General features: G+C 36.3%; 3 protein-coding genes across 4 annotated transcripts; all 3 read right to left on the reverse strand.

Annotated features, from left to right (window-relative positions):
* Positions 1 to 513: 513 nt before the first annotated feature.
* On the reverse strand, positions 514 to 1,808 carry LOC127802074 (actin-depolymerizing factor 5). Its single transcript, XM_052337756.1, has 3 exons — positions 1,682 to 1,808; positions 1,289 to 1,548; positions 514 to 950 (listed from the first exon to the last, which is right to left on the reverse strand). The coding sequence occupies exons 1-3, from the start codon at positions 1,700 to 1,702 to the stop codon at positions 800 to 802; spliced, it is 432 nt and encodes a 143-aa protein (XP_052193716.1). The 5' UTR covers positions 1,703 to 1,808; the 3' UTR covers positions 514 to 799.
* A 2,163-nt stretch (positions 1,809 to 3,971) lies between these two features.
* On the reverse strand, positions 3,972 to 23,333 carry LOC127802011 (uncharacterized). Its single transcript, XM_052337631.1, has 3 exons — positions 22,160 to 23,333; positions 4,718 to 5,060; positions 3,972 to 4,369 (listed from the first exon to the last, which is right to left on the reverse strand). Exons 1-3 carry the CDS (start codon positions 23,194 to 23,196, stop codon positions 4,109 to 4,111), a joined length of 1,641 nt encoding a protein of 546 aa, XP_052193591.1. The 5' UTR covers positions 23,197 to 23,333; the 3' UTR covers positions 3,972 to 4,108.
* Positions 23,334 to 24,745: 1,412 nt separating this feature from the next.
* On the reverse strand, positions 24,746 to 53,132 carry LOC127802005 (peptidyl-prolyl cis-trans isomerase CYP21-1). 2 transcript variants are annotated; one of them, XM_052337613.1, is made up of 8 exons: positions 52,857 to 53,132; positions 34,131 to 34,209; positions 30,367 to 30,414; positions 26,592 to 26,615; positions 26,298 to 26,480; positions 26,073 to 26,148; positions 25,093 to 25,318; positions 24,746 to 24,978 (listed from the first exon to the last, which is right to left on the reverse strand). In XM_052337613.1, exons 1-7 carry the CDS (start codon positions 52,956 to 52,958, stop codon positions 25,132 to 25,134), a joined length of 699 nt encoding a protein of 232 aa, XP_052193573.1. In that variant the 5' UTR covers positions 52,959 to 53,132; the 3' UTR covers positions 24,746 to 24,978; positions 25,093 to 25,131. The 2 variants fall into 2 exon arrangements, with proteins under 2 accessions (XP_052193573.1, XP_052193572.1); XM_052337612.1 differs by having other exon boundaries at positions 25,089 to 25,318; positions 52,857 to 53,131.
* Positions 53,133 to 72,089: the final 18,957 nt, after the last annotated feature.

Consider the following 72,089-nt stretch of genomic DNA (forward strand, 5'->3'; position numbering starts at 1 on the left):
AATATATATACATAACCAAAACTAAAAAGGTGTGGAAAAGTTGAGAGGTTACTGCTGCAAGAAAGCATCTTTAGATGTGAAAGGGGCAAGGTCCCAAGTCATTTTCTGCCCCTTTCTCTTATATTGCTTCTATCTGGCTTTGGCCCTTCCAAAAAAAGCTCTACCTCTACCGTTCACATCCATCTCCATCTTCTCCACCCACTTGCCTTCCCACACAATCCATCTCTTATTATTAAATTGATAAAAGGAAGGATATTTAAGTCATTTTACTCTATTTTAGGATATGCTTATGCTTAAAAGAGATGGTAAGAAAGGAAGGGGAAGGCCATGTCGAGAAGGTGAAATACCCATTTCATCTTGTCAGCATACATATTCGACTTACCTTTTTAAGTAAAATATTATTATTTGTTTTTTTGGGTCTAAATACAGATGTCACATTGTAAAACGTCGTTGTTCTCATAATTTGACTGGAAGTTTGATTAGGGTACTGACTAATCAAAATTAAAGTTGAGAGACATTGAAAGGTGGCTGGTCATTAAATAATCACACAGTGACAGCGAGTGCTACTTTATTACAAATTAGAGGGATTTAAGTTACATCAGTGCTGAGGGATCTGGCTAAAAGCAAGAAAAGTTAACAAGAAGAAAACAACCCACTAATTGGAGTTATTAGATTAAGAAAAAAAAAAAAAAAAAAGTAAAATTGGCCAAATCCAAATGCCAAATACTATTATCATTATTATAATAATAATTATTATTATTATAATAGTTGTTGTTTATGTATGATATAGGAGGGAGGGCTATTTGGCCCTGTCCTTAATCACATCAAAACCCATCTCGGTTGGGTCGGTTGCCTGCAGCTCATAATGGATGCCTTCCAGCACTCTCCTCAGCCCATCTTTTGATGTTGCGTAAAGCATTTTTGCTCTGATTCTTGACGCTGTTGGAGACCTGAAAATTCAAAATATTGCTCACTTTAGGACCACCATTTTCATGATTTAATCCCCCCCCCCCCCCCATAATTCACCTCTACATCTAATTGTATTGTATTGTATTGTATTGCATTTGTGTAATTAGTAAAGCATATGCATATGCATAATGAATAGTGTATACACATGTATGTATGAATGTATTGTATACAATAATGTGCCATAATAATAATTAGATTAGATTAAACCAACACATTTTACTTCAAAACAAGATGCCCACTAAAAAAGTTTGTAGAATAGTCAACTAAGAAGGAGAATCCAATTACAATGCCGGAAAAGGATACTTAGCGACGGACGGACCATGCAATGAAGAAGATCTTGCTTTTCCGGCAGTTGTCGACGGTGACGAAATCAAAATCGAAGACGGCGTATCGGCAGTCGTCCTCCGGCAGAGAGGCGGCGAGATCGTCGTAGCTCTCGCCGGGGCCGCCGACCTTGTCGACGGTCACCAGCCTCGAGCCTTCGTCGATCTTGAACACTATGTACCTGTGTACCTTCTTCCACTTCATCTCCATGAACGAGTTCTTGCATTCCTCCGTCACCCACATCCCCGTCGTCGCCTGCACGTACGCGACGAACCAATTCACAATCAGATTGAAATTTGTCAAATTCATGGATACCTCATTTGATAAAAACGGCGACTTCTTCCGAGAAAATTATGGAAAATTAGATAGGACAAAGGTTAGGGCTTACCATCTTGAAAGCCATCGCCATTGTTGAAGTTGGAGCAATGAAATTAGAAACTTGGAGACGTATACTAGATGATGACGACGATGCGAATGGGATTATATATAGATGTGGTCACATGAAAATGCCCTTGATGTTGGTTCAAATTACTAGTTAGTCCATGGTACTTTTAGATCTGCAATGGGAAGTCTGGGGTGATTGACCAAATTGCCCTCGATTCGGGTGAGATCTTGTTCGTGCGAGGATGTCATGCATGTACATTCCACGTACATTTGTGTGGGCACATGGACCCATGCCATGGTTAAGCTCAATATCACTCTAACCTAGGTTTATACGTTAGATTTTGATCTTATCCAAGTGAGGGAAAAGGTTAGGACCAAAAAAAAAAATGTCATAAAGGTATATGATACCCTTAAAATTAGACAAATAAAATAAATACAAAAATTTAGATCATCACAATAATTACATAATAGTCATACTTATCATAAATCTTAATTTGAGAAATGTAACAAACTCATTAAACTTAAACAATAGAACCTTGACATATCCTCTTAATAGTTAGCAGATAAAATTAATATATCCACAATAAAGTCATTTTTAAAAATATCTAACGTGATTTTTTTATACATTATAATTTTGTTCATCCATACAAAAAATAAATATAATAAAAAGTATATTAAAAGGGTGTAAGATACATGTTCAAGAAGTTTTATCCCTTCCCTTGCAACTCTTATAAATATGAGTTTTATTTTTGAGATATATCGTTATATTATTAGTAAAAATGGTATAGCGAGAAAGTTGATCTGATCCGATAGATAAATGTGTATTATTTATCGTCTCTCCCTTACAATAAAACTCTATAAAAGAATAAATAACTTTCTTATATTTAACACTAGTAAGTGAAAAACAAATCATCATGGAGGATGATAATTGGGGGGTTTGGGTAAAATAAATATAATTATGATTGAGTCTAACTCACATTCACACCCCTCGGATTAATAATTCCCAATGCGAGAGGAGGAGGACACTTGTGGGTAAGGAATGCAATGGTCCCATAGATTCTCGGATCACACACACTCACAAACCCAAATCGCTCCAATCCCTCTGAAGTCTGAACTCTTTGCGTGAAAGCAAGCCCACAGTAGACAGCTTCTTCTTCTTCTTTTTCCATAATCAGGAGTTCGCGTAGGAAGCATTCGCAACCATTTCAAATCCCCAAGTTTGATTTTCCCAATGGAATTGTCGAGGGGATGTAGCAGAGAACACCGCCACAGTGACTGTAAGGTTGCAGAGATGCTGTGTTGTGTGTGTATCAGAATCATCAGATGGAAGAACAAGTTAAGCAGAGAGTTTACAAGCACTAGATTGCGAGCCAAGTGGGGGCGTGGTTGGGGACCCATGTCCCTCGTTTGGGTGGCCCTTCCCATTACATTATGGCTAAAATCCTCACTGCCCATTACGCATTTCTACCCAACAATGTGAGGCTTCCCCTGTCCCATTCTCAAAATTATTTTTGTATTCCGAAATTACCTGTAGAAAATGTGTCTCTAAACAACTCAATAATGCGAAGTAAAGAAAGCCCACTTGCTTATTTAATAACCCCCCCATTTGTGAAAGATAAATAAATAGAGGGTGTCCACGATGTACAGGACTTGTGTTATTAGTTTTGCAAAAATACTATATTATTATACTTGTATGTAGCCCAGTCTTGCTTTTGTGAAAAAAAAAAAAAAAATTATTTTCATCACTCAAAACACAAAATAATCTCATTGCTACCGAAACTAGCCTTATTGTGAATACGAATATCATATAAAAAAAAAGAAAAAGAAAAATGCGGTGTTAATGAAGTGAAGCTAAGCCTTGCAAATTTGGTAAAACCCAAGGTTAGGTTAGGTTGGAGATGGGTGACTTGCTACCCCAGCGCTGGTATAACTCAAGCTTCTCCCTGGTGGAAGTTGTCAAATCTGGTGGTGAAGCTTCCTCCTCTCAAAAGTTGATGGTAGATAGAACAAAATGTTTTATCTGGGTGTCCGTAAGTAACCTGTGGTCATGGCTGGCTTTGGGTTTCCAGCAGAGATATTGCTACCATTTCCTAGCATTTGGCAGCATTTGATCCTTTACGTTGCCTTCAGAAAACACCCTGACTGGCACAGGCTGACTGAAAAGCAACATTGGACACCATAGTTCTCATAATAAGCCAGGAGCCATGCCATGGTGATGCATTATCAGAATTTGTGTCTTGAATCAACAGAAACAGTATCCGCTTTGGCAAAGGATCTGGTTCTACAGCAAGTCATGGGATCAAAAATTTTGTTAATTTATTGAGAAACCTTAAATTTAACAACATTTGCACGAGCTACCAGCTGCAGTTACTAACTCCTCAAGGAGCACATGTTACAAGTGGATTACAACATCAATTTTGATTGAAACAGGTTAGACAAGTGGAGTTCTAGGAAATAGAGGCGGCCTATGGTTCCTACTGATGGGGAGGTGAACATAAACATCATGGACCTCCTGCTTACATACTTCCCCTCTATCCCTGTCGATAGCGTAACACACGTACACTGTATCAATAACGTTGTCCAACACATGCACGAAATATCCAAGCACCACAATCAGCAGCCCCCAAGCCATGGCAGCTACAAAATACGATTCTGCTCCAAGACTGCTGGCACCATTTAGTATTGCACAAACCTGCAGTTGACACCATAATTGTAAGAAAAGAAAGGCTTCTAATCAAAATAAATAAGCAAGCAAAGTATTTGGGCAAAGATAAATTGTAGTCTTCAAACATGCATGTCATCCACCTTTTTACGTCCAGAGTTTTTTTTTTTTTTTTAATCAAATTTGAAATTTCAGGAGTCTCTCTCCCGAGCAAGTAATGTTATAAGGATTGCCCCAATTGCCCCCACCAAATACTACTAAAAGTCTCAGTGTCTCACTGTAGGTGAAACTTATTGTGTATATGATCCAATATATCAAAAGGATGAAACAAAGGCAAAATTTAAGGAACCAGTTTTGAAGGAAGCAAGGTGTACTCACCAGAATTGCATAAATTGCTGAGAGAACAAAGGCAATAACAACTAGTAAACGGGTAGAAACAGTCTCTACGAATACAGCTGAGAGAAGATTCCTTTTGAGAAGCTCGTATGTCATCCTTGCAGAAGTGCAGTAAGCTTCACCAGTTATAGCCGCAAAGTTTATGGTGAACTTATTAAGGAATTCAAAAGATGACAATAGGGCATTAACACAGCACCGCAAGATGACATTCACTATCCCTGAAGCATCTTCTCTTGCACTATCAACCAAAGCCCTCACCACACGAACTACGCAAATAAGTAATCCAGAAAAACATACTGTCCCCGCAGAAGGGCCAAAGGCATTTCTGCAAGTGTTCACCAAGAAAGAAATAAATGTGAGAAAAATAAGACAATGGCATTGCTCTGACTACGTGAAAGTGCAAGGAAGCTAGCATCAAAATACCTTAAGGACATACATTTGCCACATAGACAACTGATGAACATTGATTTATACAGCCACAGATGTCAACATCACATGCTTGACAATTCCACTAGAGAACTACCGGGTTAAGGAAGTTTAATCTAAAATTCTGAGTTTGACTACAAGAAGTGGCTTCAAGATAATGGCATTAAACTTCAGTTACCACAATCAAAAGTGAAAAAGTAGAGTGGTATCTCTGCCTGCCTGCAAATAGGAATGTGCAGGGTTCAACTCCCAGCTAAGAGGGTGGGTATATGTGTCATACCTCAAGTAAGTGAAATAAGTGGTAAAGAGCGGGATGAAGTACACACAGAACTTATCAAGCATTCACAGATTCACATGAAAAAAATACAAGGAATTTTCAAGCATCACAAAAATTATGAGGTAACAGTACCATCACAAAGTGTATTACAACTAAAAGATATATGGTCATACATTACCAATGATATCTCAGCTCACGAGTCACGAATGATTACCTCAATGAATAATATAAATCATGAGAATTTAGATTAGTGAGACCCCAGAAAATAACACAAACTTAGTATTAGACCAAATGAATTACCAACTGAAAGCTAAAGTAAATACAAAATGTCAGCAAAAATAGTTAGATGCAAGAAACTATCCAACAAGAACCAAGCCTAAATCCCACTAGATGGGTCAACCATGTGGATTCTAGTATGCTAATCATCTCTATCCATGAACTCATCTAACCTAAGGCCATTATATCCAATGCCATGACTAAGAATAATCAACCAAGATTTCATTGGTCTTCCTTTATCTCTTTTCCTTACAAACTTCTACCATTTCATTCACCCTCCTTAGAGGTGCAAGCGCAAGAATCTATCTGAACAATGAAAAAGAAAAGGAAAGTACAATACTAGGAGCGATCCTTTAATTATACCATACGCATAAAATGCTGCATGCATGTTGTCAATAATGGGAAACTGGAAACTGTAGCCATTTTAATCCACCTATAAGATGTCCTAGAGCACATTTTCTTTCTTAAAGTTCTGCAACAGTATGCTTAATCAGCATTAGTAAAGTCAGAACTTCATCTGAAAACTATATTTTGACCTCAAGGTTTTTGGGATGCCTCTAATAATGAACTAGTGGCAAAAATGTTAAATCAATTTAAGTCCACAACTTACTGTAATACCTCCTATTACCGTACACAAAGGCTCATACAGGAGGGAGGGGATATGAGAAAAAAGAAATGCAGTTTACAATAGCTTTATTTATTTATTTCATAAATAAAAGGTCTGCATCTCTAGAACATCAATCAGAAGCATTTAATTATGGTGCAAAAGTCATAATGACTTGCAAGTACCTTCTAATGATCAACAAGTGTGGACTTCCACCAATGCCCTTCCCCAGTCCAATGCACAACACCCCCCCCCCCCCCCCCCCCCTCCTCTCTTTTTCTTTTTCCCTACTAAGGGCAAATGTGCATGTGTATGCTTCGTAAATGAGAAACATGTAGGAGTACAGATGACAAAAACCTTCCCTAGATTACTTAAAAAGAAAAACAACTAGAGATCTTAATGACTTGAACAGATTTCAGAACCAAAATTTCAAAGAAAACCTTTACTACCAAAAAGGATAATTGATTAATTTGACCTGATCAACCTTTTCTTTTGTGTCCAAAGCCATGCCTCTGCAACACTTAATTTGATCAACTAGAGGCCATATACTAGGCTTTCCTTACCGTGGTTTAGCAAATGATATTGAACAATAACACCAACGCACCAAACTCTAGTCCCACTATGTGGGGTTAGCCACATAGCTTAAGAATCATCACTATCCATGAACATATTTTCTGTAAGGCTTTTAATTATGATGCAGAGAAACAAGGGACTTGCAAGTATCTTCTAATGAGCAACAAGTGTGGGTCTCAACCAATCTCCTCTCCAGCCAAACATGCCCCCGCACCCCATCTTCCTTTCACCAAAGGCAAATGTACATGTGTGCTGTCAGTAAATGAGTAAGACAGTGCAGATGACAAAAGCTTTCCCTAGATTACTTAAAAAGAAAAAGAACTATAAATCTTAATGACTTGAACAGATTTCAGAATCTCAAATTCAAATAAAATCTTTACTATGAAAGGGGTAATCAATTAATAATTTGACCTGATACAACTTTTTCTTTCATGGGACATGCCTCTGTAAAACTTAATTCAACTATCTATACTGGTTACAGGCTAGGGCACTTTCTTCAAAGTAGTTTAGCAACTGGATATAGAAACAACCAGTGTTGTCAAAGGCAAGGGCCTCGCTTGCCTAGTCTCTCAGGCACCTCAAGGCACCATGGAAGCACCTCACCTACCTCTACGCAAGGCAGCTTCAATCAGGTGACACTAAGGTGAATGCCTCAAATGAGGCTATAGGCATCAAAGGTGCTCGCCTAGGCATAAGCCACATAAAAGGCAAAGGTAAAGAAAAATGGGCTTTATGAAACAAAACAGGCATATGAAAAGGCACTTATAAGCTGAAAGTGAAGAAAATAAAAGCAAAATGGGAAAGAAAGGAGAAACATCACTATTTGGTCATTGCTACTGGTCATACAATCGTCATATGCTGCATTCTCAATTTCTTCCCTCTTCTCTTTTCTTTTGTGGCTAGAAGGTCACACTACATAGACCACAGGGAGGCAAGTCAGTTGGGCTGCAAGTGAAAAGAGCTGCTCACAAACAGCTCAAAGCTCAGCTTAGTTAGGGCTTGTTCAAGCTTGTAGTTAAAATGTTAAATAAACAAGCTTGAACTTACTTTTAAGCTTGTTTAATAAACGAGCTGAGCTTGAGCTTTAAGGTGCTCAGTTTGTTTGGGCTTGTGAACAAGCTTGTCTATGGCTCGTTTGTAAGCTTGCTTTTAAGCTCGTTTATAATTCTGGGCTCAAATAAAGTATATTCTGAAATTATGCGTGTTTTTTATAATTGAGAATCTTTGTTTCTATATTATTTATATTCTTCAATATTTAAAAATATATTAGAATAGACTGTCATGACCCAAGGATCCATAGAAGAACAATATAGTAATAGGTTGATAATAGTTGTTAGAAGATATTTTAGATATTTTAGCATTTGGTTAGAAACACATAGGTGGTGTTATGCAGTTAGTTAGGAGCAAATATGCCTATATAAGGCTATGTAAACAAATGGGATTTTCATACTTGAATTAATGAAATGAAATCTTCAGTTTCTCTCTCTACAATTTGTCATGACCCTAGGGTTTAGCTAGGGTTTAGGAAGAAATTTGGATAAGAACTAAGAGGAAGGGAGAGCAGAAAGGGAGGGAAGGAAGAATAGAACAGAATTGAGGGAGAGAGAGAGAAAAGCCGTGGGAGAGTATTAAGAGAGGGAATTAAGATTCAAATCATTCATTCATTAAGCTCCTTTCTCTAACTACTCAAGCCTACTTATAGGCTTACAATTGAAAATGCTAACAACAACAACATAAAATGCAACTAATAAGGAAAATACATGACATGTATTACTAATATATCCTTGGGGTTCCTTGGGGTCGTGACAATCCCCACCCTTCAATCAATTCTTGTCCCCAAGAATTGATAGTAGTTGACCCCATTCCTCAACCGATTCCAACCTTAGCAATTTGGTTTCTTCTTTGCCTTTTCTTGTGCTTATCTCGTATCTTCCTTTTCTTTTGCCTTTGTGTCTTTTTCTTCCAAAACATCAGTACTATGACTTGCTGCAACAGCAAGTCCAGTCATCCCCCTCATTCTGATTTCCATTGAGAATGGTTCCAATTGATCCGTTATAACTGCAACCATATCATTTCCAATCATAGAAAGGAATTCCAACTTTGTTGCAGGCCAAAATCTGATTCGACATTGCAGCTCTCCAACTGAAAGAGGAATAAACAAAACAGCAAGAGTTTTGTTCCCCTCAACAAAATTTTCATTGTAATCTTCAAACTCCAAGGTTGGTGTAGTCATATCCTCTCCCTTCTTCACAACCTCTTCTCCTTCCTTATCTTCAATAGAGACTTCTTGGACCTCCATGTCAACTATCCCTTCTCCAATATCCAAACTTCTAAACCGTGTGGCAGCAGCCTCCTTTTCCCTCATCTTTTGAACCACATGGTTGTTCTCAGCAGTTGCAGTATTGTGCAAGTCCTCAGCCTCCTGCTTTTTCCTTTGGTCTAAGTCTTCGTCGATTGCATTTTTTCCTTCAACAACTTCAGTATCAGCTTCCTTAGAACTGTCGTTAAGTAGTTCCAGCCCAAATTTTTCCGTTAAAGCTCCTTTAGCTACATATGGTCCTTTACAAACTTGCGAACTGCTCTTACGATAACTTTTCGGTGGCAGTCAATGCTTTCTACAAATGGCTTCTAGTGCCAATTCTTGCAGCCTCGCTCTCTTCGCAGCTTGTTCCACCGTAGTAGGGCAAAACATTTTCACACTGAGCCTTAAAGCATCGTCAAGACCATTAATGAATCTTGATACAAAGTAATGTTCTGACAATGCTAGCTGAAAGCTCCACATCAATGCCCTTAATTCTTCAAACCTCTCTTGATATTCAGTCACTGATCCTTCCTGCTTAAGCTTGTTGAACTCCTCAATCACATCAATCATGTTCTTCTCCCCAAATTGATCACACATATCTTTAGCAAAGTCAGTCCACCTGACCTTCCCTTCCCTTGTTGCAGCACATAGTCCATCAGCCACCTCCTCCATTCAAATTCAGCAACCTTGGATTCCAAAAGGCTAGATCTGAATCAGCCCTTAGTTGCTACTGATGGCCTCCAAATCAATTACCCTTCAAACAACCTGCTGGCTCTGGATAATTTCAGGAGACAACCTCTTCTAATCAGCTTCGGGAATCTGTCTGCAACTTCTAAAACCAACACTTCCGCTGTGCAACTCTACAACCACAACTTCTGCTGCACAATTACTTCCAAAACTTGATTGAATCTGTTTGGCCTCCAAATTCACCGGAATTCATTCACTGAAAATTCAATCACTGAAATTTGCTTCGATAAATTGACAAGACTTACTAATAATCAATTGCTTCCAAATCCGCAACCTTAGCAGCTTCAAGTTTGGCCAACCTAATTCCACCTCAAATGAAATGCACTGAGATATGGATCTGAATCTGCTTGATTAACTCAAACAAGAATCAGCAGCCAAGGAGCTGCTCGATTAATTCGATCAAGTCAGCTGATAATTTCTCCGAATTGAATCACACTCTGAGGTGCAGCGATTACTCAATATCCACTTCTGACCTAAGCTTCCTTCTCACCTCAATCTTACTTCAACAATCGAGGATCGAATTTGTGTTTGGCCTTCAATTTCACCTACTCACAGCTTCCATCTTCACCAGAATTCCGTCATTGGAGCCTCACAAATCTGCCTCGATCAGCCCTATCTTGATTCGCTTACTCCCAAGTAGCCACCGAGATGCAGCTGATTGATTGTACCTTCAACAATTCCGAGTCTCACCGCGAAGAGCTGCCGGAATTACAATCGAATCGCAGCTATCCATACAACCGCGTTCCCATCCACGAGGCTACCACATGCTTCGTCTTCAGCTTCTGGATTGCCTGAATTGCCTAGCCTTGTTTCGCTCCTAGCAACTGATCCGCAATCGACAACCTTCCTTACTCCCACCTTGGTCACATGCAGTGACCTAGACTGGTTCCGAGAGTTGTTCGCCTTGCGTTACCTGCAATTCCGACCCTCACTGATCTGCCGAGGACTATCGAATCTGTTGCAGCTAAATTGTCACAATCCTACCTTGTGGTAGTCTTTCTCAGGAATCGATTGGTTTTTGTGGCTACCAGAAACCAATCAGAATTCGTTGATCACTGTCGGAACTCTCCCGACCCACGTCATCTTCAATTCTGAGCGGAAATTGCTTTGCTCGGCTTCGCCTTCCAAATCTAAGTTCAACTCCGGCTTGCAACTGGTCGCTATCTACTCACAACCAACGCCAATCAAGATCCGCAGTGGATTCGCCACCCAATCACTGTCCACTTCAAGCTTGCATCGTCGGAAATCGCTGCTTATTCCCAAAATTTGTTTCCAATCGCGGCAGCGTTCAAATTCCGAAAATCAACCTTCAAAATTTGCTGCACAGAATCACACAAGTCACCGCTCAATCAATTCCATGGCCTTATGTTGCTGAATTCAGCTATTAAAGTTGCCTTCTAATTCCGAGAAGCAACAAAGAAAGTCATCACCGAGGAACAGGAGCTCTGATACCAAATGTCATGACCCTAGGGTTTAGCTAGGGTTTAGGAAGGAATTTGGATAAGAATTAAGAGGAAGGGAGAGCAGAAAGGGAGGGAAGGAAGAATAGAACATAATTGAGGGAGAGAGAGAGAAAAGCCGTGGGAGAGTATTGAGAGAGGGAATTGAGATTCAAATCATTCATTCATTAAGCTCCTTTCTCTAACTACTCAAGCCTACTTACAGGCTTACAATTGAAAATGCTAACAACAACATAAAATGCAACTAATAAGGAAAATACATGACATGTATTACTAATATATCCTTGGGGTTCCTTGGGGTCGTGACACAATTCTCTCCATTCTCCCTCTCGTTCTTCTCCGCATCTCGCCCTCATTTCTCTCTAAATTACTCCCCCATTTCCGTCCAATTTTCCCCTAATTCCTTATGTTCTTGATTCTATTCAATCAGATCTTTCCGATTGCCAATCGTACCCTAGGCTAAACCCTAGGTACATGACATACACTAATTTTACATGTTCTACATAAATAAGCAAAATCAAGCTTACAATGACTTTTAAATTTAAAAATTATGAAAAGGCTTGTATAAAGCTCACTTAAAGCTTGTTTGAAGCTTGTATAAAGCCCATTTAATATAAATGAGCTGAACAAGCTTTATAAATAAACAAGCCCGAGCCTCATTTTTTATCTTAACTAGAGGTCCGGCTCAAGCTTGAGCCTGATAAAATTCTCAACAAGCAAGCTGAGCATTTGCAGTCCTACAAGTTAGGGAAGAGTCACCAAAGATTAGCTAGAGCTCTCACACACCAAGGGGTTTCGATGAGTGACATCAGTTGTTGATAAACCAGTAGTGTGTGATGGCAGATGGTTAATCTTTCTGGTCACTAATCATCACTGGCAAGCCGGCCAGTGGTAGGAGATTCCTCTAATGGCCATCCCTTTCCTGTTCTCCCATACAGCATAGTGTTTGTGGCTTAGTGAAAACCAATCTCTATGTTTCTTCTCTCCAGAATTCTAGTGTGCTGCTTTATTTAGGCTATTGCTGGTTATTATATTACACATTTACTTTAGTTTCCTTCTTTCTTTATTTGTTTTATAATTATATTACATTTTTTATTCTTTTTTCTACTGGCAACTGCTATAACAAATGGCTTCTGAATCTATTTTATCAAGTGGAAGCGGGAAAAATAGATCCAGGCTAGAAAGATAACTTTTTACAAGAGCCCAAAGATGTTTGTTTGAACCTAATCCATTTTTCACAAGATTCCAAAGTTGTTCGAACAATGGTAAAAGAATTTGTATCTAAGAGTATTTTGGAAGTCATATATATATATATATATATATATGTATATCATCTTATTATCTTTTTCATGTTAAATATGTCTGTTAATTTTGTCAATTTAGTGTCTTGCTTTGCTTAGGCGAGCCCTTTTTTGGGTGCCTAGCGCCTCAAGCAATATAAATTCATAGCATGTATGGGCATCTTTTTTAGAAATGAATTGATTTTCGAGTCCCATCATAACATCATTTGTACTTGTATTTTTACTAAATTTATATTTCATATATTCAATTTTTTATGTACTCACCTTAAAACATTTGGATTCTAAAGTGTCCTTCTACACCTTGAGCTTAGTATTAATGGAATCTTATTTGTCTCGTCTACTAAAATAATGTCATCTACAAATAACATATAACAAGGTTGTGCTTAGTGAGTTCATCCATCATTAGAGGAAATAGGTAGAGGCCTCGATGTAGATCCTTGAAGTAATCCAATTATAATTGAAAAAACCTCGATATCTCTACAAATATATATGTTTTTGCTCCATGATACATGCGTTTAGTAACATATATGTGAACAACTCAGACTACCTTCTTCTCTAAAAGCCTCTATACGATTTCTCTTACAGACTTTGTCATAAATCATAATCTTTTTCCAAATCTATAAAACAATGTATGTAAATCCTTTTATTTAAACATTTATCTCTAAACTTTCCATTAGGTGCCTCAACAACTAAACGCCATTACTATCAAGGATAAATTTCTAATCCCAATTATTGAAGACCCATTACATGAACTACATGGTGCAGTTTTCACCAAGCTAGACCTCAGAACTGGTTATCACCAAATTAGGATGAAACTAGAGGACATACCCAAAACAATATTTAGAACGCATCATAGGCATTATGAATTTACAGTGATGTCTTTTGGACTCACTAATGCCCCATCCACCTTTCAAGCCCTAATGAATCAAATTTTTGAACCCTACCCACGAGAATTCATCCTACTTTTCTTTGATGATATTCTTATGTATAGCCTTTCTTTTGCCCAACACCTTAACCACAGACTACATTTGAGGTCCTTAGGCTGAACCAACTATATGTTAAGAGGTCAAAATGTATTTTTTCCCAAAAGCAGGTCGAGACACATTATTTCTGGTTCTAGGGTGAGCACAGACCCCAAGAAAGTGGCTACCATGATTTCATGGCCAAGGCCTACCATTGTTAAGGCCTTGGGGGGATTTTTGGGTTTAACAGGCTTTTACAGGAGGTTTGTGAGGAATTATGGGGTTATCAGCAGGCAATTGATCTATTGAAGAAGGATAGTTTCAATTGGAACCCCAAGGTTGAGGAAGCCTTTTGTTAGGACTTGAGGGGTATTATTGTAGTAAGTAGAAGGAGAATGGAAGGCAGGAGAGGGGATTAGAACTAACTAACCTACCTATGAATAAATAGGGGAAGGCTGAAACAGAAAGGCAGTTTTGGAATGAAATAACAACTCTCTTCTTTCTCAATCTCTTCTCTCGTCTCTCTCTATCCCTCTCCCTAAAACTATGCTCTAACGAAATTTCTCAGAAATTCCGATTCAACTCCAGCCCATTTTAGGGACTAGACAATTGGTATCAGAGCTAAGACTTCTTCGGCGGCTTCTGGCGCACGATTAGAAGGTGACGGAAGGTTCGATTCAGCAACCACGAAGGCATGGCGGAAGGAACACGCCTGAAACAACTGGAGCTTCGCCTGGAGAATCTTGATGGATTAATGGGCCAGACGCAAGAAGACGTGAGGGCCCAACGAGAAGACGCCATCTAAAGAGAGGATATGGCGATCCAGAGGGAAGATTTAGCTGCCATCAAAGACAGTATACGGGAATTGGAATAGAATCAAGAACGGGCCGACTTTTATGGACAGAAGATAGATCGCATGTTTGCGATCATGTCGACATGGCCACAATTTCGATCGCAAGAAGAGTCTGCTCCAAGAATGGAGACAGACGTAAGGGGCGATGGAATATTATCGAGACCAAGAGGCCTGAGGGGAACGGAGGAAAGGACTGCATGGGAACGGGAAATCCATGGCAGGAATTCCGGGTCAAGATTGGATGGGGGACACCTGCCAATGCCAAGATTGCAAATTCCAATCTTCGATGGATCTAAACCACGCTAGTGGGTACGACAATGTGAAAGATTCTTTGAATTGTACCGGATAGGAGAAGAACAAAAGGTAACGATGGCAGCAGCCTATTTGGATGATACCGCGGATGCGTGGTACCAGAGTTGGAGGCAATCAGAAGGGGGATGGGTGTCGTGGATTAATTTTGCCAACGAACTGCTTGGTCATTTTGGCAAACGGAATTTGGCGGACATGATCGAAGAATTTAACAAATTGAAACAGCAAGGATCGGTCGAAGATTATCTGAGGCGATTTGAGGAATTAAAGGCGTTGATAGGAGCAGCTCATCCAAGCTTGCCCGAGTCCTACTTCGTCTCGAGTTTCATCAGCGGACTCAGAGACGATTTAAGATCCGTAGTAAAGATGTTGGGGCCAGTGTCGATAAGACAAGCAACAGAAAAAGCACGTCTCCAAGAAGTAACATGGGAGGCAGTATTCAAGAAGAATAGGCCATGGCCACAAGGAGGGTCGGCCGTCAACAGAGGGGGAACTCTTTTTAGAGGAAGTAATTTCAAACCAAGTGTGGGAGGAACAACCCAAGGAGGCGTCAAGAATGGAAATGGAATAGGAACAAGGAAGAATACGACATTGGAGCAAAGGCGCCAATTAGACCTATGCTTCAAATGTGGGGAAAAATATGGACCCGACTATCAATGTAGGAGGTTAATGTTGAAGATGGAGGCTTCCGATGATGAAGAAGCAGAAGAAGATAAGGAAGAAGAAGAAGATGCAGAGGAAGAACCCCATGCTGGGGACGAGCAGGAAGATGATGGAGGACAAATCTCCTTTCACGCGTTGAAAGGGGGTCCTACGGGAAAGATCATACAAGTTAAAGGACAGGTGGGAAGACGAAAGTTAGCGGTGTTGATTGACAGTGGAAGCACCCATAGTTTTGTGAACAAGAAAACAACCCAAGATCTCAAGTGTGAAATGACCAGAACCAACCCACTATCAGTGATCGTCGCTAATGGGGACCGAATGTATAGCAACCATAAATGTTTGAATTTCAAGTGGGTAATGTAGGGAGTAGAGTATGTGGCGGACTTGAGGGTCTTGGAGTTAGGAGGGTGTGATATCGTGCTTGGAGTAGATTGGATGAAGAATGTAAGCCCTCTAACCTTTGATTTCAAGAAGCTAGAGGTAACAGTGGAGGTTGAAGGCCAAAAGCTGACATTGATGGGAAGCCTAGATCAAGGGGAATGCAAAGTCATATCGGGGCGGAGGTTGCACAAGTTAATGAACCGAAAAAGTGAGCAGATTGCAGAATTATACTCTATTCATGCAATGGAGTATGAGGGGGAAGAAGGGGAGAAACCCCAATCTACGGGAACAACAGCTACAATGCAACTGCTGACAGAGGTAAACACTTATGATCCCTTGCACTTATTATTGCATGAATTCCAAGAGCCGACTACCCTACCACCCCAAAGACCTTTAGACCATGCTATCCATTTTAAACCAAATACAGAACCTGTAAATATTCATTCATACCGATATAACCCTGCTCAGAAAACTGAAATTGAGAAACAAGTAAAGGACATCCTAACTAATTCAATCATACAACCTAGCCAAAGTCCCTTTGCCTCTCCAGTCCTTCTCGTCAAGAAAAAAGATGGCACTTGGAGATTTTGTATAGACTATAGGCAACTCAATTCCCTTACTATAAAGAATAAATTTCCTATTCCCATCATTGAGGATTTATTAGATGAACTTAATGGAGCTGCCATCTTCTCTAAACTAGACTTAAGGGCTGGTTATCACCAAATTAGGATGAGACCAGCCGATATCCCTAAAACCGCTTTCAAAACACACCAAGGGCTTTATGAATTCACTGTCATGCCCTTCGGTTTGATGATATTCTTATGTATAGCCCTTCTTTTGCCCAACACCTTAACCACAGACTACATTTGAGGTCCTTAGGCTGAACCAACTATATGTTAAGAGGTCAAAATGTGTTTTTTCCCAAAAGCAGGTCGAGACACATTATTTCTGGTTCTAGGGTGAGCACAGACCCCAAGAAAGTGGCTGCCATGATTTCGTGGCCAAGGCCTACCATTGTTAAGGCCTTGAGGGATTTTTGGGTTTAACAGGCTTTTACAGGAGGTTTGTGAGGAATTATGGGGTTATCAGCAGGCAACTGATCTATTGAAGAAGGATAGTTTCAATTGGAACCCCAAGGCTGAGGAAGCCTTTTGTTAGGACTTGAGGGGTATTATTGTAATAAGTAGAAGGAGAATGGAAGGCGGGAGAGGGGGGTTAGAACTAACTAACCTACCTATGAATAAATAGGGAAGGCTGAAACAGAAAGGCAGTTTTGGAATTAAATAACAACTCTCTTCTTTCTCAATCTCTTCTCTCATCTCTGTCTATCTCTCTCTTCTCTCTCCCTAAAACTATGTTCGAACAGAATTTCCCAGAAATTCCGATTCAACTCCAGCCCATTTTAGGGGCTGGACACCTTTTGTTCAGTTGAAAAAAGCCATGAGTGAGGTCCTGGTCCTAGCATTACCAGATTTCAGTAAGCCCTTCATACTGGAAACTGATGCTAGCAAAATGGGAATACAGACTGTATTAATACAGGAGAGTAGGCCACTAGCTTTTATCAACCAAACTTTATCCCCTAGACACTTGGGATTGAGCATACATGATAAGGAACTGCTTGGGATTGAGCATACATGATAAGGAACTGCTGACTGTGTTAATAGCAGTAGAGAAGTGGAGACACTACTTGGAGAGAAGTCAGTTCATAATTAGGACTGACCATGAAAGCTTAAAATTTCTATTGCAGCAGAAACTGCATACACAATTGCAGAGAAGGAAAATGTTGCTGCAAATGCATTGTCCCGCTGCTTTGAAGAGGGGACCCTGCAGCCATTATCTCAATTGTTCCTGATTGGTACCAGGAAGTAACAACCAGTTATGAGAAGGCTGAGTGGTCTAGAATTGTAGAGCAGCTGATAATTTACCCTTCAAGTTGGTCGGGCTTTACACTATCTAATGGGCTGATAAGATACCATAGCAGGTTGGTAATTGGAGATTGTGACCAACTCAAAGGTAAGATTCTGCAGTCCCTACATGGATCTCCCTTGGGTGGACACTCAGGGATGCAAAACACCTACCATAAGATAAAACAACTCTTCTATTGGCCACCATTGAAGAAGTTTGTAATGGAGTTTGTGATGGCTTGCGATGTGTGCAAAAGGTGCAAGCATGAAACAGTTACAGCCCCTGGTTTATTGCAGCCTTTGGACCTTGTGGCAGGGTTGCCCAAATCAGAAGATAAGGATTGTATCTTGGTGATAGTGGACCCTTTTACAAAGTCTGCCCATTTCCTAAGCCTTTCCCACCCTTTTACTGCACAAGAAGTGGCCCGGATTTTCTTGGACCAGGTGGTAAAGCTGCATGGAACCCCACAGTCCATAGTATCTGACCAAGACAAAGTCTTTACAAGCCTGAAGCCTTACTATGGCAAGAGCTGTTCAAATCCTTGGGTACTAAGTTGCACATGTCCACTGCATATCACCCCGAGACGGTCAATGCCTAGAGACTTACCTCCACTACCTTTGTTTGCTACTACCTAAAAGTTGGCACAAATGGTTCTCCTTCGCTCAGTGGTGGTATAATTTCTGCCACCACAGCTTTATTAAGATGTCACCTTTTGAGGCTTCAAAAGGGTACAAACCTCCCCTACTACCTGCATTAATAGAATCCATTATGGTAGTGGCTGTGGACACCTACCTACAACAATGGCAGAATGTTCTACAACTGTTAAAGGAAGGAGCTGGCAACTGCTCAAAACCAGATGAAGCAGCTTGAAGATAGGAGGAGGAGTGAAAGAGAGTTTGCTGTGGGAGATGAGGTTTATTTGAAGCTAGAACACTCCCATCAAAAGGCTCTTTCTCAAGGACAGGTCTCTAAATTGGTCTCTAAATTAAGGCCAAAGTTCTATGGCCCTTTCCCTATTATTGCAAGATTTGGGACTATTGCCTACAAACTCCAACTGCCTACCGATTCCCATATTCACCCGGGATTTCATGTTTCATTGCTCAAGAAGTCAGTGGGAACACAATCGGTTAGTTCCTCCTTACCCTCCTTTGTTCAGGATACTTGCCCTAATATGGAGACGGCTACCATTTTGGACAAAAGGGTCATTTACAAACATGGAACTCCTTTGACTCAAGTATTGGTGAAATGGTCTCATCTCCATTTGGATAATAACACTTAGGAGTACCTACCCAACTTGCTCACAAAATTCCCTCAAACTGCAAACCTTCTCTATATTTCTTGAGGATAAAAAAATTTTTTTTTGGGGGGGGGTTGGGAGCGCACGTCGGGGGGGGGGGGGGAAATTGTCTGTCATGTACCTACTGATGATCGTGGTTGTACCTTCTATTAGCGGTTATAACCAAATGTACTAGAGGCTAACTATAGTAGTTGTACTTAGAAGGTGCCTATGGTTGTACTTAATTTGGCAGCCTTGTTGGCGCCAACCACTGCTGCTAGGATCAGTATATAAGAACTGATCCAGCCTAATACAGGGCATCAAAGAATCATTTGACACAATTCTCTGTTTTCCCGCTCAATTCTTCTCTCTCTCAATCCTTCCCTCTCTCTCGCACCCTCTATTCATTCTCTCTCTCTCTCTCTCTGAATTTCTTCCAAATTCCCTCTAATTTTCTTCCCTAATTCTCACCAATCGGTTGAGAATTCACTGCCAGATTTCAGGATCTGACACCTTCTTGAGAGTGAGAATTAGAATCTTGGATTTGGCACAGACACCTCACAGAGCTATTGCTATTGACCTGCTCTTACATGATGAAAAACATCAAGGGCTCTGAAGCAAATCAGGAGTAATGGGATAACAGTACTATTTCATACCTCACTTGATGTGAACGGTAAAGAAACAAAGGCAAGGGTTGTCCAAGAGCATGTAAGTCTTGGGCCAATTACTCGTTCAAGGGCTAAAGAATTTCAAACAGAGCTTGAGTTATTTATTGGGATGACTCCAACCCAGTTGGAAGAGATAGAATTCAAAGTGAAGGAGTTAAAGCCCAAATTAATCACATTGCTTGTTTGCTTGGAAGCCCAAGACCAAAATGCAACCTAGGCACTCCATGATCAAGCCCAAGCAATCAACCCATCTGCCAGGCCCAAGTCTTTCCAACAAGCCCAAGTCTCATAACTGATGTCATGGATGATATCACCATTCATTTGTCATTTATGTTTGACAGTGTTTTGTCTTTATGTATCATTGTGTTTTATCATCATGACTTCATTTGTCAAAAGTGGTATGGTGATGTTTTTCTTTATGCTTTTGGTTTGTCTTTTATCATCATTAGCCCCATTTTGTCAAAAGAGGCAATCATGATTCCCTTTGTCAAAAGTGGCATGATGATGTTTTACTTTATACTTTTGGTTTGTCTTTTATTATCATTAGCCCTCTTTTGTCAAAAGAGACAATGATGTTGTCTGTCTTTAATTATTAAGTTTGTCTTTAAGATTAGTATTTATATGTGTGATCTTGTAATGTTTTGACATGAACATTTTTATGAAGAAAGTATAGAAAGCATTTTTATCCTAATTCTTATCTAAGCAATTCATTTGTTTAGTGGCGAATTTACTTGATTCTTATCACTCTTTCTTCTTCTATCTTAGAGTGTGGCGAATCAAAACTAGTATTTTCTTATTTGTGGCGAACTTTCTAATCAAACAAGGGGTGCTGGTATTTCTTTTGTATTTTGGGCACATCATCACTTAAAACTTATCATTCTGTACTTTATATTCAATCTGAAGACTCTAGGAACCCATTTCAAACATATCATTTCATTTGATTGTTTCTCATGATATCTTGCAGATGCATTCCCAAGCTTTGCTCGCTTGTGAAATTTTGGTATTTTGGGTTCTTCAAGTACAGACACAGAGAATGTAAATTGTTTGTTTTATTTTTTCTTCTTCTATGATTATGATTACTGCGAGTGAATTTGGTCTTAGGATTGATAAGCTTAGGTCTTCAATCAAGGAGAATGATTAAAGTTGGCAATGCACGGAGTTTGGAGATTGAATCCTAGACAACTTCTGGGAAAGCTGTAGCTCAGATCTTGACCAGTACAACAACATATTCTCTGGAATCTAATTGTATCAGGCAAACATTTAGAATTTGGTAGTATGGGGGATATTCTAAAGGGCCATAACTACTCTCTTGTAATAGGAAGTTAGGAACTTCCCAAACTAACCTAGATCTGACGCTGTCCAAAATTTTCCAGTTCATCTCAACATTCTTACTTGTCCATCTATTTCCAAGAGGTTCTTTGGATACGAAAACATTCCCTCAGCAAGTATTGTGTATTAATGTGAGGTTCTGTCGTCTCCAAGCTAACTAGTCTGATTATCATATTATAAACATATCATTGATTGGAGCAGAAAAAGCCGTGGTCAATATCAATGTAGATATGTAATAGTGTACAATTTTGAACCAAAACTAAATGATTCTCTTCTACTGTGTTTCCCATTCAAAATTTCCACTACTCTTTGAGTTTCACGCCATGTTACTCTCTTCAAGCAACTTGAATTAGTTGTTTACAAAATTTAGATCTGAACTACTAAATGTAAATAATTTCATGCAGACAATCAAATAGTAAGAGGGCAAGCCTTGGTAGCAATGGTAAGGTGGTTTCTTTGTGATTGAAAGGTTGACAGTTTGATTTGGAAACAGCCCCTTTCCAAAGCTAGGATAAGGCTAGGTACAAAAACGATCACCCCCCAACTCTTGCAAATTGAGTCTCATGCACTAGAAATGCCCTCTTGCAAACTGTCCAACAGTAATTATTTGCAGCTTACCTTGATAATATGCATGTAGGAAGACAATGTCCTTGATGCACAAACCCAACAAGTGACAGACAATCTAAACCACTTCTTTAGAAAACTTATCGCTAGGTTATATGGGTATCCACACAATGAACCTTACATCTCAATAACACTTGTGTCTTTCTTTTGACAAGTCTTAATAACCCTTGTGCCAACAGCTATTAATAAACAAGAGTGCCTATAAGCTGCTGATACCACCATGCATATTTCGATTCCATCAATTAGTTTCCATTATACCTAATTATAGATGTGTACTTAAATTTAGTTGGTATTACCTGAAAAGCTTCCAACTTGACCTGCACAACTTTATAAGATGAAGAGAATCCTCACATTGAAGATCCAGGTTCAAACTTCTTTGATATATATAATAAACCATCTCAAGAACAAGTTCATAACATTTCTCAATAACTAAAACAGAAGAATTCAACTAGCATGAACTACAAGCAACAAGGGGAGTAAAAAGTCACCTCAGGGAATTGCGTAAGCTTCGCCGTGGAACTGCATGATCTTTAGAGAAGTACCAGTGTGCAACAGTCCCACTGATCACATAAACCTGTGCCTCCAGCATTGCGGTGGCAGACCACAACATTGTCAGGATTGCCAATGCATAGTAAGCAGGAATCCAACTATCTTTCTTCCATGTACAGTAAATGTCTCCATCCTTGTACCGAGGCACAACCTTCCCATTCTGGTTTGCAAACACCAAGAACACAACAATGGGCACATAATAAACCGCCAAAGCCAAAGTCAAAGTCGGAAGAATCCAAAACAAACGCAAGTTCCTCGACAAAGCATGAGAGGCAACCCCAATAATCTTCACGGTCAATTCAATCCGGTGCCAATTCACCACGATAATCCACACGAGCACCGCAATGATCAGAAACACAAACACGAGAAGCAAAATCCGGTAAGCCAGGGGGAAAGAATCGCTGCAGGAGGAGTTGACAGTACAGGCAACGAACCAGTACACGTTTACGAAAATAGGGATTCCAATAAATAAGGGGAGGGAAGCGTACACCAGCTGTTTGGAGTAACGCTTGAGTGAGAAAAGGACGCCCAGGACAAGGGGGACGCTCAAAATCAAGGTAATCACAAGCGTCCAGATGGAGGTGGTTAGAAAGCCGGAAGAAAGGGAGTGGAGAGAGAGTGAATTGTAGAGAAGGGAGAGTGAGGATTGCTTGACGCAGGAAGAGGAAGAGGAGTCGTAGGAGTAGGAAGAGAGGGAAGAGGAGTTGCGATTGACGGAGGCGAAGATGCCGAAGGCGAAGGTGGAGAGGAGGAAGAGGGAGAAGAGGAGGAGGAAGGGGAGGTCTTTGAACGGTCGGGGGCCGTGGTTGTAGGAGATCTGGAGGAACTGGGATTGGTCGGGGTCGGAGGTGGAAGGGTCGCCGGCGGCGAGAGAAGAGGGGCCGTCGATGGGGGAAGGGAAGGATTTGGAGAGGAGAGGCTGGGTGGGGGAAGAGGAGGGATCGTAGAGATCGGACTGCTCCTCGGAGCTGCCCATTTTCAGCAGCAGTGGGACTTTTGCAGGCGGCGACGCCGGTGTGGAAGAATCACATCGGGGTCGGGCTGATAATGATGATGATGATTGGCCGGTCGACTTTTGACAAAACGAAGAGTAACACGATGAGTTATTATTATAATTATTATTATTATTAATATGTATGTGTGTTTATTATTATTATTTAATTAAAGAGAAATGAAACGTGGGGTGGGGTGGGGTGACAGTTATATTAGGAAATCAAATTGGGGGTTGGGGGGGTGGGGGGTAGGTTTTCAACTTAGATTTGGGTTGAAAAAGAGAAGAGTTTTGAAGAATAAAGAGCTGTGCTTTTTTTTTCACCAGACCAGATCGGCCGGCAGATCCAACCTAGCTGTGAAAGAAAGGAATAAACCCAACTCTTATCTTTTATGTAAAGAAAAAAAGCACGTGACTCACGTGGTCCGTGAATAGGCAGAGTCAGTCAGATGGATTCGTGTTTAACAGTGGGCAGGGATGGATTCCTTTGGGATATGCATCATCATCTTCTTCTTCTTCTTCTTATCCATCCATCATCCATTGCAAGCGGTGGCTTCCACAGAGACAACTGCGGCGTCGTCTACTTTGTTTTTTTTATCAAATTCCGACAGTGAACCCACCGTCCCCCCCCCCCCCATAGACTAATACAATACAAATCCATGGTTAAGTTGGGTTGTTTTTAGGTTGACTGGCAGACGCCGCTCCTCGCGGACTGTTAGTTTGGCTTACACTTACAAAGCTCAATGTTTAGCCACGTCACCCACAGCTTAAGATTTGTTCATAGTATTAGTAGCTTATATTATTAAATACAAATAACAAAACTATAAACTGCTTTTTTTTTTATATATAAAAATAAAAATAAAAAAATTTATTTCAACAAGGAAATAATGATATTCCTCGTTTGCACTTAAGCTTTACTTTCTTCTTTCTACCAGTCTCGGTGGTCTCAGTCCCAACTTCCAAAGCATCAAATGCTTCCAAAAACCTTCCTACGAACCATAATCTCTTTTATTATTTTCATAATCAACAATAACAAAACAAATAAAGTTTAAACACTTATATTACATCATAACCAAAAGAACAAAGGCCAATTCATATCACTGGTTTGTCTTTCAGTACCTATAAGGCTTTGTTTGGGATATAGATAATAATAATAATTAAATAAAAAATAGAAATAACATAACATAAAAAATCACTTCTACTCGTTTTTGAAAAATAGGGGAGGGAACATAATATAATGTCTTTTAAGTGTTTCTTATTAATTGAGTGAACAATAAATAAATAGATAAAATGAAAACATATATTCTATAGCAAATGACCATTAACACCCTACCCTATTTACGAGAAGATGAATCCGTTCAGCATAAATTTTAGCTCCTAAAAAGCTATTAAAGTTGATATTTCCAGTACGCAATTTAAGTGTTCCATTCCATCAAACCTCTCCTAAGAATTTTGAAAGAAAATGAATGAAAAATTCATTCCATTACTGTCTGTCGTTCTCTAACCTCTCTCTCTCTCACCAACTCAAAAGGACAAATAGAATCAACAAATACATTCTCAAATGAGACATGACTTCAGAGTAAGGCACAAAGGCAGTCATTACAGGCAGAACATATTTCCAGTATGCCTTAGAAAACCCATTCTAATTGCGACGAGAACAAAGACTTTCTTCACATGGAAGAAGTACAGCATCAAAGCAAAATACAGGCACCGGATTAGTAAACAGCATTTCATATGGAAATACAGTACACATGTATGAATCAGTACCTGCAAACAAAATATTAAACATTAAAAAAAAAAAAAAAGGCTAAGCAGATTCATATGGAAAATTAATTCTTCATCAATGCAATATAAGTGGAACAGGGCCAAACTGTTACCTACAATCAGACATAGCAGATGGCTCCTGTAAAACTTGCATCGTCATGAAGTGCTGCTTGTTGAACTTCTGCTTCCCTCTTCTGAATTGCTGCTAGTTATCTCTCCCGAATCAGCAATAGTTACCTTCTTCCTGGGCTTCCCGCTGTACGTCCCAGCTCCCCCCTCAATCGCATATACAGTGTCCATGCCTTCAATAACCTTGCCAAAGACAACATGCTCCCCATCTAACCTGAAAATGTTTAAACAAAGACACGCCAGCTATCATGACTAAGCACCTAGCACAAAAAAGTTCAGCACTTCAACTTCAGTTGATGACGTGTTATATATATTTGTCAGTAAATATCTACACATCGTACAACTTTAGGCCATACGGTATGACTATGTTCATCTATTTCTTGGGAAGGTAAAACAATGCCAAAACAACAAAACAAGTAACATAGAAATCCTAGATAGCTCAGAACAGTCTCATAAACTGAGGGTTTACTTAACAATCACTCTCAGGCCCCAATCCTTGCAAGTTTTGCAAATTAATAACATATACAAGTACAGTTGTTTCCTTTAATCAGCAACTGTGCATAAGTACAGTTTGGGTGGGTTGTGCTTTATAACCACTTGAGTCACGATTGCTCTCCTCCTAAAATTTTCTCCCCCTTCACTACGGAGGTAAGCAAAGGGCAAAAAAATACACAATTGTTCCACAAATTTAACCATACTGCACATCCTGTTCACTGTGCACATGAATCACTCGACCATGGGAAAATACTAAGAGAAGGTTAGTTAAACATTTATCTGACTGTTGTGATAGCCAACATCTGTGAATAGTTAATGAAATACAGAAACCACACTTCTCAGGGGGTTGGGAACTTGGAAGATTACACTGGCTCGGTTTTCTTGATAAAGATGTTACTGTTCATCCTTATTACCAAGGACTCAGAGATGTCAGGTCCCAACAAATTTTTTTAAAGCCTAGTATCTCAACTTACCAGCTAGCCTTGACTGTGGTGATAAAAAATTGTGATCCATTGGAATCGGGTCCAGAGTTCACCATGGAAACAACACCTGCAAAGTTACAGTTTAGGAGAAGATGAGTATGCGAAACCTCAAAATCCCAAATATCTATAACTCCAGGTTTTTTGCATGATAATTCCTGAATGCAGACTGCATAACAAAAGAAAGGAATGCGATCATGAAAATGTACATGTAAGGACCTGGATGTGAGTGTTTTATCCTAAAACTCTCATCAGGAAAGGTGCCGCCATATACAGATTCACTTCCCTTCCCATCACCACGGATAATGTCTCCCCCTTGAATCATAAACCCAGGTATTATACGATGGAAAGGTTTTCCCTTGTAATGAAGAGCTTTTCCACTCACACTTTTTCCCAGTTCCCCTGAATTCAACAATGCTGGTTATGTGCAGCAAGCTCACCATAAAAGCAGGCACTAAGAAAATATTATAAAGTTAGGAAATAAGCAAATTCAGAAGACAGAACACCAAATACCTGTGCACAAAGCCCTGAAATTTTCTGCAATAAGGAAAAAATTTGAAAGGTTAGCGAATTATCCAATCAAGATAAACTAAGGATCAATATGACAATTAATAGAAACAAAAGGGAATCAATTGAATGCAAAACATATGGTAGAACTTCAATGGCAAGTACTTAATCTATACTTCCTCCTCTGTGTCTGGTGGTATCATATTTATGATCACCACTTCTTATAGGGCAGATTGTTCACATTGAATTGACTGTCCATGGGTTCTATCTTCTACTTCTGATTTGACTCTAGGATTCTAATTTTCATTGTTTTAATATACAAGAAAAGTTTAACACTCTATCCACCAGCTTAAGCTTTTAGATAGAGAGTTAAATGTATCTTCTATATCCTTATTTTTACTCTCAAAACAACCTAAGGTTTTGATCCATGTGTTCACATCTAAAATCTAGTGCCATTTGTTCTGTAAAGGGTCGGAGTGCAAGACCTTTCTTAGCCTGCTTCATAAAAGTTGGATGCCTCCTCCTCTGCGAGCATATGACAAATATTTGTGTATGGGTGTAACCATACAACACAAGCAAAGCATAAATATGTGCATTTACACTTTGTTCTAGCACACTAATCTAATGTCATATTTATTTACTTGCTAAATCAGTTTATCAGTACGTCAAGACCAGTATTCCTAAATGGCAAGTCTTTGCAGTCCAGAGGGAAGAGACCAGACCCGAAGCTCTCACTACCTTTTCGCCCTTTGATTAACCACTAGATTGATTGATGCCTGAACAGACACCCAACACCAATAAGTCCTGAGAAAATCCTTGACCTGAGAGCGAAAAAATCCAAAACATCTTAGTTTTACATCTATAAGCAGAATACCCTTTCTTTGATATTCATAACCCTATCATCATCATCATCAACATCAACTGCACCTTACTCTTATCAAGTTAGGGTTGGCATGAAATTCATAATGTCAAAGGATTTCTAAGAGTCACATTGGCAATACAAATCCATGCAGAACAATAATGTGGAAAATTTTTATTCTGGATGCACTTCCTAATGCAACCATATAGTGAGGAATGACGAGATAAAGTACCAACACCATCTTCATGTGAGAAAGTTTCATGAGATGGCGGTGAACGAAGATAATTGATATAGTCATGTTCCATCACAAAATTGATATTATGAAATCAACCTGTACAAAACATGACTGGATATCATTGCCCTAATTCTACAAAACATATGTAGTAATTTCTTTATGTAAAACCATAATAGGGCAATCATATTTTTTGGACCCAGATTTCTCCTATATATTTGGGGTCAGAGGTCCAAGATACAGCCTTTTTTCCCATTGATTGTTTGACAGAATCACCTTTGTCTCCTCAATCACAAAAGACAAAAGTGATTGATGCTAAAATATATTGAAATGAGGTTTTCTTAAGGGATTATGAGGTTCCCCAGGAAATAAGCAAGCAACATCGAAGTGATGAAAATAGAACATACTGTGGCCAGGTAAATAGAGAGGGGGCATACTGCCGTCTTAGGCCAAAAAACCATTACAGAAAGCATTAGTGTTTCTTTTTTTGTTTTTTTTCGCTTGGTGAAAGCATTAGTCATGTGTTTGGTGTCTCAAACATTTATGTATCCCCAATCTTAAAACTGTTAACCAGTTCCCCAGCTGCATCCACAGGTTGATTTGCAAAAGATCCTAGATCAATTGGTGTTAATAAAAGTGTTGAGCTTGAAGTTGGCAATTTTCCATGGGGACAACAATTTGCAATATTCTTGGTGGGTTGGATAGTAATTTTCTTAAGTTGATGCAGGCTTGAAGAACAAAAGGAAATTATTTGTGGCAAAGACCAATCTAAATGTACAGCTTTTGAAGGCCAAGTTAAAATGGACAAAAAATTATTTAATGGCAAATTTGCAAAATACCAAACAAGAAAATGCTATAACTCACTAAAAGAAGTTCACTTAATTCAACTGCCAAAAAGGAGTACTATTAAATATCCAAGAAATTTTTTATTATCAGCACAAGAATGAAGTTCCATCAATGAAAACCTGAAAGCCGTGTCATTAACAAGGGTCAAATACAAAAATGTTTGCAATTTAGCTCCTCCAAATCAACATTATAGCATGTGCCTGCCATTCAAGTGGCCTACTAAATAGAAGAAAAGTCAAAAGAAAGTCCTTAACAAAAAAATATTAAAATGAAAGACTTTATGTGTGCAAGTTGTAGTTTTGATTGAAAAACGAGAGATACTATAGCCTGTGTTAATCGCTGTCACAATAATCCATCTTCTCAATGCCCTACTAGGTCAATTTCTGTGGCTGAAAAGGGAGTTTCAAAATAGCTAAGAAGTCTAATGACCACATAATCATAGGATCCATAAACTCCAAAATGCTCATTGACAAACCAGTGCCAGTATCTGAATGGGTATTGATGTCCTTTATGGTAACCACTGAACAAGTCTCAACAACCAGAAAAAAAAAGGTTCATGAGGCAAGCATTCTCCAAATAAAAGTAAGTTGTGAAGGACAAGTATCTTCAGAGAGAAAAGGTTGTGGGGAAGTTTGGTTGAAGGATGAGGCATGGTAGACCTATTCATCGATAGAAAAACTCAGTAGTTTTAATTTTGCTACAGGTGACTGTCTACCTGAAACTAAAGAACATATTTTCTTGCCCCCTTGTTGAACAAGCCTCCCCATGTAATGCATTTCTTAGACACACTTTTAAAATTGCCAAAATCAATGTATTTCAAGAACAGGAATCAATATCAATCTATTGAACAGCTGAGTATAATAGGCCTTGTAATCCTAATGAGTTGAGTTATTAAATGAGCTTATTTGAATAAAACCCAAGTTTACGGATACCAACTAATCTCTCTATGCAACCATTGTGTGGAGAATTTTAGGTTGTGTGCTGCAAAATGCAGTCAAGCCTTGTAAGATTCCCAGATCTATACTAGAAAGATTCCTAGGTTTGCTTCTTGTCCTCTTCCCACCAATCCTCTAGTATATTATACATCAGAACCAAATGCTAGAAGCAACCGTTTTGAACCCTTAGCGACCATCTACTATGAAGGGGAGGGTATAGCTTCAACTTCTCTTCAAAGCCACAATTTTTAGCCCCAAAAGTCTCATTTTAAGACAAATACTCCAACATCTTCCCCTCACTTTTGACATTCACTTTCAACCCAAAGCACAATGTGGTTTTTCCCCAGACCTTCAGATCTCAAGTCTATAAAAATGTTCCAAGATGAGAGCTTAAAAATCCAGCCTATGTTGGTATCTTCAACTATAAAACTAATACAGCATAACCATATTTTATTACCCTAAGCTACCCCAAACTGCAAGCTAGTTGGAAGGCAAATTTTCACGGTGCAACTTAGCAAACATTTCAAAGAACCAAACTAATTGAAATTCTTTCTTCGGTTAGACAGGCTCATAAAAACTGAGATGCTGTAACACTGTATTTGAATAGAGTGCCCAGACTTTCATTTATGCAATTTATAGATTTTTGTTATGCAACTTATCCAATGAAAATCATTTGATACAGCCTAGCAGAAAAGAATAATATCATTTGATACAAGAACCAACTGTTTAAGCACCGAAAGGTTTAAAAAAAAGAATAATTCATCAAAATCAATGTTGTCAGAGAATATATATATATATATATATTCTTGAAAAAAGATATATTAAAATTGGGCTCTGATATCAATATACTGATTAAGGAAAAAAGCATCCTGACATCAATGTGAACGTTGAAGAAGATTGAAATCATACCAACAGTTTTTGGTACTACTTTTCCATATAATCCAATTACAATTCTCCCTGCAGAAAATTCACAGGTAAGTTAAGTCTAACAAGATAAAGAAAAAAGGCAAAAGGCAGAAGAATGGAAAGGCAGAAAGTTACAAAATCATTGTATGTATGAGATCAAAATGAACTACAGTATTTTTTCCGTTTATATGCATGGTATAATCCAATTGCACTTTAAATACAGTAGGAAATGAGTAGATTATTTAATTGAAATGGATTAAGGTATAAATCAAACATGGATGATGACAAAAGGGGAAGCATTTCAAAACTAGTAACTAGCACAACCACCCTTTTCCAAGTTCCAAACCAACCATAGAGTGTGTTCAGGTGAATTTTTTGTGAATTCAAACAATATGGCCAAAATACACACATCAGAGAAGGTTGCCAAAAAAGCCATCTGAACTAATGTCTACTTTCTTCAGTACACAACATTTACTTTTACATTTATTCAAAAGAAAATTGTCAAAATCATGAACCAAGGCAAAAATTTAAAAACAAAAAAATCAAAGATTAGCACCATACGACAAGCAAGTGAAAAAACAAAACAAAACAAATCTGCTATAGGCCAGGGACCTCCCCTCAATCCTGTTTTGTACTGTATTTACTAAAGATATCCGTAAAATTATAATTCACCCAAATACTTATTTCTACATAAATCCCATCTGGAAATCCAAAGGGGCTTTTTCCAAATTCGCTAAGATTAGGTTTAAGAAACCTTCTGTTGGGAAATTTGCTGCAAATATTTACTGTTAGAAGTCTTTCATGTTGTGTGACAAACGTACATTTATGAGTAATAAGTTATCTAGTTAAAGAGGAATTTTCTTGCAAATATGCTTTTCTTCACTACACAAAGTCAGTTCAAGCACTTTGTTCTCTATTACCATTATAGCATGGAAAGAGGAATGTGGCATGTCATATGTTCAAAAATATACAAGCAGGAGTAAAATTGTATGTCATACAAAGGTAATACTATTAAAACTATTTACTTTCTAATAATTAGGCATTCAATCAGATAACTTCTTCATATTACTTATATAAAGACAGCTAGATGGAACATGATGCCATACAGTTTTTCCAGCCAAAACTCTGTTATGTATAGATTTTAGTTTATTGTACTTGGTTTTTTACCCACTAAGATAATATTTTAGAGAATAAACAAGAAAATAACACTGGGATCTTTAGGATAATTAAATTTTAGATAAACTGCTCTTAAACCCACGAGGTTAGGTGAAAGTCAAGGAACCTCTCCCCTATTTTGAGTAATTATAGCGACCTCTCCATAGGTTCAAAAAGTGCAACAATTTAACCCTTACCATTAATAAACCACCATTAAATTTTTTAAAATATCAAAATGCACTTATCTTCTCTCCCCTCTCTTTCTCCTTCTTTCCTCCTCCAACAATGCAAGGGCGGCAGTAGTGGCTCTCCCCCTCTCCCCCCCCCCCCCCCCCCCTCTCTGCTCTACCAAACCCATTGAAGGTTCCTTGTCTCTCTCATCCCCCCCCCCCCCTCCCCCCCCTTGGACCCCCTACTTTCCTCCTTTTCTCTGTGTCTAGGTTCATGAACCCCAACAATTGCTTGGAGAGAGAAAGGAGGCGAGAGGTGAGAGAAGTTGCAAGGGTAAATGGTCATTTTATCTTACTTTTATGGCAAGGGAGGTCCATGCAATTTCTTAAAAATGGAGGGGAGATTCCCTGAACAAGGACTGAGACTCTCCCACCTCAACAAAGGCATGAAACAGTCTAAATCGTGCAAATAATTAGCAATTTTTTAGCATATTAATATTTTGTAACATAACTTGGGTCACTCGTGCATGGACTCGGGATGCCTAGGGCACACATGGACATGCTGAGAACCTAGTTCTTAAAAATATTAAAGCAGAGTTAATTTGTGCCATGAGAGAAAGAAGAGAGGTGAGAGAAAATTGCAAGGGTAAAATGATCATTTTACTTAACGGCAAGGGAGGTCCATGCAATTTCTTATAATGGAGAGGAGAATCCCTGAATAAGGACTGACTCTCCTGCCTAAACAAGGGCGTGCAACACTCTAAATCATGCAAATAATTTGCAATTCTTGAGAATGTTAATATTTTCTTATAACATAACTTGGTCACTCATGCATAACTCAGGATGCCTAGAGCACACATGGACATGCTGAGAACCTAGTTCTTAAAAATAATAAAGCAAGGTTAATTTGTGCCATTGAGAAAGTAAGTTAAAGGGTGAAGAAGTCAGCAACATAAATGATAGAGTTTCACTATTGGACAAATTGCACATGGACAGCCGCAAACATCTACTACGAGGTCACTACTTCGAAATCCATCTTTTGATTAATTTGTTTTCTTCAAGTAACCAAGGAATATGCTAAGAAAGCAATAACTATTACTAAAAATCTAATATTTTTAATAGACAAAATCTGCTTGTCAAGAAATCAAGTAACTTACAGAAAAATATGCTTTGTAATATAGCTAAGTCTATATCAAGAAATTAAGGAGTTATGTTTATGCTTATATCAAAATGTGCCTATATTAGTCCAACTCCAATATGTGTCTCCACAAATATCTTTGTGGATTTTGTTCCAAGTGCAATGTAATAATATTTTAGTTTACAAGTTGATAGAACAATCTTTTTTTAAGGATTTTCTTTAGTTTTAAATCTTATTGAACTAAAATGTAGACTATAAAGTTTATTATAATATTCCTTTCTTATTTAATATTAGTGTTATCTTGTATTTTTAATTATCTTCAAAATATCTCAGCTAAAAAAATTATCTTCAAAATAAACATTAAAATATCACCTATAAAAAATATATAGGAACAATTTTTTTTTTTCACACCCCACTGTAATATATCCTGCATGATTTAGAAACCACCATCTAATGTCAAGTTGTCACATCCGTGCTTCTGTGAATGCAAACACTGTGAAAAAACCTTTCTCACAGAAAAAGATAGGAGGCTTCTCACAAATTACCAAATGTATGGCAGTTATTTACCACATGGGACCAGAAACAAAAACATTGAATACCTACAGATGGGAAATGTGGGAAGAAAACTACTTTAGAGGCTCAAGTCACAAATGATTGAGAGGAAAAATATGATTTTAGACTACCATGTGGACAGAGAATGCCTCTAATCATCAAAGGTGGATGCACTTGTAGAAGATCATTTTTTTCTATTATATCATGATTACTACTTATAAGTCATAAGATCATACATAGAAACATTGTGTACCTACTAAAAGAAAACAGCCACATCACAACTTCTTCAGGGGTTTAAAATAGTGATGTAATTCTGTAACAAAGTATGATCTAATTATCATATGTATATGCTAAATGTCTCTAACATTCAACAGTTGGGCACTCACCCTGAAGAATCAACAACCACTTGGTTTCATAATCAGCAAATTAATACAGAATAAATGTAGCAGAATATACAATAAGTAATGAGACAAATGGGGAAAAAAGTTTAAAGCCAAAAAAGAATCTGGAAAATCGAACAATTTCCTGGAAGGGCCTTCATAGACAACATTTCCCACTGTTGACCTATAGTTGCTCCAAGTAACTAAAGACAATAAAATTTCCTAACAGGATTGAGAACTCAAACTATGAATGGGTAGAGATCAAACAAAATCACAATGGATTTGAAATGCAACAGCCTAAAGAAAAGATCATATCCCAACATTTGAGTTAAAATTCTCAGTAAAGTTTAGAAGAGAGAAAAGGCTTCATACCAGCGTGCTGTTTATCAATATCGACATCTAAATATACTCTGTGGGTGATTTCATGGACCTCTTCCACCTCCTGTTCCTCCTGAGAATAGATTTCAAAGTAGTTTAATATGCTATCAACTTCTAGGGAAAAAAAAAGTGACAAATGGTCACACAAAATAATTGACTCCAAAAAATTTGAAAGCAGAACTTCTGAATTGAGCATGTAGAATTAACATCAATGCTTCCCAACTGCCAATAATAAATATCTGAAAAATAAATAGAAGAGATATATCGAATGTTTGGAGGCTGAATAAAATAAATATTCTTCCTCACGCTTCATTGATCTGTAGGTCGAAATATATATACACAAGATATCCTAAAAACTCTCCTAAAATACAAGAATAGATTACAAAAAATTCAAATAACAATACATTATAGATTAGAATAGATTTGAACTTGGCTTCTCGCATCCGTTTTGAAATTGCTTCATCCTTTCTTTCATTTATTCTCTTAGTTTGAACTTCTCCAACCTTTTCCCATAACAACCTCATCTCTTTACCCACTCATTCACAGCTTGAATTCATTTTTTTATTTTTTATCTACTCTAATACTCCCCCTCATACTGGTGAATATACACCATTCCCAGCTTGCCTTTAATTGATTCAAATCCTTGTTTCTTCATTGCTTTAGTAAGAATATCTACCTCTTGAAACTCAGTAGAAACATAATAGAGGCTTATATCTCCATTCTCGATCTCTTGTTTGACAAAATGTCGGTCAATTCTTACATGTTTCATCAGGTTATGTTACATCGGATTATTTACAATACTTATTACTGACTTGCTGTCACTATAGACCCTTATTAGAGAGGATATAGGTATGTTTAGATCCCTCATCAATTTTTACAACCAAATAACCTCACATATGCCTTTAGCAATGACTCTATACTTTGCTTCTGCGCTGTTACGAGCCGCTACAGGTTGCTTCTTGCTTCTCCATACGTATGACCAGGTTACCCCATAGTTTAGTGCAATATCCTGATGTAGATATGCTATCATCAATGAATTCAGTCCAATCTGCATCTACATACCCACTAATTCCCTTGTCTTGGCTCTTTTTAAATAACAATCATTTCTCAGGTGTTCCCTTGAGATACCTAAGGATGTAGTGTGCTACCTCAAGATGTCTTTTTGTAGGCGAGTGCATGAATTGACTAACTATACTTACATCATATGCAATGTTAGGACGAGTGAGAGATAGGTAGATTAGTTTTCCCACTAGGTGCTGGTATCTTCCCTTATTCACTTGGTATTCACTTTTGCTATCTTCTTTATTCTTCCAATTTGATTCTAGTGGAGTATTGGTAGGTTTACACCCAAGTTTGACGGTCTCCTTCAACAAATCTGAAGTGTACTTCCTTTGGGATATGAAAATACCTTCTTTGCTTCTAGCTACTTCCATTCCAAGGAAATATCTCAATTCATCTAAGTCTTTTACTTCAAATACATGCCTTAGTGGATTCTTGAGATTCTCAACTTCTAGGTTGTTATCCCCCTATGATAATAATATCATCCACATACACAACGAGGATTGTTCTTCTTCCATCTGCTTCAAGTTTTGTAAATAGGGTATGGTCTGTCTGCCCTCGCTTGTTTCCCAACTTATTTAAAGTATCACTAAATCGTTTGAACCATGCCCTAAGAGACTACTACAGGCCATTTAGTGACTTCTTTAGTTTACATACCTTCCTTTTATATCCTCCGTCTCAAAGCCAGGAGGTCTCCTCGTATAAATCTCTTCTTCTAGTTCACCATTCAAAAAAACATTATTGATATCCAGCTGGTGCAATTTCCAATCCAAATTGGCAGCCAATGAAAGTAACATCTAGATAGAATTTAGCTTGGCTATCAAGGCAAAAGTCTCCTCGTGGTCAAGTTCTTGAGTTTATGTGAACCCTTGGACTACTAGTCTAGCCTTGTACCTATCAATGCTCCCATTGGACTTATACTTTACTATAAATACCCACTTGCTACCAACAATTTTTTTCCCATCAAGTAGCCTCACAATATCCCAAGTGCCATTGATTTCTAAAGCTTGCATCTCATCCATAACTGTTGGCTTCCATTTTTGATCCTCTAATGTATGATATATCTCTAGGGATCTCAATGTCATCAATGCTAATAGTAAAAGCCCTAAACAGAGGAGATAGGTTTGAATACCCCAAATAATTAGAAATAGGGTGTTTGGTACATGATCTCACCCCTTTCCTTAGTGATATTGGGATATCTAGGTCACCAAACCCTGTAGATCCCAAACTTTCTATAGTATCAGCATCTAGACGTATCTCCAAATTAGACATTGGGCCTAGCTAAGGATTACGAGGCCTTCTGGAATAAACCAATGGTGGTTTTTCAAAAGCCTGGTCTTCCTGAATCTAGTTGTTCTAATCTCCCCCTTGATAAGGCACCAAGCTTTGGGTAGAAACAAGGACTGGTTCAGGTATAGATTCAGTAAGAGGTTCAGTAGCAAAAACCGTAGAAGGTAGGGAAGTAGGAGGAAAGGTAGGAGGTGAACAAGTGGGAAGAGAGATGGTGGAGTCCCAACATCGCCCAGTACTAAGTCTGCCCCCCTGCAAAGGAATATGGGAAAAAAAATGGTTGATGCTCGAGAAATGAGACATCACAAGAGACAATAAAGAGTCAAGTATCAGGATTATAGCACTTATATCCTTGTTGAGTCGAAGAATAGCCAACAAATATGCATTTAAGAGCTTTAGGTTCAAGTTTGGATTGAGAAGGTTGGTACTTGTGCACAAAGACAGTGCATCCAAAAACTTCAGGGAAAGGGAATTCAGGACTCGGGTATGATGAGGATAAAAGTCAAGAAAGACATTTAAGGGAGTTCTGAATGCAAGAATCTTGGAGGGAAGTCAAGGCTTTGAGAATTGCTTCCCCCCAGTAGGAATTAGGCACTGAGTTAGTGAACATGATAGAACTAGCAGTCTCAAGAAGATGGCGGTTTTTTCATTCTACCACCCCATTTTGTTAAAGATTGTAAGGGCATGAACTTTGTTGAATGATACCATGCTTAGTTAGATAATGATTGAATTTATTGGAAAAATATTTCTAGCCATTATCTGAACGTAAAACATGAATGGAGGATTGAAAAACATTTCTCACCATTTGATAAAACCTTTTGAAGACAATATAGGCTTCAAATTTGTCTTTCATTAAGAACCACCCAACTAACTCTTATATGGTCATCTATGAAAGTGATGAACCAATGAGTATACCTTGCTAGTCCCCAAATGTCACTATGGACCAAATAAAATGGCTTTAAAGGCATATAGATATGAGTTGGATGTGAAATTTTGGTTTGTTTAGCAAGGATACATCGTTCACATTGAAAAGAATGGCACCTTTTATTGATGAAAAGAGAAGGATACAATACTTTAAGATAATTGAAGGTAAGATGCACTAAACATTAATGCCATAACATGACTTCAAAATCTGAAATAACAGACAAGAAGGATTGAATGTGACCTAGATCCAATAGAATGACCAAGCCTTGAGATATGATAGAGACCACCTTTCTCCTCAACACTACCAATCATCTTCCCCGAAGATAGGTCCTGAAATTCACAATAAGATGGAAAAAATGTTACCAAACAACTCCTATCTCTAGTTGGCTTGCTTATTGATAGCATGTTACATTTCAAATCAAGCACATATAAAACTAATTTTAGAGTTAACCCTGCCACATAAGCTACCCTTTTCCTTGAGCCATAGAGGTTGTACCATTAGCCATTGAGATGGTTATACCCTTATCACAAGGTTTATAGGCTAACAACACCTTAAGTGAACTGGTCATGTGGTCCAAAGCACCTGTATCTATTATCCAACAATTTGTAGTGAATTTATGAGAGAACAAGGAGTATCCAGATATACCTTGTTTGGCCAAAGATACTACCGGATTAGGATTATCTGTGGCATCAGATTTGATCACCTTGGTCTGGCTCAACAACTGTTGTAATACTTCCAATTGATCTGTTGATAAGGTCAAATTAGTTGGTTTTCCAACTTTAACCTCTACCACATAGGCAGATTGATTCACCTTCCTCTGGTTCTTTAGCTTCCAATTTGCTGGTTTCCCATGGATTTTCCAGCAGGTATCCCTAGTATGGTATGGCTTATTGCAGTGGTCACACCACTGTTTATCATTCTAGGACTCTCCTTTAGATGTTTTCATCCTTGAAGTAACTAGGGCTGATGTTTGTGTGTATACATCATTATTGGAAGACCCTGATGAAGTTAGCATCACCTTCTTCCTGCTCTCTTCTCATCTAACTTCTGCAAAAACTTCCCTTATAGATGGGAAAGGCTTAGTTCCAAGTAATCTGCCACTAACTTCATCTAGATCATAATTGAGGCCGTGTAGGAAGTCAAACACTCACCTTTTCTATCATCTTAATATACTTTCTTCCATCTTCAAAACACTCCCAAGTGATTTCATAAAATAGGTTCATCTCCTGCCATAACTCTGTCAGAGTATTGAAATATTCGGTAACAGAATTAGTACCTTGCCTTGTCATTCGAATAGTATATCGAATCAAAAAACACTAAGCAATGTTCTTCATGTTTAAGTATATTTCTTATACAGCTGCCCAAATCCCCTTGGTTGTCTTATAGAACAAGTAGGTCCTTCCAATCTTTAGCTCCATGGAATTGACCAACTAGGCCATAACAATAGAATTCTCCGCTTCCCAAATGACATAGGTTACTGATTCTATGTTAGGCTTAGGAACTGCTCTTGTCAGATAACCAACCTTTCCTTTTCCCCTAACTACCAACAAAACTAATTGGGATCATTCTCTAAAGTTTGTTCCATTCAATTTATGTTGAGTAATCTAGAGAAAATGGTTGTCGAGAGCCATTGGAACAGATGGAACATGTGTATTTCTAGTTGGAAGAGGGACGGTGGTTGACATCCCACTAACTGCTTGAGTTTCATCCGTGACGCGTACCTAAAGGATTCTACAATTCGTAGGTAAAGAGGAAACATCTGCCACAAGAACATGGCTCTGATAACATGAAAAATAAATGGAAGAGATATATCAAATGTTTGGAGGCTGAATAAAATAAATGTCCTTCCTCACACTTCATTGATCTGTAGGTTGAAGTATATATACACAAGATATCCTAAAAACTCTTCTAAAATACAAGAATAGATTACAACAAATTCAAATAACAATACATTACAGATTAGAATAGATTTGAACTTGGCTTCTCTCATCCGTTTTGAAACTACTTCATCCTTTCTTTCATTTCTCCTTTTAGTTTGAACTCCTCCAACCTTTCTCATAACAAGCTCATCTCTTTATCCACTCATTCACAGCTTGAAGTCATTTTTTTCTTTTTTCTCTTCTCTAAAAATATCAATTAACATACCTCGTTTTCCCATTAATTGGAGAAACTAAAGGTGCAAAGAGGACCCATCAAAAAGAAACATTACCCCACAAGCCTAGAAATTAGCTATTACATAATGGGAAATCAATTTCCACGCAGTAACAAACCCAATCCAATGTAGCAAACAAGAGGAGAAAGTAACATCAAAATATATGTCTATGTTAGAATATATATATGTTACGTCAAAATTATGGAAATCTAATATTTAAAGGTTGACAATGTTAGAAGACATTTGCTAGTATATGCAATGTTTTTAAAAGCACTAAGCGCAGAAAGCCTACGAAGCTTAAGTGCAAAACACAAAACGAAGCGCACGCTTAACCAAAGTGAAGCATATATAAATAAAACAAAGAGTACAAACTTTTATAAGCATAAAAAATATAAACTATTAACAAAGCAATTATTAAAAAAAACTAAATAAGAACAAAGGTTGCAAATTTAACAAAAGATGAGATTCATTTATATTTTATGCCAGTTTACAAGTTCATATAAAAACACATAGGGGACACATAAAAAGATTCAATTTGGACAACTGCTGGTTTGATGGAACTTGGAAGACAAACTGGTCCAAACTCCAAGTTGAAAGGATCTACATATGCTAAGGCTTCTTTTTTAATTTTTTATTTTTATTTTGTTGAGTGTTCTTCTGTTTTTTATAAAAGTGTGACAAAAAAACCCATTCTATTTCATTAACACAATTTATACAAAGATCAAATAGAAGAATAAAGAAAAAAATCATCCCTAATTTACAACAATCCCCAATTAATAAACCCCAAATTTACAGCAATCCTCAATCAATCAATTCCTAATTTGCAATAAATTAACAATCCCTAATTTACAACAATAAGGAATCAATCATCAATCCCTAATTTACAGCAATTAGGAATAAATTACCAACCCCTAATTTATACCTAATTACATGTTTCCTTCAATATTTTTTGCTTGATAAATAAAGCAGTCTTCTTTTTTTTTTTTTTTAAATAAATGTATATATGATTGTTAGATCTTTTTAAGATCTAATAATAGCTTTTTTTGGGTAAGGATTCCATACAAGCAGCCACACTATAGCAAAAATTAAACAAATTCAACCATTCATATTGTTTGATTAAAAAAAAAACAAGTGTATTTCTAAAGCAAGCTTTATTGTGCTTCAAAGCTTAGGTAAAAGCACATTTTAAGCACACTTTAATTGTGCTCATCTAAAGTCATTGAGCTTCATGCGAAAAAAGCCCCAGATGCTGCGCTTTGTGCTTAAGCACGATTTTTTAAACACTGAGTATACACTAACAAATGTCACTAGTTGTCCACTAACACAGGACTAACTTGATCACCAGTTGAATTCAAATGTCAAAGATTGAGAATAGAGCCAGGTATTCTACAAGCAAAATGCACTCATGAACTTTTAGTTGTCTATAGTTTTTCATTTATGCTCTGCAAGTTCAAGAGCTACTATGAGCCTCGTGTGCCGATATCCATTCCTTCCTTAGAATTGGATCTCATCATCATCGGTAGAAAGAAAAACATGTCACGTACCTAGCTGCTACATTGAATACATTGTAATAATTAGTAGCTATAGTCGTAGCTATTTCATTTGATTAGGAGGGGATTTAGCTTGCTGGCAGCATGTGCGGCAAAGCTAACTGTCTACAAGTGGGTAGGCAAGTTGCTGATTCTGGAATGGAATTAGGCAATCGTTTTGGCACCTATTCCCCAGTTGAGCAAATATAACTACCCTGCTTCAGCTCATTTGTAATCACTTTTGGATAATTGAATCAGTCTATTTCCCTCTCAAAATTCTCTTTTCATTCTCACTCTTCTCTCTAACTTTTCCCTCCCAATTCTTGACTCTACTTTCCCTCTCAATTCCCGCAAGTTTCTCTCTTAATTAGAGAGAATTCTCACGGTTAGATTTCGTATTTGACATCTTAGTATCAAAGCAAGTCCCAGGCCGGAGTTAACAAAGCAATGGCTGATGGAACGAGGATGAGGCAAATGGAGATGCAATTGCAGCAAGTCTCCACATTAATGGCGGAGGTCCAAGGTCGGGTGGATACGATAGAGGAGAAGGTTGGGGTGGCGGTAGATCAGAAGTTGGATACGTTGGTGGAACCGCTCAAGGGAGACATGAGCTTGAAAATTAGGGAGGAGATGTAAGAGGTGAGGAAGCAAGGATATATGTTGCAGAATCAACTGCAACAATTTATGTTGATGTTTCAAGCTAAACTCATGTGAAAATTTCGCCTGATTTTACACCAAGAGAGAGATCGGAGCCAATTTGTTGTGCCACGAGAAAAATGAGGATTTTTAATGAAAAATAAAAATAAAAATCAAGGCTCCCGCTAAGCCTTATGGTCGGCCTTGCAGCAGTGTGCCGGAAGACCTTGTGGCCAGGCCTTGCGGCCTTGACGCTATACCTTGCGGCAATGTGCCACAAGGCCTTGAGGCCATGCCTTGCGGCAATGTGCCATAAGGTCTTGTGGCCAAGCACTTGCGGCCTTGAGGTTATGCCTTGCGACAGTGTATCTCAAGCCCTTGTTGTCCCACCTTGAGGCCACGCCTTGCGGCAATGTACCGCCAGTTCTTGTGGCAATGTGCCACAACTTGCTGCAAGTGCCTTACAGCAAATGCCCTTGAGGCAAGCCCAAAGACCTCTTGGCGAGGCCAAGACTCCATTCAGCAAGTGCCACGTGTCAACACCAAGCATCCTTGAGAAACGCGCCCTATAAATATCCAGCTATAGGATAATGAACAAGACTTCCGATTTCGGTAAAATTTCAACATCTTGACTGCATTTTTCACTACTTTTGTGAATAGTTATCTGAATCTAGTACTGACTTAGGCATCGGAGGGTCGTCACAAACGAGGATTCCCACGAGCCTTCTAACCCATTTTTGAGTATCAACAGGGTCAAATCCTTGCGGTGAGACCTTGCAGCGAAGTCAAATCCTCGCGACGAGACCTTGCGGCAAAGTCAAATCTTTGCGGCGAGACCTTGTGACGAAGGTTGATCCTTAAGGCAAAAGAGCTCGCAGCGAGACCTTGTGGCGAAGTCAAATCCTTGCAGTAAAGTCAAATCCTTATGGCGAAAGTTGATCCCTGTGGCAAAGGAGCTTGTGGCGAAATCCTTGCAGCGAGAGTCGTAAGGCAAAAGAGCTTGTAGCGAAATCCTTGCGGTGAGACAGGTCCTTGTCGCAAACACCCTTGTGGCGAGCATCCTTGTGGCAAACTCCCCTGAGGCAACTTCTCTTACGGTAATCTTACTTCATCCGACATCGAGCTCGAGTGGACCCCACATCATAAATTTTAATTGTTGTATTTTTGGCAACACAATTCTTCCAAGAATTGGTACTACTAACCGTCGTGCCAGATCATCGGGATTGGAAGGAGATCCAACCATGGAAGGAGACTTTGTGCCAGAAAGGAGGCAAGAGGTACCGAATCATTCACATTAGCCCGAATTTCCAGTTCCCAAGTTGGAATTGCTGGTGTTTGAGGGAACCAAACCTAGGTGGTGGGTGCGAGAAGCTATTTGAAATTCATCAAGTGGCCGAGAAGTAGAGGATGTCACTAGCCTCAGCCTACCTCCATGATGCAGGGGATGTGTGGTTCCACGGGTGGTCCAGCGTGAGGGAATCTTATAACTGGGAGGATTTTGAACAAGGGTTGTGCGAAGATTTGGTGAGCGAGGCAAATGGGATGTGGTGCAAGAATTCAACCGTTTGAGGCAAGAGGGAACAGTGTTGGAATACCAGGTGAAGTTTGAGGAGCTTAAGTTCCTAATGCTGAACAGGAACCCCTTCTTAACCGAAGAGTGTTTCGTGTCAAGCTTCATAGGGGGAATAAACGATGAATTGAGGATGGCGATGCAAGTACTTCAACTAAGGATAATGCAAGAGGCAACAGAAGGGGCCTTCCTACAGGAGATGACATTTGAAGCATTGCTGAAGAAACATAGGGAACAGAACAGAGGAGCAATGTCATATGGGGGAAGGCCTACAAGAAAAGAACCCATGAGGACTGGACCAGGAGTGAGGTATCCCGCATTACCCACAATTCCCCAAAATTTTCAAAATAGAGATAAATTGTTGGAACAGAGGAGATTGGCAGGATTGTGTTTCAAATGTGGAAACAAGTATACACTAGGACACCAGTGTAAGAAGCAACTATTGTTGCTGGAAGGAGGAGAAGAAGAAGTGGAAGAGGATATGGCAGTCATAGCTTATATGCACGAGGAGGACAATGGGGCAATCTCACTACATGCCATCAAAGGAGTGGCTAGCAACAAGATAATCAAGGTAGAGGGTCGAGCACAGGAGGGGACCTTGATAGTGTTGATCGATAGTAGGAGTACCCATAGTTTCATTAACGAGGGTACAGCCAAGATGATGAAGTATCCTCTAGCCAACACACAGCCACTGTCAATTACGGTGGCCAATGGCGAAAAAGTGATAAGCAAGTCCACTTGCTTAGGGTTTTGTTGGGAAATGCAGGGCGAATTATTTGAGGCTGATCTAAGATTATTGAAATTAAGGTGGCTGCCATATAGTACTTGGGGTAGATTGGATGAAGGAAGTAAGTCCAATCAGTTTTGATTTTAATAAGATGGAGGTATCTTTGGAGAAGGAAGGAAGGAGGGTAATTCTCCAAGGCAATTTGGAGACAGGAACACACGAACTGATAAGAGGTAAGAAGCTGCACCAACTATTCCTGAAGAAAATGTCTCAAGTGGCTCATCTCTTTGCCATTGAGGCTAGAGAGGTAGGAGTGACCTATGAGGAACCAGAGGAAAATAGCTCAAAATTCAACCATCAGCAGTCTCACAGCCAATGGCAGGTAACTGAGTTGGCCTTACTTGAGTTATTCCTAATTGAATATCAAGACCTATTTATAGCGCCTAAGTCTTTACCCCCTTAAAGATCCCTAGACCATTCTATACCACTTATACCTCAAGCTGAACCTATTAATATCAGGTCTTACAAATATCCCCAAAAATTGAAAGCAGAAATTGAAAGATTGGTGAAAGGCATGCTTTCCCAATCTATCATAAGACCCAGCCATAGCCCTTTTGCATCCCCTATTCTCTTGGTCAAAAAGAAAGATGGGACATGGCATTTTTGTATTGATTATAGACAACTAAACGCCATCGCCATCAAAGATAAATTTCCCATACCCATTATTGAAGACTTACTTGATGAACTCAAAGATGCCTTTATTTTCTCCAAATTAAACCTAAGGTCCAAATACCATCAAATAAGAATGGACCCAACAAACATTGCCAAAACTGCTTTTAGAACCCATCATGGCCACTACGAGTTCGCTGTTATGCCATTTCGCCTTACTAACACCCCAGCCACTTTTCAAGCCCTTATGAACCAAATATTTGAACCCTATCTCCGAAAATTTGTGCTGATATTTTTTGACGATATCCTAATATACAGTCCTACCTTTAACCTTCACCTAGAGCACCTTAGGACTACTTTTAAGATCTTGCGATTCAACCGGTTGTACCTCAAAAGGTCCAAGTATGCTTTTACACAAACTCAGATTGAATACCTGGGGCACGTTATATCTAAAGAGGGTATAGGTACTTATCCCAGCAAAATTGAGGGCATCACAGCTTGGTCGAAGCCCAATAATATCATATCACTGAGGGGATTCTTGGGGCTTACAAGATATTACAGAAAGTTTGTAAGGAATTATGGTCAAATCAACAAGCCATTAACAGAACAGTTGAAGAATGAAGGGTTTCGGTGGGATCAGAGGGCGGATGAAGCATTTGAACTATTCAAGAAGGCCATGAGTGAGGTACCAGCGCTTGGAATGCCTGATTTCAACAAGCCTTTTACATTGGAAACGGATGCAAGTGGGGTGGGAATAGGAGCAGTCCTATCTCAATAAGGCAGACCTATAGCCTTCCTTAGGCAAGTTTTGGCCCCAGACATCAAGAGCTCAGCATATACCTACTAGCAGTGCTAATAGTACTGGATAAGTGGCAGCATTACTTAGAAGGGGGCAGGTTCATTATCAAAACGGACCATGAAAGCCTCAAGTTTCTCCTACAACAAAAGTTGCATTCCCACTTACAAAAGAAAGGAATGACAAAGTTAATGGGGCTGGACTATGTCATTTAGTTTAGAAGAGGAAAGGAGAATGTGGCAGTAGATGATTTATCTCGCTACCAAGAAGGAGGGGTGCTAGCTGATGTAACCTCGATGGTGCTTGATTGGTTACAGGAAGTAACTGATAGTTATAACCACGGCACATGGGCAAGAGAGCTTCTAGAGCAGCTAAGTATAAATGGGAACTGCAAACCTGACTATGCGTCGTCCAATGGGTTAATTAGATACAAGGATAGACTAGTGATTGGGGAGAGTGAAGCCCTAAAGAACCAGATATTACAGTCCCTACATAGCTCCCCACTTGGAGGATATTCAGGAATTCAGAATACTTACAGAAGAGTTAAGCAAATTTTTTATTGGCCACAGCTTAAAAAGTTTGTGATGGAGTATGTGATGAACTGTGATATTTGCAAAAGATGCAAACACAAAACAGTGCCCCAACCAGGGTTACTCCACCCTTTGGCCATCCCCGAAAAGGCTTGGACCAATGTTACCATGGATTTCATTAAAGGGCTACCAAAATCAGAAGGGAATGACTGCATCTTAGTGGTGGTCAACAGATTTACTAAGTTTAGTCATTTCCTTGGTTTATTCCACCCTTTCATAGCCTAAGATGTTGCAAAGGCATTTTTGGACAACGTGGTGAAGTTACATGGAGTGCCACAATCCATTGTATCCGACAGAGATAAGATCTTCACCGGCTTATTTTGGAGGGAGCTAATGAAATCTTTGGGCACTGAGTTACATATGTTAACTGCTTACCATCCTCAAACGAATGGACAGTCTGAACGAGTAAACCAGTGCCTTGAGTCCTATCTAAAGAGCCTCTGTTTTCTAAGACAAAAAGGGTGGCACAAATGGTTAGCTGTGGCCTAATGGTGGTACAATTCATGCCACCACAGCTCTATTAACATGACTCCTTTTGAGGCCCTATAATGCTACAGGCCAACATTATTGTCGATGGTGGAATAACCAACAACAATGGCGGCAGTGGAAGCCTACATGCAACAGAGACAGGAAATCCTAAGGCTACTAAAGACGGAACTGACCAAGGCCCAAAATAGGATGAAACAGATGATGGATAGAAGAAGAAGTGAGAAGGAAATTTTAGAATGGGAGGAGGTGTACTTGAAACTTAGCCATCAACGCCTTAAAGCTCTATCTCACCAACCGGTATCCAAATTGAACCCCAAATTCTATGGTCCATTTCCAATGCTGGCAAAGGTAGGGCCAGTGGCCTACCGCCCACAACTATCGGAGAGGGCCCAAATGCATCCAATATTCCATGTCTCTCTTCTCAAGAAAAGCGTTGGGCGCCTAGGCGTGCACCTAGGCGCAAGAAGCACCAAGGCACACTTTGGGCGCCTGAAAGCATTCCAAGCAGGCGCAGACCAAAAGGCACGACAAGGCGCGCCTTAGGTTGTTTTTCAAGGTTTTATTTCACTATTTGTTACTTTATTTAATTTTTTACTATTTAGGATTTAAATTTATTGCTTCAACTACAAATTTGACAATAAGTAAAAAGGTTACTACTTCAAATGCTCCAATTGAATTTGACCTAGATGAAGATGGATAGGAAGAATTGAACAAATTCAAGGCATGTAATAACAAAATGCATTATTAAGTCACCAAAACAGCACCCCCATACTTGCAACCATCTTTCTTAGACTTATATATATCACCGATGATCTCCCGATGCAAGAAGTTGACAAAAAAGGGAAAAAAAATTATATTTTCATAGGCCCATGTTAAGTAGTGGCTTTTCCTTAGTTTCCCATCTTCCTTGATTGTGTTTCATTTACTTCAACAATGTTTTGTTAAAGCTGTTCAATTCTCGATTTTCTTAAGATTATATTATTCCAGTAATAAAAAGTCAAACTACAGTTAATATCCAATTATCAACATTCAATTAGCATGATCAATATTTATAGACACCATAGAGGCTGAGTTTTCATTATACAAAGAAATATACAAATTAAAGTCTAGTATACTACCTACCAAAAAAATGTATGAAACTATCATCACACTTCTAAACCATAGAAATCATCCAACAAGAGGAGTAGATGATGTGGAAGAAAGATATTAGAGATGATGCTTCTAATGATGAAAATATAGAAATGTTTGATCTTGATAATGAGGATAATTTTTAGATTATTAAAAATGCATAATTACTTAATCTTGATTAAGATTTAAGATCTATATTTTTTTTTAAGATTTAATTTAAGTTGACTTAAAGACTTTTAGATTACATCTTTTGGCATTTTTTATTGTTCTTTTCATTAATATATGTTGAATTTTTTAATTTTCTTGATAACATACTTGTAAATATGTCATTAGGAGATAGGACTTATTTTATACCTTATTTTTCAAGTAGGATATATATTTTTCTTTTTTTTTAGTAACCATGTGCCTAGTTCTATCAGGCGCACGCCTCGCCTTGCGCCTCAGGCTCCAACACCCTTTTGCGCCTTAGTGTGCCTTGAGTCCTTAATAACACTAGTTGGGTCACAAGTCACTAATCCTTCCCTTCTGCCCAGTCTCCATGAAGAAACAAAGCTAACAGTCTCTATGGCTATCCTGGACAAGCGTGTCATCTACAAGCAGGAGGCCCCTGTTATCCAAGTGTTGGTAAAATGGTCCTCCCTTGTCACGACCCTTGGGTATTATAAGGGCAAAGCTGTAATTGAGTTACAATTACAGTTATGGGGTATTATTGTAATAGGGTATAATAGTTTGTTAGGGATATTTGGTTGTTTGTTAGGAGCACATGGGTGCTGTTAGAAATTAGTTAAGAAGCTAGCTATGCCTATAAAAAGGCCAATTGTAAGAGGAGAAGATTATGTTTTGAATTGATAAACAAGAACCGATTTCTCTCTACAACTCTCTTCCATTCTTCCTCTCATTTCTCCCCACTTCCTCCCTAATTTTGTTCAATCTCCCCCTTCAATTCTTCTCTATTCTTCCCCGAATTCCTTCCAATTCTTTCTAAGACCCTAGCTAAACCCTAGGGTCATGACAAATGGTATCAGAGCAGTTAATTCGTGGGTAACATTCTGATCGATTCAAGGTCAAAGTTGTGGCAACCCTTATCCGAAACGCAAAGAAGAAGCAGCCCAGGAATTTTCGGAAGACAATTTCACTGAGTCAAGAACTCTGTCAGTTTCAATTGGGTTCGGTATTGAGAGTAAGACCAACAATTCCAATCGAATCTTGGAGTCGAACAAAGAAGGCGAAGCAAATTTAAGAGGCATTTCAGAGAAGTGATTGGGTAACAGAAGACGCTTGTTGTTGGATCTTGAGGAGAAAAGGACCCAGGCAACTTCGACGGGGATTCTGGAGCAACTGGGTCTGGGTCACTGAGTCGGTGATCTTTGACCTCGGGAGGCAATGAAGAGTCGACGTTGATCTTTGGTTCGACGATGGTCCTCAACAGTGATTCTGGACGGTGATAGATCTGATCCTTGAAGGTGATTCTTGGTTAGGCTGGAAGGCAATGAAGGGAGGGTGGTCCACGACCATTGAAGTGCGACTGTTGAGGCAAGCCTGAGTCCGTCGAAGGTGAAGTGGATGACCCAGAGAGTTGCGACCAGACCGAAAGACCATTCCGACCCAAACGGACAAGCTTCCTACAGGTGCAGCTGTGGTGTGGCGGTTTTGATTGAAATTCCGACCAGAGTTTTGTGGGTGTTGCCGTTTTGATCAAAAGGCACTATGTGCTACAGTTTGGTTGCCTTCCGACTCATGCTAGTGAAGTGACTGGGGTGTCACAACGAGCTTTCCACCTTGATTGGAAGGAGATTCCGACCTTTCTGGAGAGCCAATTCAGAGCAAAACCACATTCGAGGCCAGGCGATTGTGAACTAGAAGGCACAGCAGGCCGATGTTTCCGACGATGATTCCAGCAAGTATTGGGTATTATTGCAGCAATCGAGACAGGATATTCGATAGCCCTAGGCGACTCTTGAAGGCCGATCAAGTTGTTGTAACGTGCCATTTATTCCGATCCTAAAATAGGATTGACTCCGAAGCAAAACAGTGGCTGCAATTTACCACTTATTGGATCAATTTTAGAGGTGACTGGGTAAGGTAGTTACAGAAGAGAAGTGTTGAGGATTCAAGATGGACAGTGCTTTGAATTCTTGGCTTGTGTCTCGTTCTCCTAGTGAAAGTTCTGTCAAGGCAGGTAGTGTGCACATGAGGCCATGGGAGACTCAATTGCAGTAGAATAAGGCTGCATTTTCAGTGGGGTGTCCTACTCGTGAAGCTAAGGGAGGCAGTGCATACATGAAGTAGAATGCTATAATCTCAGTTGGATATAACAGAAATCATGAGGAGTTTGGCCAAAATCATGGGACATGGGAAAAGAAAATGGATAATCAATTCAATCTAAGGCGCAAGGAAACAACTGGTGGGATACATGAAAAGTGCGAGGAATTCGGTCAAATATTTCGCGAGAAGCTGCAGGAGTTTGCAATGATACTAACTAAGAAGTATCATTACAACTTCCCCGTAGAATACTTCGATGATTATCGAGGAAGTTTTAACAAGGAGGAATTCCTTAAGGTGGAGCAGCCAAAGGAGGACAACCTTGCTAAAAGTAAATCATTGATGTACTCCGGCTACCAACAAGTAAAAGTATTTCCACTTTAGGAGGCCTCTACTAAAGATATGGAAGGGTCTAAACATACTACTCCCTTGGTCTTGGCTATGGAGAGGGTTGAGGAGTACATGGAAGAAGAGATTGGGGAGGAGGAAGTGAAGGATGGCACTCAATCAGTTAGCAGCCTCTCAAACACTACCACTGGTGCTGAGACTCCTGATACCATTGATCTCCTGAAACAGCAAAATAAGGAGTCTAGAGAGAAGGAACAAAGGATTGCATTGGGCACCTTGCTTGGAACATCTCACATGTATGTCATTGGCACGGGCACACAAGACAAAGCAAAGTTAACATTGCAACCAGAAGAGTTGGAGGATGGGGTTGTAGGACTCACAGCGAATTTAGAACCATTTTTAACGGCAATAAGGAAGAGGTGGATGGCTGAAATTGGTGTTGTAGCAAGCCATAATGATGTTACTGTTGAGGAAAAAGAAAAGAAGAAGCAAGAGAAAAGGGAAATAAGAGATAAGGACAAGAAAAGGCAAAGAAGAAACCAATTGGTGAAGATGGGCATTGGATAAAGAAGCAATGACTAGGTGGTAATAAGTTTTTAGGGGACAAGAAACATTTCAAGGAGGGGAAATTGTCACAACCCTTAGGTATTATAGGGGCAAAGCTATGATTGAGTTACAATTACAGTTAAGGCGCATTATTGTAATAGGGTATAATAGTTTGTTAGGGATATTTGGTTGTTTGTTAGGAGCACATGGGTGCTGTTAGAAATTAGTTAAGAAGCTAGCTATGCCTATAAAAAGGCCAATTGTAAGAGGAGATGATTATGTTTTGAATTGATAAACAAAAACCGATTTCTCTCTACAATTCTCTTCCATTCTTCCTCTCATTTCTCCCTACTTCCTCCCTAATTTTGTTCAATCTCCTCCTTCAATTCTTCTCTATTCTTCCCCGAATTCCTTCCAATTCCTTCTAAGACCCTAGCTAAACCCTAAGGTCATGACATCCCTACATTCAGACAACAACACTTGGGAGTACCTCGCAAATTTACTAAAACAGTTTCCAAATGCAGCCAGCCTATTGCACATTTCTTGAGGACAAGAAATGTTTGAAGGGGGGAGAAGATGTCACATACCTAGCTACTACATTGAATACATTGTAATAATTAGTAGCTATAGTTGTAGCTATTTCGTTTGATTAGGAGAGGATTTAGCTCGCTGACAGCATGTGCAGCAAAGCTAGCTGTCTACAAGTGGGTAGGCAAGTTGCTGATTCTAGAAGGGACTTGGGCAACCGTTTTGGTGCCTATTACCTAGCTGAGCAGTATAACTACCCTGCATCAGCTCATTTGTAATCACTTTTGGATAATTGAATCAGTCTATTTCCCTCTCAAAATTCTCTTTTCGTTCTCTCTCTTCTCTCTAACTTTTCCCTCCCAATTCTCAACTCTACTTTCCCTCTCAATTCCCGCGAGTTTCTCTCTTAATTAGAGAGAATTCTCACTGTCAGATTTCGGATCTGACAAAACAATATTGCATAATTAGTAAGCACAAGATTGTGCAGATTATGCCTGCCCAGCAAACTGACTGTTAGGAATTTTGCCTGCTTGTTGCCTGACAAAGTAATAACACATTACAAACCGCCTCCCTCCTGTTATTTGAAGAGGAAATGCAGACCATTCTGCAATTTTTAGGAGGCCTTTGGCATCTTAATGTACTTGGTGTCCTTTGAAGTGTCTCTTCCCAAAAGTCAGGCTACTAGTGGGCTCTCTCCCAATGTTCAACCATAATTTGAGTGATCCTTGGCTTAACCAAGGTCAGACATTCTGGTCCAGAACAACCTCTTTTCTGAAGCCAAATGAATTCCAAAATCAGTGACCAAGTGAATTTGTTCTGGATAAAGTTCGAACCCTAGACCATCATTGTGATAGCTTGCAGAAAAAGATCCCAAGCCCTTTTCTCCTTTCACAAGTTGCCAAAACTAGAGAACTAGGAGAAACCCACACCCTAAAAGATTTTTTTTTTTTTTTTTTTTTTTTGCAGAAAGTAACTCATTTAGAGCCTCAAAATGTGGCATAGACCAAGCCTTGCAGCCATAAAATACCAACCTAAATAAAGTGAATCAATCCAATTTTGACAAGTCGCGCACAACGAGCTTGGAGAAGTACAACAGGGAATTCAGGGGACTAAAAAGAAAATTGCTTCATATTGGAGAAACAAAACTAACTATTCGGAATTACCACTCAAAAATGAAATTGAGAGTGAAATGTCGTATCAGACGATAGAATAACAAATCCAAGCGAATCACCATTTTGTAAGCTTGAACAGACACATCAAAAGCTATCACATATAGACCACCATCACAAGAAATCCCTGTAAAAACTTCAGTATTGACAGCGTAATTAAATTCCGCAATAAGAAGCAACCCTAGGTCGCAAAAAAAATTGGGTCCCCATATTTTCAATTTCTACGAAGACAAACAACAATTCAAAAGGGAAGACCCTGGATCATTACACTACGTGATACGTATAGGAAATGAGTTGGAAATCGTACGCGGCGGGTGGTAGAGAAAGCGAGAACGACGAGAATCAAGGCGACAAGCAAGAGGAGAAGCCATCGAGGTTGGGCAATTGCAGATGAAATCTCTCGGCGCATTGTCTTCGCTCCCTTTCAGTCTCTCTTCTTCGACGATTCAACCGCGCCTCTTTCCTTGATGCATCATCGAATCCTCTCTCTCTCTCTCTCTCACTGTGGACTTTGTTGGTTAAATAAATAAAAAAAAAAAAAATCACTCTTGTCAGTAGGATCGCAGAGCATGTAATTTTGCAGGGTGGAGTTAAGAGGGTTTGTCTGTGCTTAACATAAACACTGTAATTAGCGCGAGGATATCATCCTCTACCCTCAGATGTACCCAAAAAATAGTCCCTCTTTCATCACAACTGTTCATGATATCAATATCATGGATGTGGGTTGGACGGGTCGAGATCGTGGGCTGAAATCCGACCCGAGCCCAATCCGGCATTGGTAGGGGGCTTGGGCAATGAATTTGACCCATCTCCAACCGTCCGTCAAATCTCCAATGTGAAGCTGCGAAGAAAGGCATCAACAGATTGAAAAACAGAAGGAAGTGGAATTTGGGATTTGACGAGAGAATTGGCAAACGTACGTCGAAAACAGAATATTAATTGTAGGGTTCATTAATGCTCTCTCGCTCTCATCTCAATCTGACAAATTCAAAGAGAACACGCATTCCCCCCCGATGGAGCGGTCTGATTATAATGGGAATTCGTTTCTAATAAATTTTACATGAAATTTATTTGTAATTAAATTTTATAAATTAATATTCAGAAAGAATTCAAAATTAAAAAGAAGAAAAAAAACACACACACACATATATATAGAGATTTTTATATATACTCCATATATATATATATTAAATTTTAAAATTAATTCTAAAATTTGGAATTATCTAAATATGTTATATTCAATAATTTAAATAAAACTAAATACAAACAAAATAAAGATTATTTGCTTTGTTGTCCAATAATTATATTCAATAATTATCCTCTCTAAGATCTTTACAGATCAAAAGTCCTAAGGTGCATGGTATACTTGGCTCGGTGGATTTCATTCGAGATTAAAGTCCTAAGGTGCATGGTATACTTGGCTCGGTGGATTTCATTCGAGATTAATTTGCTTCAACTATTTTTTATTTGTCGTGTGTAATCGGTTATTGAATTGAAACATTCTATTTCAAAACTCAAAATTAGGCCTCTTTTTTTAAACATGCTCATTGATCCATTGATAGAATCTCATATCCTAAACATGATTTGCTATGTTAGGTCTAACTAGTTGTCATAAATGGATTATCAACCCAACTACCAGAACAAGTTCCCTCTTGCTCAAAATGTGTATCATTAGTTTGCCCCTCGTGATATTATTTCATGCAATCATAATTCTTAAAGAACTTTCATCACCATTGCTACATGTACAACTCTTTTTGCAGAATACATATTTTAATCTTTTGTGATTTGTGAACATTTTAAATCTTTTTTCATACACTATCATCATAATTTCAAAATATATATCATCATTGTGAATTTTAAGTCATGAGTTGGATAATTTTGTTTATGTTATTTTACTTGTTTGGATCCATAGGCAATCATCCTCACATTCTGCATCAGAACACATCATAATTCCACCTTCAAGGCATCATTGATACACCACGAATGCTCCTCAACCACTAGATATAGCTAAAATAGGTGTAGAAGTTAACCTATTATTGAGTTCCTATTTTTTTTTCTTTTTACACTTATCACTCAATTCAAACTTGATTACCTTTTATGATAATTGAGGTAACAATATCTCAATCTTAGAGATACCCTCAACAAATATTTGATGGTATCTTGTTAATCTAAATCTCAATTACATCCTTCAACCATTTCTTACTAGTTCTTCACAGCCACTATCTTGTATGGTTTTATAGTCGCTTTTTTAGCCAATATCATATATCCCAAGAACATTACTTAGGCAAGCCAAATTTCGTAGTTCAAGAATTTCACATATAATTCATGTTTCCTAAGGGTTTGTAACACTTTCCTCAGTGTCTCTCATATTCTTCTTCACCAATAGAATACAAAAGTATATACTCAATGAATACAATGAAAAACTTGCCCAAACAGGGTTGGAACACCCTATTCATGAGGTTTATAAATGCAATAAATGCATTGGTTAAATTAAATAATATTACTAGGTAACATGGTGCATTTTGGATATATCATCCGACTTAATCCCCAATTGGTAATATCTAGACCTCAAGTTAATCTTCAAAAAGATCTTGACTCCTTCTTATATTAAAAATTCATCTAATTTGCCACAATCATCTAGATAACCATCATTTTAGATGCATGTCACCCTACTTGTATGAGTCACAAATTGCAAAATGACTTTTATTGATATTGTGAAAAACATCACACAATTTGTTGAAGCGATAAATAACTTTAAAGCCAAGAAATGATAGGTTCTAGATTAGGATGCACCATCCTCAACCCCTAACTTGTTTAGAGCAAATATTCTTTTAGGTCATGTAGTTTGCTCATTTGTCTTCCTCCTCTTTAGGTAATTTTAGATATATGCTCTAGTTGCTCACAAGCATAGCAAATGCACATTTCTAAATTGACCTTTATTTTCCTCAAACTTTTCTTATGCAAATAATCACAACCCAAGTGTTCTTCCTTACCATGCCAATAACAACTTGATTTTTCTTCACTTATTAGGACTTCTTTGTACCTTTACATTGCAAGACATGAACTAACCATGTTATCATCATGTGTGTAAACTTTCATTGAGTTCATTGTGAGCTACTTGTCTCCACAAGATATTCCAATTTCTATAATAGACTCCAAAAGATGTACATGGGTGACTTCGATTACCTTTGTCATCACAAGTCTGAAGGCATTGGTTGACTCCTATACATTAGTCCACTTAACTCATATTGACTATTTGTTCACCATCTCATCTCACCATAACTAGATCATCTCTTAGGCTTCCAAATTTCCACAGCAAGTTAATGATTCTACCAAGTTACTCTGATCTCTCAAAACTTAAAACTCAACTCAAACACAACTTTCTTAATTTCCTCAAGATCTTTGGTATTTGACCAGTTCCAACAATACAAGGATCCGTCACTACAAGCATCACGTATGTAATGTTATCCTTACGATAAAGTCACTCGTTTCTTCCCTATGAGCTACAATGGTTACACCATTATTACTTTTATAATTCGTCTTCGACCATTTTTTTTCACTCTTAAATATCTCAAGTCACATGACCTCAATCCTCTTAGATAGTATTCGCACCATGTCTTTCAAAACCCCTTAAACGACCCTAATTCGTAAGACACCTTTTTATTTGTTAACTAAGACTATATTAGTCCATTGAGACTATCCATGGGTGTTTCTCATGGCTATTCCCTCGTATTCATATCAACTCTAAGGATCACTTCTAGTTCCCATCATTTGAACAACTTTAGATAATGGAATTTGGTTGAAGCATCATAGCCATTAAAGTTAAGGCATCCACAAATTTACCATACATTGATATAACCATCATATTAATTAATGAAAATTGCTATGTCATTTAACCATAAAATAATATCTAAAAAGGTTACATCAACCACTTGGATTTCAATATCCCAATGATTTATATATCCACATAGACAACCTCAGACTCATAAGAATATGTAACCATCAAAATAGCTACCTACACTAGGTACTACCATGCTCAATCCCTAGGGTGTAAAAAGACTAGTTATATCCTTTAATTCATTAGAGTCATTGTACCCCTCGTCAGAGTCACTTGTGTGATTTCATCAACCCCAATAATTTGGAAATACTCACTTTCAACATATACTGTGCAATAATACACTTTGAACCCTTCAGGTGTAAATCTCATATAATCATTTCAAAATAAAATATTGAAGAAAATTCTCTATATTATCAAATTGGCATGTTCATCAAGTCCTTACATTCAATGATTTTCTAGTAGATCGTCATTAGTGATGGTCCAAATTCCAACATCTTGTCATAATTTAAAAATTTATCGGATTAGAAATTCTCTCATAATCCCTGGCATTATGGGTTTTTCTTGATCTACGTCAAATTTTTTGGGAACCTTTCTAGCTTATTAGTTTTGCTCGTGTCAATTACGACACACATTCTTCTAAAGTTTTACTTTCTTCTTATTACATTAACTTTTATTCCTAAATGATAATGACCTGTCCAATTTGTTATTTTCTTTAAATAAGCAAATTTATCCAATTCTCCTTCTAATTAGGTAAATTTCTATAAATTTACTCTAATATCAATTGTAATGTCCTATTCTTCCATACATACTATTGTCTTGAAAATTTAGTAATATTTTTTTAATCTACATTTATACCCTTTCTTAGCCCCTTAACCATAATTAAGACTACAAATTAAAGTTATACATAGAATGTGGTCTAGATTAAACCTTATTGAGATGTAATAACAACAAAATTTTATATCAAATTAATAATTCAAGTCCTCACCTCTTGTGTTCCAACATGTAGACAATTTGAAACAATGTGAAAATATTCTAATTACAAAATTTGAAAAAAAAAAAAAACTATATTTGATCTTTCATCTTCTTTTTCTCCTTTAGAGCTCTATGATCACTTATGACATGTTTAAATATGTTGAATTAAGCGATAAACCATCTAGTGGCACTTCAAAAATAATTTTTTTTACATATGATTAAATACATTATATGCATAAATTTTCTACACCTATTTATAAAAATAAATTAATAATCATCATTTATTATTTATCAAACGAACTTACGTTATTTGTCCAAAGTGAAATGCCAACCACCCCTTAGTAACAAAGCATCCATTTCTCCCCTTTCTTGTCTCTCTCTCTCTCTCACACACACACACACACCTTTGAAACCATTGAACCTAGATTCTAATTCATTGTTTATCTAAAACTCATATCTAGGTTCGAGATGTATCTGTTTTCTAAAATTATATAAGAGAGTAGAGAAAATAAAAAGTAAAATAATTATTTTATCCTTATTTTTAACACCAAAGTGATTATTACTATTTTTTAAATTTTAGCCGTGATTATTGTAATTGGACCAAACTTAAATGATGATCTTTTCAATTTATCATTTTTTATTTACACGCGCATGGTATACATAAATTATTAGACAACAATATATATCCTAAATATATTAAAAAGTATATTAAAATATGGTTATAATAAAAAGTATATCAAAATATGTAATGACTATAGAACCCTATTTTCTATAACACACACACCCCTTAGTAACAATGCATCTCTCTTTCTAACACACACACAATCTTTAAAATCAAATATGGTTTAAGATAAATATCTTAAATCTAGATTCCGATTCGTTGTTTATCTAAAACTCATATCTAGATTCGAGATGTATTTAGGCCACAATGATGAACCTCGATAGGTTTATCGTTTTTTATTTTCTACTTTTTTCTAAAATCATATGAGAGAGTAAAAAAAATAAAGAATAAAATAGTCATTTTAACCCTATATTTAACACCACAAGTGATTATTACTATTTTCAAAATTTTAGCCGTGAGCATTGTAATTGGGCCAAACATTAATGATGCTTTTTTCAATTTATCATTTTTATTTGCACGTGCATGGATATATATATATATATAAATGATTAGACAACAATATATATCCTAAATATATTAAAATATGGTTATAATAAAAAGTATATCAAAATATGTAATGACTATAGAAAATATAATTTACTCGTGAAAATATATTTCAGTAATATATTAAAATTATTTTAAATATAATTATCTCAACTCACCATTCACTCACGTAGATACTAATTATTATCCTGTCCACATTACCTTAGCGTTAATTAACGCTACAAGAAAACAAAAGGTCAATGCATTATATATAAAATTAAAATTAAATACAAAGCTTGAGGTTCAATATATAATTTAAAAATTAAAATTAAAGCAAATTAAGTTCATTGCCCTAACTTCTTCGTCTTTTAACATGGTTTCGAAGTTTGGAGAATATTATTCTATTGAACAAAAAAGAAAATCGTAAACAATGAAGAACTTTTGCGGCGCCGTTGGTTAGTCCAGCGCGGAACGGAAACCTAACCCCCGTCGGTCCGATCCATTCATTGCGTCACTTTCATTTCATTTCCTTTCCAGTTAAGACACGAATACGTCGACGTCTTGGACGTAGAAATACGGCCTGTCCTGCCTGCAACTTGATTTTATTTTTCTATTATTTTATGAAATCGAGCTGTCCCTTCGGTCGGGGGTATCCACGGTCCATCACCGCTATTTAATAATCTTTAGACTTTCGCTGCGGATTGGGGCCACCTGGTCGGCAATTGTCTTCCATCCGACGCCATGGCGTCCACACACTTCACCCGTCGCCTACTTTTAATCATCCCATCACGCGTCAACCAATTGATGGCCGCCGGACAAAGAATCAAAGCAAGCAAAATCAGGGGCGGCGCCGGCGATTTGACTCACCGTCGTCGTACGGCGGTTGTGCTTTTTTATATTATATTGTCAAAATCATATATATATTAGATAAAATAGCATTTAAGTAATTGAATGTGTGGTTGCATTTGTTAATATTAAGAATGAATGATAAATATTCAATTAAATTTAAATGATAAAAGTATATTTTTTAAGATTACAACTGTTATATATCCATTTGATTTGAGTGAAATTTTAGAATGAATTGATAGACGTGACTCGTAAACAACACGATGTCTTAAATCTTTAGGAACAAAGCAAAAATAAACAATATTTAGTGGTTAATTGTTATATCAAATTGAGCATCTCTAATTAACACACCAAATTGGTGCTATGTATAACACCATAACACCAATTTGGTACCAAAACAAACTCCAAGAAATATATCAACTTGGGTATTGGTGTTATGCTGTTCATTAACATCAAATTTATTTTTTTTTTATTTCACATTTTATCTTTCTTGATATAACTCTAAAATATTTTTTTATTTATATCATTTATTACTTTTATTATATTTGTATATTTTGATTAATAATTAGAAATGCAAATTGAATTGTTATAAAAAATAAATGCCATTGAAAATATTTTATTGAGATCTATAAAATGAGTATAATATTGAATATATTTTAAATTTTTTAATATATATTATAAATACAATGTTGATATAAAATGAAATAATTTTGTTTATGTATATTAAAAATTATTGTTTCAATAATTACTTGATAGAAAGATAATATTCTTAATGCAAAAACTCAATAATATAATAAAAATAATAATATTTCTATTAAATTAAATTAAAAATACATTATGAAAAAAAGATGGTAGTGTTAGGTAGGTAGTAAAGTTAGTTGTGAAATAAGTGGGAAAAAAAATATGTGGATAAAAGAAGACGAGAAAATTAGTTGAAATCTTAAGTAAAAAAAGAAATCATGGGATAAATAGTTAGTTTGATTAAAAATATTTGTTGAAAAAATGAGATGGATAAATAATTAGGTGGATAAACAATTAGTTTGATAAATAATAGGCAAAAAAAATAGTTGAAAAATTAATTAGAATACCATGTTTTCTAAAACAAAATTTAAAAAAATATGAGAGTAATTATTACTTTTTATAATAATTTTTAATAATAATATTTTATATTAAAGAAATTAATTAATATTATTTATACAAATACTTATAGAATATTATTTGAAGATGTTTTTTGCACCAATTTGTTGTTGAACACATTGGTGTAGATTCCTTTTTTACACTAAAATTATGTCAAATTTTGTGATATACATTGGAGATGCTCTCATGTATAACATTAAATTTAACACTATCTTGGTGTCAAAAAAGAAGCTATATCAATTTTTTTAACATCAATTTTTTTTTTTTTTTTTACATCAACCTGCTTAACACCAAATTGATACAAAAAATATCTTTAAAGAATATTCTATAAATAATTGCTTAATCAATATTAATTCATTTCTTTAATGTAAAATATTATTATTAAAAATAATTAGTCCCATTTTATAAAAAATTAATAATTACTCTCATAATTTTTTAATTGTTTTTACAAAATATGTTATTCTAATTAATTTTCCAACTAATTTTGTAATTAAAATTTTCACTTAATTTTTATCAAACTAATTGTTTATCCACCTACTTTTTATCCATCTCATTTTTCAGCTAATATTTTTAATCAAACTAACTATTTTTCCCATATTTTTTTCACTTAATATTTCAACTAATTTTTTCACCTTCTTTTATCCACATTTTTTTTCTCATTTATTTCAAAACTAACTTTACTACCTAACACTACCTAACTTTTATCCAATATATGACAACTAACCTTTCACTCAAATTTTTTTCTATTATAAAAGGTAACACGCCACCATCAATTTCATCATCAATCTTTCATAAAAGTGAAAAGAATCCATTTTACATATATCTTCAAAATGAGTTTCAAAGTCAATCTATCTCATATGTCCTATTTATCTTCATATTCGTCCTCAAATCTTGAAGATGAACTTGATCTCACTGTAGCAATGGACACATTCTCAAATACTGAAGATGAATTTCATTTAACGTGTTTTGATCTCAATCGTTAAATGGTATTCATATATCTTTCACACTTTATTTAAGATATGGCACAAAAAGCTATCAAAATGTCATCTCAGCTGTTGGATAAAAAATATTTTAATTTCAATTGTTAAATGGTATTCATATCTCTACCACACTCAATCCAATGTATGACACAAAAATCTACCAAAATTTCATCTCAACCATTGGATGAAAAGTACTTTAATTTCAACCTTTAAATGATATTCTTATATTTTCTACATTCTATCTAATGTATAACAAAAATCTACTAAAATCTCATCTCAACCGTTAAATGAAAAGCATTTTAACTTTAACTATTAAATGGTATTTTTATTTTTTTCACACTGTACTCAAGGTATGACATAAAAATCTATCAAAATCTGATCTCAATCGTTGGATGAAAAATACTTTAATCCCAATTGTTAAATGGTATATATCCTTATTTTTGCCAAATACTTTAATCCCAATTGTTAAATGGTATATATCCTTATTTTTGCCAAAATTGATCTATAAATAATGGCTCATCCTTTATCAAATGTTTCAAAACATCTCTCTCTTTCAATTCTTGTCACTAAATATATATTTTCACGAAAATGTCTTTAAGTAAGAATTTAAGAGATAAGTCCCACAATACTTTATGAAGTGTTTCATATTTGAACGAGGAAGAGCACCTCCTAAGCTATGTGGGGGCGAATCCATGCATGAGCTGTCATGGGCAACTCACAATTAAAATTAAATTTTTAATGTAAAAAATAATTTTTAATAATAATTCAGTTAAAAAATAATTACAACCCACCCCAAAATCTGTGATATGTAGTTTTATACCTCAAAAAAAAATTCAACCTCTCCCTATATAGATTTTTGGATCCGCCCCTGATGCCATGTATATTTTGATGTTTCTCAAAATTCAATTATAAGTACAAATTAATCTAATCTTTAATTTTGGTCTTACATAAACACTGAATATATAAGGTGTTACCAATGCATATTACTTAGATTCAACCTAAAAGATTTATATCATCACGAATGCAAGTAATCAATGCAACAATTAACAAGTTAAAAGAATGCATTTGATAAATTGAAAATTTGAATTCAAGTGGCACTTCAAAACAAGATATCGTAAGTATTCTTTAAATTTGAATTATAAATGTTTTATGAAATTAATTTTACTCTTATTGTTTTTTATTATATTATTGACTTTTTTCATTAAGAATATTATCTTTCTATCAAGTAATTATTGAAATAATAATTTTTAATATACATAAATAAAGTTAATTTATTTTATATTAACATGGTATTTATAATATATATTAAAAATTTTAAAATATATTAAGGTATATTCGATATTATACTCATTTTATAGATCTCAATAAAATATTTCCACGATATATATTCTTTACAACAATTTAATTTGTATTTATAATTATTAATTAAAATATACAAATATAATAAAAGTAATAAATGATATAAAGGAAATAATTTATTTTGGAATTATATTAAGAGAGATAAAATGGGAAATAAAACAAAATTGGTGTTTATGAATACTAAATACCAAATTTGGTATTATACTATTCACGCAATACTAAATTTGGTGCTTGAGATTCTTGTCATACACCAAAATGGTGTATTTCTTGGAGTTTGTTTTTGACACTAAATTGGTGATATAATAGAATAGTTAGGGTGACAATACCCAAGAGGGGGTGAATTGAATGATTTAAAAAATTGATGTAAAATTGAAAATTTTCTTACTAAATAAAAATAAAAATTTTGATACACGTTAAATGTAAGAAAAACAATTTGCAAAGTACAATCTAGTATATGAAAAAGTAAGCGAAATAGAGAGACATAAGCGATATATAGTAATTCGGCTTAAATAAGCCTAATCCATTATCTTAAGTCATCACCAAGGATTTTCAAGCAAAATTACTATAACTCTTCTATCACACCAGATAGGCCCTTTAGCACCACACTAGGAATATACAATCATCTTACTTAAACAAACAAGCCCTCTAACAATGCTAGATAATACACTCTCTCTATAATGACAAATAGGTCTTCTAGCTATGCAAGCTAGGAACACAAGTAACAATACAAAAGATGAATTTATAAGAGTATGCCCTCTTAGTTACAATGCAATTAAGAACAAACACAAGACTAGAAATATGTTTTTAAACAAATAAAATATAAGTCTTAAAAGCAAAGAGATTTAGGGCATCAATGAAGCACAACAATTGATGAGCACTTGTGAGTTTGTATATGGATCACTTTGATAGATTGAATTCTCCTCTTGACTTGTATTTATAGAAATTTGAGAGCCCAAGCAAGAATCATCCTGTTGCAAGTGGAGAAAGCACTTGATGAGTGGTGGACACACTAGTCGTTGCAAGTTGTTTGACGAATAGGTCGACAGCTTCATCTAATCAATCGACAAGTTAGGTCAAATATTTGAACACCGGTCGACAAGTGGATTAAAGTGATCGACAGCAAACAACTAAGAGCATGATACTCAACCTGTAAGGGCCCATTCTCGAATATTCTTGCTAGCATAGGATATTCAAAAGGTGGTCATCACAGAGATGATATAGAACAAACCATAATAAAACCAACAACTCATTTTATTAGTAGCAACATAAACTAAATTAAGGTTCCGTTACATTTTTGATATCTCATTAGACTAAGCTCGAAGGCCATACAAAATAAATAAAGGGCTCTAGTGACTTTAAAATAAAATCATTTCATTTCCAGCCTCACTGAAATGCTACTAAGGATCTTCAAATTAGGACGTGTCTCCGTACACCACTATCCCTGGGCTATAGTCCTACTGGACTCACCCCCTAATAACATATTTTCCTTTACATGGAATGGCAAAGAAGATCAAGTAAGCCACAAGGCTCAGCAAGTTCGAGAAATAATAAATAATGAATAGGATCCAAGAACATGATGACACCAAGAAGAGTAATCAAGTACTTCGCAATTATGTACAAGATTCATAATTCATGAATTTATCAATTCAAACTTAAATATACCATGTCACCATGTACCACTATGCAAATGTGCATAACATTTCAATGTGAGTATCAAATCTCACAAGCTCTCAAGCCATAAATCAACACATACAAAAGTGCATCATTTCAATGTCAATATCAAATCTCATAGGCTCTCAATCCATAAATCAACACATGCAAAAGTGCATCATTTAAATAGAATCTCACAAATAATTATGGAGCCTACCTGTCGGGCTATAGCCACCTCGTCCCGTGCCAGGTGCTTTAGGGTACCATTTTTCTCCGCGCAATATATATATATATATATATAATTTGTACATGTATGCATCATGTATGCATTTACCAACCACATGTATTTAGATTCTCGTTTCCTCAATATTCATAATTTCAACATCATTTACCCACACCGAGTATTTTACCATCATCAAATAATTCAACATATCTTACTTCATAATATTTACCGCGATCAAGATGTAAATTATAAAACATTAATAATTTTTGGGAGATGCTATTTAAGTTTAAATCTTGATTCACCATTTGAGGAGTAATATAGATTTAATATGCTATTTTTTCCATCATATAATCTCCGATGATTCATTTAATAATTATGCTAAATTGACATTAATATGTATTTTGAGAAAATTAAATAGGGTATTCAGATTTTAGCATATATATTCGAATATGAAAAAGTGCATTCAAATGGTTTATGGCCTATTCGGATATGTTGGAGGAGCATTGAGTGATATACACATACAAAAGTGTATAATTTTAAATAGAATCTCACAAATAATTATGAAGCCAACCTGTCGGGCTATGGCCACCTCGTCCCGCACTAGGTGCTCTAGGGTACTCTCTTTCTACACGCAAAATATATATATATGTAACTTGTACATGTATGCATTTGCCAACCACATGCATTTAGATTCTCGTTTCCTCAATATTCATAATTTCAACATCATTTACCCATACCGGGTATTTTACCATTATCAAATAATTCAACATATCTTACTTCATAATATTTACCGCGACCAAGATGTAAATTATAACACATAAATAATTTTTGGGAGATGCTATTTAAGGTTAAATCTTGATTCACCATTTGAGAAGTAATATAGATTTAATATGTTATTTTTCGTATCATATAATCTCCGATGATTCATTTAATAATTATGCTAAATTGACATTGATATGTATTTTGGGAAAATGAAATAGGGTATTCAGATTTTAGCATATATATTCGAATGTCTCTGGGAGTTTTTAAGAGTGATATCTGAATATGAAGTAAGACATTTAGATTTTCAAATTCAAGAATGTGAGTAATATCCGGATGCTACAGTAGCGCATCCGGATGGAAATCCGGATATGGGCTAAGACATTTGGATGCACCATGTTTCAGAAATTCAATTTCGACGAGGTTTCGTATTTTAGGTATAACTTTCTCGTCCGAACTCTGATTGAGATGATTAAAGATGCTATGGAAAATCAAGAAAAAGATCTACAACTTTTATGTTTTGAGTTTTCAAAGATTAAAGTTTAATGGAGGTCTAAATTTGGCTTGAAGTTTGCTGCTATTGCAATACATTCGAATGTGAATATATAGTTTGACAGAGTTTGGTATTCCGGGCATATTTCTCTCTTTTGAACTCCGATTGAGATGATTCAAGATGATATGAAAATCCAAGAAAAAGTTATACAACTTTCATGTTTTGAGTTTTAAGAGATTCTGGATTCATCAAGGTCAAAATCGGGTTTGAAGTTGTTGTTATGGTGATCTATCCGGATATGGCTATCTTTGGAGGGTAGCATTCGGATGGGTTGATATATATATATATATATATATCCAGATAAGACACACATTCATCTAGATGTTACTCACATGGCTTCCCAAGACTCATTTGGATAAGTTATTGCTTATTCAGATGATTACAAAATGATTCTGCAACTCACTTACGAAGATAATGATTTATACACACACACACACACGTATATATATATATATATATATAACACAAGTAATACTTATGGCTACACCATTCCGAAAGACTATTGGGGAAAAAATCCTAATTGAAAATAATGAAAATATGGGATGATCCAACACTAGATTAGAAGGGAATATATAACTGGGTGTATATATGTATATATATATATATATGTGTGAACAGTATATTTATAGAGAATGGAGAAGAAGAATAGTTCAACTGAATATCCAAATGCATAACTCTTATGATCAAAGAGCTCCTAAATAGAAGAACGAAATGAAAGTAAAAAAGTAGTGTGAGAAAGAAAACCTTCCTGATGAAGATTCAAAAATCCAGAAAGCCCCCCCAACGTAATGGAAACAACGCACGCAGCACAACAAATGAACCATGAAGAAAAAGAAGAAGAATGCTGAATAAGAAGATGTAAACTAAGAAAGAACGAAGACAAGTGAAAAAGTTAGACGTTGGCAAGGTTACATGGAAAGGGAAAGCTTCAGGCACAATAAAGGGAAAAATGAGAGGGTTGCAGGCCTGCATGCTATATCCCCACCGAATTATCTGATTGTCCTTCATCTTTACAATGGTCAAAAGAAATACCAAGGACACTATTGGCAACTGACGCCTATTTTTATTTTAACTTTCCTTTTTTTCTTATTCGCAAATAAAATTTAAGTTCTTTACTTGGACCGAACCTAATAATTTATTTAGTCCACCCGATAAACCCACGAACCCATTAACTAATTAGATGAGTCCCATTACATTATTTTTCAATTTCTTAAAATTAGACTCATATACTTATTTTCACAATCACACCATAATATAAAATTATACAATCCAAAATTATTTCTATGCCATTAGAGTAATTTATCATTAAATATTGAAATACTTAGACCCATATTTAAAATGCCTTTAAGTAATAAAACACCTAGATCCATTCATAATATAATTAAAATTCTAAACATATCTCAATGACCCAATTCATTTGGACTTTTCTCACATTTTTGAATCTCATTTGGATGGACTACTAAATTCTTATTTCCACTTACACTTTATTCCATAAATAAAAAAAAAATTAAACACTCAATTTATTAAAGTAAAAATTTTGAACCCATAATAAAATACCGGAAAATGCCTAGACCCCCTGACAGGTTGTTACACAACCAGTTGACAGCCTATATTAAGCAGTCGACAACATAAGGCAACATCGGTCGACAGGTTCATAGAATTGGTCGACAAGTTGTCTTATATTTTGTAAAAAAATTTGCTAACATTTTTTAATGGCAATTAGAATCGATTTTGAAACATAATATGAACAATGTGTCTAAGGCAAAATATGATGATTTTACAATCTTTCAATTTGAAGATGTACTATATAAATAAGAAAGATTATTTGTTTGATTGAATTTGATTTAATTTGCATAAGATAACTTGATTTAATATAGTTTGAAATTAATTTTATTTTCATAGCATATATAAAGTTTTGTTAAACATCAAAACCAAAACATCAATATCATCAATTGGTGTTATACACCAATTTGAGATGCTCAATTTGGTGTATTCCTCAATTTGGTGTATAACACCAATTTAGTGTCAAAACAAGCTCCACGAAATATATCATCTTGGTGTATTGCACAAATCTCAAACACTAAATTTGGTATTGTGTGAACAGTATTGTTCATGAACACCAAATTTGTTTTTTATTTTATTTTATTTCCCATCTTGTCCCTTTTGATATAACTACAAAATAATTTTTTCCCTTTATATCCTTTATGACTTTTATTATATTTGTATATTTTGATTAATAATTATAAATACAAATTAAATTGTTATAAAAAATATATAACGTCAGAAATATTTTATTGAGATCTATAAAATGAGTATAATATAAATACTATGTTAATATAAAATAAACTAATTTTTTTATGTATATTAAAAATTATTATTTCAATAATTACTTGATAGAAAGATAATATTCTTAATGTAAAAACTCAATAATATAATAAAAAGCAATAAGAGTAAAATTAATTTCATAAAATATTTATAACTCAAATTTAAAAAATACTTACAATATCTTGTTCTAAAGTATCACTTGAATTCAAATTTTTAATTTGTCAAACGCATCCTTTCTACTTGCTAATTACTGCATTAATTACTTGTATTTGCAATGTTAATTAGAGATCTTCTAGGTTGAACCTGAGTAATATGCATTGGTAGCACCTTCTGATATTCAGTGTCTATGTAAGATCATAATTGAAGACTAAATTGGTTTGTATATATAATTGAATTTTGAAAAACATCAAGATGTACATGGCATAGGAGTTGGTATTCCTCGTTCGAATATGAAACACTTCGTAGAGTATCGTAGTATTTATCACCTAAATTATTACTTAAAGACATTTTTGTGAAAATATATATTTAGTGGCAGGAATTGAAAGAGATAGATGTTTTGAGACATTTTGATAAAGGATGAACCATTATTTATAGATCAATTTTGGAAGAGATAAAGATAGCATTTAATGGTTGGAATTAAAACATTTTTCATCTAACGGTTGAGATGATATTTTGATAGATTTTTGTGTCATACCTTGAGTACGGTGTGGAAGAAATAAGAATACCATTTAATGGTTGAGATTAAAGTATTTTTTATCTAACGGTTGAGATTAGATTTTGGTAGATTTTGTGTTATGCCTTGGGCAGAGTGTGGAAAGAGATAAGAATATCATTTAATGGTTGAGATTAAAGTACTTTTCATCCAACGATTGAGATGAGATTTTGGTAAATTTTTCTCATATATTGGATAGAGTGTGGCAGATATCTGAATACCATTTAACAATTGAGATTAAACCACTTTTCATCAAACAGTTGAGATGAGATTTTGATAGTTTTTTATGTTATATCTTAGATAGAGTGTAACAGAGATATGAATACCATTTAACGGTTGATATTAAAACACGTTTGATGAAATTTATCTTCAAGATTTGAGAGTGCATCCATTGCTACAGTAAGATCGAGTTCATTTTCAGGATTTGAGAACAAAGAAGAAGATGAAGATGACATATGAGATGGACTGGCTTTGAAACTCATTTTGAAGATAAATGTAAAATGGATTCTTTTCACTTTTGTCAAAGGTCAATGATGAAATTGATGGTAGTGTGTTGCCTTTTACAATAGATAAAAAATGAATTAGAGGTCGGTTGTTATACATTGGATAAAAGTTAGGTAGTGTTAGGTAGTAAATTAGTTGTGAAATAAGTGAGGAAAAAATGTGGATAAAAGAAAGTGCGAAAATTAGTTGAAATATTAAGTGAAAAAAAATTATGGGATAAATAGTTAGTTTGAATAAAAATATTAGTTGAAAATGAGATGGATAAAAAATAGGTGGATAAACAATCAGTTTGATAAAAATTATGTGTAAATTAATTAAAAAATTAGTTAGAAATTTAATTAGAATAACAAATTTCGTAAAAAATTTAAAAAATTATGAGAGTAATTATTAATTTTTTTATAAAATGTGACAAATTATTTTAAATAATAATATTTTATATTAAAAAAATTAATTAATATTAATTAAATAATTATTTATAAATTATTCTTTAAAGATGTTTTGTAGACCACAGCATATTGGAGTTTTAAAAAAAATTGATGTTGACAAATTTGGTGTAGATTCCTTTTTAACACTAAAATAGTGTCAAGTTGGTGTAGATTCCTTTTTAACACCAAAATAGTGTCAAGTTGGTGTTGCATGTTGATGATCACCTCACATGTCAACCAATTGATGGCCTTCAGACAAAGAATCAAAGTAAAATCAGGGGCTGCGCTCAATTGTGGCGCCAGCAATTTGACTCATTGATCGTATGATTATGCTTTATTATATTGTCAAAATCGTATATATTAGATAAAATTAATTTATTTTCTTGTCTGCATCAAATTTATCTAATGCTAACATGCAAGTGGAGGTGTATGGGAGGAGAGAGGATGGGCGACACACTTTTTCTCATTTTATTTGTGTTTGACAAATATTATGTTATTTAATACGAATAATATAATATTTTTTTAATGAATATTTGTTAGTTAAGATAAAGAGAGAAAATATTTTATCTCACTCTTTCAAGATAAGCTTATTTGACCTTATTTCTTAAATAAATTTATCTGACTCTTTCAAGATAAGTCTCAATTATTTCTATGCTCTAGGATAGTTAATACCATTTAATGCATTTTAAATATTTAAATTTATTAAAAGAATTTATTTATTTAAGTGTTATAATTAATATTATTTAATATTTTTTAAATTATTATATATTTCGATAATTTTTAAAATTTAAATGACATTATTCCTTTCATTGATTTTTAAAATTTAAATTTCTCTCTCTCTATATATATATTTTATTAACTAATATAACTCCTTTCACCAATTTTTAAATTATTTTATTTAATTTTATATTTTATTATCTATTATGAAAATATGTTTTGGCCATTTTTAATTATCTTGGTGAAATTATTGTAATTCCAACAATAATTATGTTTACTTTTCAACTCTTTTTAAATTTATTTTTGAACATGAATTTAGAAAATAAAATATTATTTTTAATTTTTTTTGACAATTCATATTAATCATAAAATACTATTTTAATCCTAAATTTGTTGTTGATGTTAACAAACAATTTTAAATAAATTTGGTAATAAGGATATTTTAGAAAAAAAAAAAAAAACTTATCTTAATGCTTATTATATGTATTAACAAATACATAAAAAAAAAATACAATTATTAGTGAATTCTAAAAAAATTAACAAACAGCCTAATAGAAATATTAGAATACTTTCCAACCTTATTTTGATCATTTCATATCTTAATTCGAAAAATATTATAATTATAATTTATAATTATATTTATTAAGTATAAAAATAAATATTCAAAAAAAATTAAATGATAAAAGTATATTTTTTAAGGTTACAACTGTTATATATCCATTTGATTTGAGTGAAATTTTAGCATGAATTGATAGACGGGACTCCGTAGACAACTAATCAAACGATGTCTTAAATCTTTAGGAACAAAACAAATAAAAGAAAAACAATATTTAGCGGTTAATAGTTACAGTGATTAATGAAGGTGGGGGGGGGGGGGGGGGGGGTTGTCGTTTGTTGCGTGACTTTACGTTCCTGCAGGCTGCAGAGTCATATATTATGAATGATGGAAATAAGAGGGTTAATGGGGGCAGGTGCATTTTACTTTTGACTTTAATAGTGATTTACAGTTCAATGTGAAAGAGACTGAACTAAATGAGATACAGTTGAGGGGCACTGGTAGGGATGGGTGGATGTCACATCCTCTGAGATCTACACCCACCTTTTCATTTTTTTTTTTAACGTCAGAGGACAGAACAAAATGTTACAGTTGAATGGGATGAACTTTTAGATCCGCCCTCACCCTTGCCCTGTATATATACAAATTTATTTTAGATCAAAATGAAGTGAATTTGTGGTTCAATCTTTACTTTACACGTCACCCCCACGATACATTTAAAGTCTTCTTTCAACTTATAGTATTCACATTCAAATTCAGATTTAATATCATTATTATTTTAATTTTACTTTTCGCCTCCTAATTGGAATGGATGTACGGTCGTCTAAACTCAGTCGGCTG

This window comes from Diospyros lotus, chromosome 5, assembly GCF_014633365.1.
Source record: "Diospyros lotus cultivar Yz01 chromosome 5, ASM1463336v1, whole genome shotgun sequence".
Classification (NCBI taxonomy): Eukaryota; Viridiplantae; Streptophyta; class Magnoliopsida; order Ericales; family Ebenaceae; genus Diospyros; species Diospyros lotus.

Bases quoted from the DNA above. Each gene is read 5' to 3' on its own strand.
- LOC127802074 (XM_052337756.1), bottom strand. From the start codon at position 1,702: ATGGCGATGGCTTTCAAGATG. The intron at 1,549-1,681 runs GTAAGCCCTAAC...GCGTACGTGCAG, and splicing joins TGGCGATGGCTTTCAAGATG to GCGACGACGGGGATGTGGGT. The intron at 951-1,288 runs GTCCGTCCGTCG...TTGAATTTTCAG, and splicing joins AAGATCTTCTTCATTGCATG to GTCTCCAACAGCGTCAAGAA.
- LOC127802011 (XM_052337631.1), bottom strand. From the start codon at position 23,196: ATGGGCAGCTCCGAGGAGCAGTCCGATCTCTACGATCCCTCCTCTTCC. The intron at 5,061-22,159 runs GTGACTTTTTAC...GAACACTTGCAG, and splicing joins AGCTTACGCAATTCCCTGAG to AAATGCCTTTGGCCCTTCTG. The intron at 4,370-4,717 runs GTGAGTACACCT...TGTCAACTGCAG, and splicing joins CAGCAATTTATGCAATTCTG to GTTTGTGCAATACTAAATGG.
- LOC127802005 (XM_052337613.1), bottom strand. From the start codon at position 52,958: ATGCGCCGAGAGATTTCATCTGCAATTGCCCAACCTCGATGGCTTCTC. The intron at 26,149-26,297 runs GTCCTTACATGT...GTAACTTTGCAG, and splicing joins GATAAAACACTCACATCCAG to GTGTTGTTTCCATGGTGAAC. The intron at 25,319-26,072 runs GTAAGTTGAGAT...AAACATTTTCAG, and splicing joins ACCACAGTCAAGGCTAGCTG to GTTAGATGGGGAGCATGTTG.